At 41.7% G+C, this 60,948-nt stretch overlaps 2 protein-coding genes and 1 long non-coding RNA gene across 3 annotated transcripts; all 3 read right to left on the reverse strand.

Annotated features, from left to right (window-relative positions):
- Nucleotides 1-1,458: 1,458 nt before the first annotated feature.
- HYAL4 (hyaluronidase 4) lies at nucleotides 1,459-6,003 on the reverse strand. The gene is given in 8 exon segments (XM_013302307.3): nucleotides 1,459-1,884; nucleotides 3,008-3,027; nucleotides 3,030-3,093; nucleotides 5,112-5,258; nucleotides 5,260-5,774; nucleotides 5,777-5,815; nucleotides 5,818-5,865; nucleotides 5,868-6,003. Coding segments are annotated over 8 exon segments (1,395 nt in total).
- Nucleotides 6,004-16,141: 10,138 nt separating this feature from the next.
- LOC101919451 (hyaluronidase-1-like) lies at nucleotides 16,142-38,133 on the reverse strand. The gene is made up of 4 exons (XM_005228771.3): nucleotides 37,975-38,133; nucleotides 26,737-27,690; nucleotides 20,206-20,295; nucleotides 16,142-19,066 (listed from the first exon to the last, which is right to left on the reverse strand). The coding sequence occupies exons 2-4, from the start codon at nucleotides 27,652-27,654 to the stop codon at nucleotides 18,638-18,640; spliced, it is 1,437 nt and encodes a 478-aa protein (XP_005228828.1). The 5' UTR covers nucleotides 27,655-27,690; nucleotides 37,975-38,133; the 3' UTR covers nucleotides 16,142-18,637.
- A 9,344-nt stretch (nucleotides 38,134-47,477) lies between these two features.
- LOC129784805 (uncharacterized) lies at nucleotides 47,478-59,616 on the reverse strand. Its single transcript, XR_008747907.1, has 3 exons — nucleotides 57,472-59,616; nucleotides 48,651-57,256; nucleotides 47,478-47,611 (listed from the first exon to the last, which is right to left on the reverse strand). It is a non-coding gene; the product is annotated as an uncharacterized LOC129784805 (long non-coding RNA).
- Between the last annotated feature and the right edge of the window lie 1,332 nt (nucleotides 59,617-60,948).

Below are 60,948 nucleotides of genomic sequence, written 5' to 3' on the forward strand. Positions count from 1 at the left end.
GCTCACTGAGGTTAGATATGTGGATAATAGCATATGTTTGAAGAATGAAAAGTTGCTAAGAGGTGCAAAACCATGAAGGTCTAAGCCTGATGGGTTCTTTATGGTCCCAGGACAAAAACAGGATAATGGAGGCCAGTGGGGACTGGATGGTATGTTTCAAACGTTTGCCTGGGTCAAATAGAAAAAGAGCAGGGAACTCAGCACAGGTCTCATAGACTCCTTATTTGTCTTATGGCTATTTGTCTATTGTTTTTCCAGCTACAGAGATTCTAATATAAAGACACAATTATTTCACATATATATTACATGTGTGCATATACATCTTCTCACGCATATTATTATATAACACATTGGTGTATATATGCCATATATATCGGTGTTGTACAATACATTTGGTATATATACATTATACCAAATGATTTGTAATGGCTTCATTCAAGTAAATTCTCTTTCAGGAATACTTAGTCCCTGGGAAGCTGGGAAGCTGAGAAACTAGAGGTTCACCGAGTGCCCTGGAGAGTTGCCAGGTATTCCTTCTGCTCATGGTCATCTCTAGAAAAACATTCTTCTCCCTGCTGACTGGAAGGATAGCCCTGGGAGCCTTTCGACCCCCCTTCAAAGGACAGATCTTACAATGGCAGTTGGGACATAAATAAGTTTCTTGCTGAAGATGATAAACTTGTTGATTACACCTCTAAAATAGCCTGGGGGTGCTTTCATTATCTTTAAATTTAAAAGTCATTGTATTATTGTCATAGATTCAGGATGGAAGCAGACCTGGATGGAGTTCCTGCTCCCAGCACTACTTGTTAATTTTATTTTAAATAGCTAAAATGTAAAAAAACACAGGGAGACCCTTGGTTGTTGGATTAGAAGATACAGATTCCTTTCTCAGTAAGTACACTAATCAATACTTTTGCTTCCTGATCTCCTGACTCTTTCATTCCTTTCTACCTTGTGGAGGGCTCAAAGCATGAATACCTCCATCATGCAGGACATGAAAGAGGAAATCATGGGCTTGAACTCACTCAAATGGAAAAGAAACTAGAAACCTCCCCTCATCTTTCATTTTCTGGGAGGATGCTCTATCCAGTATGCCATCCAGTAAGAGGCAGATATGGGTAGACACTTCCTCTCTTTACAAAGGGAAAAAGTGAACCTCACGCTACATTTTTCAGTAGTAGCAGGCTTCTGCTGTCTGGGTTGTGGCTGTCAGCTGGGCAGAAACCTGGCTTCTAGCCTCCTAAACAGCCTAACCTCAGCAGACGGGATCAAGGGCCAGACATATTTCTGTGACCTGTGTGTTTTGGACTCAGGGGGCCACATTGTCCATGCCTTATCGACATTAAACCTCAGGGCACAGCTGCAGGGTTTGGGTTGTGTCTGGAACCATGACATTTCCAGTCCCCAGCTGTAGATCATGTGAGGCTTTTTGTTGGATCTGCTTTACCATCCCCCTTAACTGACTGAAACCAGCCCTTTGACTAAGACAGTCATTAGTGAGGATGCATCAGAGGCAAAGGAAGCAGGCAGATCACTGCAAATCTTCTGGGTGAGACAGTCTGCAGAGCTCCCTGGATGGTCATTAGCACCTTTAACTTGCCCACAGTCAGTTCCTTCATAACCCTGGTAACAGTGGCAGACAAATGTCTCTGCCATGATTTGCAGATCTTCATTTGATGCTTCTCTTCTCACAATAAATCCTTGATCCTCCAAGGCATCTGTCCAGAAGCCGAGGCCCTCCAGGTTCTTGCATTGTCCCAACACACATCATGCATTGTCCCAACAAAGGTGCCTGCTGAACAGCTCAGCTGCTGCTGTGACAGTGGTAATGTAGGGCCCTAATTCAGAATCAATTAATTTTTGAACTTCTGTCCAATTGCTCTGTACATGGTAGAAAAAAAAAATTTAGCTGTTGTGAAACTAATCACTCTACATTTACCTTTCACATTATGAAAAATAAGCAATATGTAAGCAGCCTGCATTAACGAATTCATCCAGGATAACTTAAATCTGACTAATTTAAAGGATTATTAGGAAGTTTTATACAGAAAATGTAACCCAACTGAGGTGTAAAGTACTTTAGCAACTTGCTCTCCCCAGAAAACACCACAGTCTGTAGATCTACAAACAAGCCGTGATGCATGCTAGAAACACAGGTGATGATAGCATGGCTGTGTGACAAGACTGGGGGTCCTGAGTTGATGGAGATGTTCCAGACCTTGCCTTTGTCACTTGACTGAGTTGGAAGGAAGTTCACCCTCCTGTTTGACTCCGATAGAAACCACAGCTGAATATTTAAAAAAATTAGCTGAAGTAATTGAATTTGCTGAGGACAAATGAACACTTACTTTCAGCCATTCATTCTCATGCTGGCTGGGTTTTCTATACTATCTTGCAGGAGAAAAGCAGCACACAACACCCATTTCACACAGATTTATGGGCAAAGTCTTTTCTCATGACAAAGTTAGATGTGTGGCTGTCTGAAAGCTCCAGGACATGATGGAGCCCCAGAAATGAATCTCTGATTTCAGTGTCTAGGTCTGATACCATGTAATACAAAAACTCTCCATTTGATCTCAACAGCTTGCTTCATTTTACTTGCTCGCACACAGGAATAAATAACCTGACAAATTGCTGGGCACCAGTGGTACACCTAAGCTGGTCTGACTGATGTGCTAATCAGACTCTACTTGATTTCCTAGTGCTTTATTCAGCTGGAAAGGATTCTGACCAGGATGATAACTATTGAGGAGCTATCGTGAGGAAATGTCTGGTATTAGCCATTGGCTTCCGTCCCTACCGCTGGTTGCCTGTGAGCCTCACAAGGCCTTGTTGAGCCAGGAAGAACTGACCATGTTCCATGGTCATCCTGACTGGGGGACAGCAAGTTAAACAGTCAGCTCTGTTGGTACCAACTGCTCAGAACTGGTGTGATCAGACAGTGTCTATTCATAGGATAAAATGAGGATCTTACACATTGCATTTAAATCAGGCACAGGTGTACCTCTGAAGAAGTTCAGTTCAGTCTTCCCAAACAAGAATGCCTGCAGCTCCCAGGGCACTCTCTCCAATAGTGTTAATAAGATATTACTACAGAGAAAAGAGTAAAGCCAGCACTGTCAGGCTAATTCAGCATTTCACAGCCTTTCTAAAATAATCCAGTGGTTTGTTCTGTGACTTCCCTTGGACTACATTTTTTTTTCATTCTGGTCCCTAAGAGCAATATTTTATTGTGGCTACAGGTTTGCTGTCTAGAGTACAGAGATTATTAAACAAAAGTTGCAAACTTAGGTGCTTCCTGAGGTGTTGGTAATAAGCAAGTGAACAAACACTGGGAAGGAATTGCATTTTAATTTCTTTTGATGCAAAATATAATTATTTTATATCTCATCCATTACTAGAAGCAACTAAAAACTTTGCATTAAAGTGGGATTTTTAACATGAGAACTCCCCAGAGCCTTTCCTCAGTTCTGTTTTTGCTGATAAGGGGAAGGAGAGAGCCATTTTGCTGTGTCAATCAGCTGTTTTCCAGTCCCTTTCCAATTTGAAAGCTTTGATTCCACAGGCATGCATTGTTCTTGCTGCTTTCCCTAGGAGCTCACTCAGATTCTTATAGAAACCTCAGAAAAAAATGACTGAAAATAGGCACACACTATAGGAGGGAGAGTGTTGGCATTGTACAACCTTAAATGAAAGGGAAAATGCAACACTTGGCAAACCTTAAGAATTTCAGTTTCAATTTCCGTGCTCTTTCTAGGTTTGTTTCAGAGAGATATCTTTCACTGTACCTTTTCCTCATATTGTGGGCTGTAAGGAGAGAGTATTTGATGCTTGGATGTTTATCCTTAATGTGAACAGTGATTATGGATCAGCAACAAGTCAATTACTGTGCCACAAGCACTGGATGTGAAAGACCACTGATACGCAAGTGACTCCCTAGACATCATCATTGATTTAAGGGAGATCGAGGGCCACAGAACATCAAGAACCAAAGTAGAAAAACATCACAGGAGTTAGTTGCCTGAAGGGGAAAAGAGGCAGCAACTGGGCATAAAATGGCAAAGGGGTTGCACAGCAGCCTGCGGCAGTTATTGGTGTCCATCTGTCCTCTTCTAAAGGGCAAGCTGCATCAAACCACCAAAGCAGGTGTCTGCACCTCCTTTAATGCCTAAGAATAGGCATTTGCCTTCAAGACAGAGAAACATAACCCCTTACTGGGAAGTGTAGTGGGTGATGGCAGCGCTTAGGAGGGTAGTGGGACCTAAGAGGACAGGGAGCTAATGCTCCTTCCCAGACAGAGTCCTGGCTTCAGACTCTGCACCTGGGCTGAAAGACTGAACATTGGCTTTAAAAAGTGAATACAGCATACTTGCTAAACTCTGAACCACAGAAATTGAGACCTGTTGGTAGTGTAGTCACTGTCCACCGGGGAGAATGAAGCCAGGGCTCTGACAGATAGTTTAGGCTGCTTTTTCACAGGAAACATACTGTCTTCATCCAGTTTCTGGGAGGATATCCAGAATCACATAAAGGACTAGGGTAAGGCACTGATCTTGAAAATATTTGTGTGTGTTCAGCTGATGTGAACAGCACTCCTTGGTTCTGGTGTACCATTTGACTGGTCCGAGGTAGGTATGGGACTAAATTCAGTTTTTGAGATAGGGGCATGCAGAAAGACTGCTGGTTTCAATTTCCCATTCTGATGTAACACTAAGCAAGTTGCTAACATCCCCGCCTCAGTTTCCCTTATATAAAAGGGGCAGCTATGAGGGGATTAGTTAGTGATTGCATACCTGAGCAGAAGAAAGTACATCAGGGAGGATTAACATAATAACTGCCTCCTACATACTACATAAAATTGCTGAAATCCTTTTAATCCATTCAAATGCATGTTTAAGTATGGCACAGTGATGAATTAAAGCAAAAAAAAAAAAAAAATGTGTTTGAGGCTGCTTTTTTTCTTTGGTACACTGAGCTTTTTAAAGCATGTGGACAATTAACATGAACCCGCAGAGCTGGCCCAAGTAGGAGGTTTTCCATCCTCATGTACCATCTGCAAGCATGGTTAAAGCATAAATGCAGCCCACGCTGTTCCAGCAAAAGCTTACCATAAAGACAAATAATAAAGGTTCATCGCTATAACCTAGTCAAGTATACACAAATATCGGCAAAGCATAATCTTGGGATGTCACGGAGGAAATCCTTATGGATTCATCCAACCAAAACTGAGAAAAGTGAGAAAAGTGCAAAATATTTTTGACTGTTTCCAAGGGGTTTCTTAGTGCCAATGGAAGGATACAGGGCTGCACTGCTGTTCTAGAGCCAGGAAAGTTCATTGTTCTTCAGAACTTCACTCTCTGGGCTGGAACCAGCGTAGTTCTGATCACAGAAATGGTAATTATGACAGTCAGGGTATAAATAGTATCCCCACAGGCCCTTTGGTCTGCTTTTCATTCCTAATTCAATTGTTTCCTTCATAAAAGCTTTTGCACTTTCTTCAGAGGAAACTCTGATGAAATATTCAACGTCATTTGCTGAAATACTCCCTTCCATTTTGCTTATGAGTTTCCTGGATTTTCTTCTGTAGACATTTTTTGCATCCCAGTTGCGGGCCAACCAAACTCCCCAGTGCTCTCAGACTACAACAGCTAAGGCACTGAAGCCTTTAGCTGGGATGTAACAGTTCATGTCACAGCCGTCTTTTTCCAGATGAGTTTGCAAACTGAAGTTCTAGGGTAGGCCACCGCTAACAGGCACTTCCTGAGATGTGTCTGCCCTCTTGCTTTAGCTAATGGACTTCCAATCATATGGATATTTTCAAGTTCAGTATGACATCATACGTCAGGAACCGCAGGTCTGTCAGTGGTTCCAGGCAGCTATGGACGGCTTGCTCTCCCAGACTGGTGGTCAGGCTGGTTTCACAGCAAGGGAAGTCTGGATGGGTGCTATGCACAGCCATGCCAGGGGCTGAAAAGTGAACAGTCCATAACAGTGTCCCATCTTCAGGTACCCATGCTTTCATGACTTAAGAGACACTATTAGGCAGACCTTCCAGTTTGTCTGTAGAACATAACAGAAGAGGCATTAGTAACTTCTTCCATATCTAGCTATATGAATTGGTATCAGCCACTTCTAAGGTATCCCCCATGCAGACACTGAAGAAGCAGAGTGAGCACAATCTAACTCAAAGAAAGGGGTAAGATTCCCAGCTAAGTAAGTCTGTGACAGTCAGTGTAACCACTGTTGCTTGTCTCATCAGTCCAGGTCTTACTGAAATCATCAAGAATGTTGCCATCACTTCAGTGGGCCCCAGAGTGTCTTAGTGTCTGTGGCTGTTGCAATTGGAAAGGTTGATGAAGGAAGGGTTTCCTTATTCTTCAAGCTCTTGCAATAATAACTAGCCATATATAGGTAACTATACAATCAAACCTTGGCTTTTATCACCATTTTCACAGCTTCATGAACATCCTGACCTGTCTAGTACAGTGCCAGCCAGAGATACTCCAAATAGCTCTAAACAAGGACACATATTTCATTGTCATTGTGCAGTACCATAAAGGGATACAAGTTCAACTCTTGACAGCAAGAAAGCAGATCCATGCTTGCTCGGAGCTATTTATTAGCCTGGCTGCACTACCACATGGAGCTAGCACCTTCCAGACCAGCTCCAATAGCTCTACACAGCACTGCAGTGTGCAGTGTGGACTTTGATGTTAAGGCCTGTGGCCACTGCTATGAGCAGAATCATTAGTCAGAAGTTCCCAGCCAGTTATGTGTGTATTGAGCAGAAAAGAAACCATATATACAGCAAAACCTACGTGCTTATATGTAAGTGAGAGATATTCTTACCCATTTTCTAATTCCAGGCACCTCCCTGCATTCAAAACCTTGGGGAAATCCCACAGTGCTTTTCAACCAACCAGCAGGGATGATAATGGATTTGTATTTGAGTCCTCCTTGTTTTTCTTCAGCAGGATTTGCTGAGTATCTCTCAGAAAGTGTATACCATACCTAGAAACTAAACTCAGCAAAGCTGTTCAGGGCTTTTCAGCATTAGAAGCCAAACTGAATTTTCTCACTAGAAGGCTGTACAGCTGAAGCTGGAAGGTGGGGACTTGCTCTCGTGAGGAGACAACCAATGAAAGGACCAGCTTTAGAGAGTCAGGCTTGCTGCCCCATCACCCCAGAGGGATGGAGAGGAGAGGCAGGGTGCTCCTGCCAGCCCAGTAGCTCTGCCCCTTACACCAGCCCCTGCCTGGGACCAGCATGTGCTTCTGGCTTCCCAGGAGAGCTGCAGGGAGGGAGGCTGCAGCAGCGGTGCCCAGCAGTCTGCTCCGCTTTGCCAACAACCAACTGGGAAACGCAGAGACCTTGCTGTGCTGGAGCATTGTTGCCGAGCACTGCTCTCGCAGTTCACAGATTATCAATCAGAGCTGTAAGAAAATCCTGCCAGAGGGCGGCAAATCCCTACAATTATTCTTTTTTTTATATTGCAGCATGTGATTCTAAACTGCAGCTTGTTGAGTTCCCCCCATGAGAGCTGTACCACCATCCTGCCCCTCTGCTCCCACGCCTGTCACAGTCTGGTTCACGAAGGTGTCACTAGCTGGGCTGGGCACATCCCCCAGGTGATTTACCCCAGGTTTCAGGGTGTACTTCCCATGAAGGACCTATGTCACTTGGCACTAGTGTGCTAGTGACACGCACCAGCAGCCACCAGTGTTCTGGGGCACCTCATGGCATCTCACCCTAGGGCAGGCAGGGCCAGCAGTGCCCAGCTGCTCTCAATGGGGACTGCCTGCTGGTGGGAAGGGGGGAGGCCCAGCACTGCCCTGCGCCGTGGGTCTGCATGTCCCTCCTTGGGCAGGGCTCAGGTTTAATTAGCCCTACGCTTTACTGTGTGCTTGACATACCGATTTGCTGCCCCAAGACCCTCTGAGCTGACACATGGGAAAGGCAGTACCGGCAAGCTGAAAACAAAAATAGTAATAATAGTAATAATAATAATAACAACAACAATAACAATAATAACAATAATAATATCACTATAGGTTATGAAAGACTTCAGGGAAGTGGCAGACCACCCTGCCGCCCTGAGAGAAACTTGTCATGGGGGACTTAACACAGAAAGATATTTGTAGTTGTTCTGTTGTTAAGAAGGAGACGGTTACTGGTTTATACTCTGTGTGAAGGTAAACCACCGAGGTTTACTGACGTCTGATTTTATTCCATTTGATAGCCACCACACAAGCACACACATGCTCTAGCTGGCAACAGGCTCTGAAGTCGCTTGTTTGCAGCATGCAGAAAGGATGTTCTGTGTCCAAGCTCTGCTCAACATTTTTTTTCCCCTTTCCCTAGATATCTCAAATTTGTTTCCAGTTGTGCAGGACTGCACTATACTAAAAAATTCTCCTCTTTTTGCTGGGTATTTCTTTCATTTGTATGTCTTAGGTGACAAAACCCAGAATGAATACATCCCATTATACCCCTTCTGCTAATTATATTCTTCTCTATAAACCAAGGCAACACGGAGGCAGCCCATTGTGGTGTCCAGCTGACAGAGGAAATGCACAGTGGGCAGCAATTCCCAACAGAGGGAAAGTAGAAAACATATGTCTTTATTAGACAGAAAACAACTCTAGCTAAAACTAAGCAAAATCAGCTTAAAACAGACATTTCTGAATTGAATAGACATGGAGGGAAGTACTTGAACCAGATCACAGGCTACTGCTGAAAAAGAATAACTGGCTATAATGATATGTAAACAACTAAGCATTCATCAGAGGATATAAACCCTGTGTTCCTCTCCCCCCACTTAATATAGAGCTGAGGAACACACTTTCAAGCTTTGGCATTTATCTTGCAACAAAAATCCTACTCACGTAACGCTACACTATTCATATTTAGGGATTAGAAAAATTACAAATTGTGAATAAAGACAATGATCTTTTCTACTTTCTGGTTAACATTTTAACAACAATATGACACTGATGCAGCACAACCTTGATAGGCTTAAACCAGGCTGTCTCAACAGACAAGCCAATTGCCAAATACCCTTATCACAGACGTGCATGGTTTTTGAAACAAGAATTTTCACACCCATGGAGATCTAATAAAACCCCTGGATTTTTACAGAATAATCCTATTGTTGACTTTTTATGAGCAAAGCTAAAGCTGATACACTCAGAAGTCTGATGGACTGGAACAGGTTTCGTCCAGCTGAAGTCATGCTGTGAGAAGCGAACCTTGCTTTCTGTGCTGGATCTGGATTTGGAGGCAATGTGCTCAGAGGCTGGTGACCCAGGAGATGACCCCAAGAGCCACAGAGCCTGCAGCAGCCTCCAGGAGGATACTAAGGGAGGATGAATTGCCACCGTCCTCTACCTTCCCTCATATGGATGAGGGATTCTTAGACAGGGGCATTCTTTAGTGATTTGCTTCAATGACATTCTGCAGGGCATCTCTGTTATGTTTGTAAATGCAGGGGACTGAATGTGCAGCATAATGAATACTAAAAAAGGAGCAAGACCTCAGCTCACGATCATCTGACTGACCCAGTGACACTGACAGCTTATTCTACCCGAGATTCAAAACTTTATACAATGCTCAGAGTCCAGCTGGAGGCATACAGTGAGTGGTGTTCCCCAGGGGTCAGTGCTGGGTCCAGTCCTGCCCAACCTTTCCCTCGGTGCCCTGGATGAGGGGACAGAGGCACCCTCAGCAGTTTGCTGGTGATACAGAACCGGGAGGAGCGGCTGATCCCCCAGGAGGCCGCGCTGCCATTCAGCCAGGCCTGGACAGGCCGGAGAGCTGGGTGGAGAGGGACCTGATGGAGTTCAACAAAGGCCCGTGTGGGGTCCTGCACCTGTAACCCCAGCACCAGCACGGGCCAGGGGTGACCTGCTGGGGGGCAGCTCTGCGGGGAAGGGACTGGGAGTGCTGGTGGGCGGCCAGTTGCCCATGGGCCAGCGGTGTGCCCTGGTGGCCAAGAAGGCCAGTGGGATCCTGGGGGCATTAGGAGGATCGTGGCCAGCAGGTCGAGGGAGGTGATCCTGCCCCTCTGCTCTGCCCTGGTGGGGCCACATCTGGAGCGCTGTGTCCAGTGCTGGGCTCCCCAGTTCAAGGGAGACAGGGAACTACTGGAGAGGGCCCAGCGGAGGGCTACAGTGATGGTGGGGGGACTGGAGCATCTCCCCTGTGAGGGAAGGCTGAGGGAGCTGGGCCTGTGTAGCCTGGGGAAGAGACGGCTGAGGGGGGATCTTGTCAATGCCTACAAATATCTTAGCGTTGAGTGTCAGGAGGATGGGGCCAGGCTCTTTTCAGTGGTGCCCAGCGACAGGACAAGGGGCAACGGGCACAAACTGCCACACAGGCAGGTCCACCTGTATATGAGGAAGAACTTCTTTACCTTGTGGGTGACAGAGCACTGGGACAGGCTGCCCAGAGAGGCTGTGGGGTCTCCTTCTCTGGAGACATTCAAAGCCCACCTGGACGTATCTCTGTGACACCTGCTCTGGGTGAAGCTGCTCTAGCAGAGGGTTGGACTAGATGATCTCCAGAGGTCCCTTCCAACACTGATCATTCTGTTATACTATGATTCTGTCCTTATTTTATTTAATTATCCTCCACTTCATGCTGCATAGATGTCTCTCATCCATAGACAATTACACCTAAGAGTGGTCCAGCCTGGGAGATTAGGCTCATGCTTAGTCCTGGCAAAAAGGCAGATTGTTTGATGGACTGATTTAATGGCCCACTGAAACATCCATAAAATCAACCTTTATGCTTAGTTTATACTTCCCTGATGCTCTTGATGCCAGTGACTGGGTCATTTTCTGGCATACACTGAAATAATTGCAAAGCTTCTTTGGCCATTTTCCAGCCTTGGCAAGGTTCTCCATGCTCCATACCACTATTTCCCCCCTGTTTTAAGCCCAGAGGTTTTGCAGTACCTTTCTTTTCCAAAAAGGGTAGCCTTTGCACTAGGAGCTGTATTTCAGATGCTTATACTATAACATCAACATAATGGCATCCGTCCTGGAATAGCCTGGGTGGTCTACATTGTTACCACATTGTCTTTATGCGATAGCATATTAGAAAATTATATGGGTTATACCACGTGCAAAGCAATAAGATTCACATTCTTTGAGGGTACATAAGCCTCAAGACTTGAAGACTGTGCTCAGGAGTGGGCTTAAGCAGACTCCCAGGATGCCCAGGTTTCCTGCCACACTGCTCTTTTACTAATAGTTCCAAACACCCACACTGCAGAGCCACATTTGGGAGATGTGCTTAGAGAACCACAATACAGCATAGCCGTTTTAGGACACCAGAGCTGCTTGGGGTCTCCCTCTTCTGGGAGCTCCTGAGCATATGCTTCATCCATGCTGCATGGATGGAGGGCATTTTTGGACCAGAAATGGCATGTCATTACCACCCTTTTTCTTCCTGAATCTCTGAGGGTGAGAGAAAAGAGCAAACACCAACAGATTAGTGCTGACTTACTCTTATTCCTCATAGCATTTTAAATTGCATTGAACTGATTGCCTTAAGAAGTAGCTTTCCTCTCTGTCCATTTTCCTGATTCAGGTGTATGGTAAATCCTAACTGAAGACTGAATAAGTGATGTTTGATGTTCTAAGTGTATTCTTCTCACAGAAATGAAACAAAAGGTTAACCCTGCACAATAGGAAGGAGCTGACTCTCCTCCCACTAACCACCTGCGAGTCCAGCAGAAGTACTTTGTATTTACACCAAGGTAAGATCTTGCCCCCAAACTGTGCAGAGCAAACACCCACATGCACACTGGAGTGATTACAGCTTGTACCCAGCCCCAGCAGATTTGGGTGACGTTCCTTTCTTCCTACTCCTACAGAATAGCTGTAACACAACAACAACAAAACATTTGATTTCCCCCCACCCCCCACCCCACTAGCTGAGTATTACATTAGAAGTAAATGTTATTGTTGGAGGAAATACAACAATTCAGTGTTGTCAGTCTAAGGGATTATTGTAATTATTTTAAGCCGGGAGTCATGTAAACCTCTGTAAGCCTCATGTATAGATGGAAGCTTTGAACAAACCTAATGAGCCTTGCTCAGTGGCCATGCCCCAGCACAGTCTCTCCATCTAGCTCTCATCAGGCATCACAGGACCTCCTGCTTTGCTGGGAGCACAGAGGGGATATTTTGAGGAACTGCTGCTGACCGTCCTAGCAACAGCTGTTGGGTGCTGGGAACTAATGGAGTAACGCCAGCCTAAAAGGAAAATTCCAAGGTTGAACAAAGCAAATATGAATATTTCACGCCTGCTTTCCAGCTACTGAAAATTGATAAAGATATACCATCTTACTTCAGATGAGGTTGTGCCACTTTAAGAGTGCAGAAATCACAACAAAATTGCAACAGGAGATTTCACTCTGGAAAATCAAAAATCAAGCACTTTCTGTCAGAAGTGAGGTAACTCTACCACTCAAATTAGCATCTCCACTGCAGTCAGGTCTGTTTATTATTGGGTTTTAATCCAAGTATACTCAGAGCTGAGTATTGCTGCTGAGATATGACTGCAACAACAGTGTTTACACATCACTACTCCTTCTAAATCAAGGTGCATCAGTACCTGAATTCCTACGGAGGCCCAGGGAGAGCATGTCTTGGTGCTCACTACTTCTAGGTTTAGAAAAAATGTTATTTGTCCCAATTCCATGCAATAAGGTTTGATGCTGAGACTTAAGAAAAGAGTTCTTCTCCGTGGAGCAGTCCAAAGTTTCTGAATGGCTTCAGTTCATACTTGTGTTAATTAACCCCATGCAATCAACATCACTTACCATTGTGGGTACTCAAGGACTTTGCAGGACCTTTGTGCATGTCTCAGTTTCACCAGGCTTGAAGAAGAACCTTTGATAGAGCAGCAGAATGCCATGCACTGGCCCTGCCTCCACCCTGTCCCCCCAAGGTTAGCTTGCATATCACCTGGCGGCAGTGCTCCCCTGTCCCCGGATCCCACTGTAGCCCACTGAGGGTGAGGAGGGGCAGGAGGAAGATCAACATTGACACCAGGGCTTTTTCTCTCCCACATAAGGGAAACCTGGCAGCCCAGCATGGGGGAGGCGATACCTGGTGTGAGTTTTAACATTCCCATTGGGAATCCTGTGTAGAAATAGAGAGCTGGATTCCTTGGGCATTAAAATGCTTGTATTGAAGCTCAGTTCCACTTTCTATGAGGAGAGGCATGAGCAGCTGTACATAGGGGCAAGGGTAGCAACACAAGGTGAATGCAAGCGTCAGCTTGAGAAAATGCAGCTGCCTCTGTGTACACAACCCACTGCCTGCATCACGGCCAAGGAGCGAGGTGGCAGCTCCGTAGGGTTTCCATAGCACATAGGGTGCATGGACGCAAAGCTGAGGAGAGGAGCAATTTCAGTAAAGGGAAAAAAAAATGCTTTTGGTTCTGCCCTGGAAACCAAGCATCTGAAGGAGCAATATAAAAAATGTTCTTAATCTGCTGTCTAATTGACTGAGAAGGTTATTACTAGCATGGAAACAAACATCGTTTTTCCAAAAGCTGCCCACAAATGTCAGACTGTTTGAGGAGAAAAAGCAGGACTGATACTCTGGGCTGCTTTGCTTCTCGTAGATATTGGAGAACACCTTAAATAAAAGCCAGGAGACTTCTTGCTGTAATGGAAAAGTGAGAAAGGAGCTCTGACTCTCTCTGAGAAAACAGGCTGCTAGCATGTTAAAATACCATCCTAGTCAAAAAATAAATAAATTGCCTGAAGGGACCACATTTATTGTTGAAGTAGGAGCAGCTGCATGAGCAAAGTTTAAAATATTGTCCTTTGAAGTCATAGAAGTCTGCTTATTTTTAGCTTGTTAGATGCTGTTAGCTTCCTGTATAAACGCAGTTACATAATAGACATAATCTGCACAGCAGCAGAGGCCATACATGCCAAGCTATAAGGTTACGCAACTGCCTCCGAGCTTGCTCCCACCAGGCAGCAAACAAAGCCTCATGCCCCTCGTAACTGGTCTGCTGCTTCTGGGCCAAACTTACAGGCACATGTATTACAACATACGCATGCATACGCGCATTCATATACACCTGCACATGTAGATATGTATGTATATTAACACACAGATATATGCCCTTGTTTTCTTACTACAGCTTAAACAAGGTATTAATTGAATCAGAAAAGTATTACTGTTGGATTATTCTGGTGACATTAAACAAGGGACAAACTGGTATGTTGTAACTATTTAAAGCAGCAAAGTTAAATCCTGAGCGCACACTTACTTTGGGAAGATGCCGAAACAATTCTCCCTCTTTTCTAATGTGACTTGTAACTGATCCTTAGCGCTGGGTGCACCATATTGTATGTGGAAAGCACACGGTGCCAATGCTGAATAAGAACAACTTAGGGGCTTTAGCACCCCCAAAAGAAGGGAAGCAAGCAGAGGAGCCTTTGGCTTCCTGTGCTTTTGCGGCAGCTGGGCAGCTGGCCTTGCACGGTGGTGCATGCTTTATGGTCCCACAGAGCACCAGGCTCCAGCCCACCTTGCATGATCCCGTCCTGCACCCACTCTGGTACAGGGCACTGATGCAGTGCCACATTGTGACCTTAGCCTGACAGGTGACATAGGGCATAGTCACCTGTGGAGCTAAGGGGATCAAATGCATCTTGACTTTCGTACTGGCTGGTGTAGTTAGTGGTCCCACATGGAAGCACACAAGACATGGGAACCCTTACATGCATCTGTGCAACTTGTGCCTGCCCTCAGTCAGCGGCATGGCTGTCTCCAACCCCACCACTGGCACCTGTAGTTGTAAAGAACTTCCAGGGACATTGTCTAATGGTAAACCTGATGTTATAAAATAAAGGGCTCTAACTAGCTGAAATAGCAAAAAAATTGTAAAACTACATATGCTTAGATACTTGGTTCCTTCAATAATTATTAAGAAGCCCAGACCAAATTCTGATTTTGGTTTTCTACCTCAGACAACCTGGTTGTCTGAGGATACAGAATTGGGTTTGCAGTTCTTCCCAGAAATATATGAGCAAAATTCAAAGACCTTTGTTTGCAGGCGGAGGTAGTACCACAGGCACTCATACACTCTTCCATGTGAAGTAACCTAGACTAACGAAGAGTCATGGGCAAACTTGCACATAAACTGACAGACCCCTAGGAATTTTAACAAGGCCCTGAGAGTGTACCCTAACAGAAAATATACATCACAAACCGAATCAGAAATATTGCCATTTCACCCACAGCATTTGTATACTTTGCATAAACTTCCCATAATGTACCAGAATTTTAGCTGATGAAGACCTTATCTCAGTTTAATTGAGGTCCTGCACCTGGGGAGGGACAACCCCAGCACCAGCACAGGCCAGGGGTGACCTGCTGGGGGGCAGCTCTGCGGGGAAGGGACTGGGAGTGCTGGTGGGCGGCCAGTTGCCCATGGGCCAGCGGTGTGCCCTGGTGGCCAGGAAGGCCAGTGGGATCCTGGGGGCATTAGGAGGATCGTGGCCAGCAGGTCGAGGGAGGTGATCCTGCCCCTCTGCTCTGCCCTGGTGAGGCCACATCTGGAGCGCTGTGTCCAGTGCTGGGCTCCCCAGTTCAAGGGAGACAGGGAACTACTGGAGAGGGCCCAGCGGAGGGCTACAGGGATGGTGAGGGGACTGGAGCATCTCCCCTGTGAGGGAAGGCTGAGGGAGCTGGGCCTGTGTAGCCTGGGGAAGAGACGGCTGAGGGGGGATCTTGTCAATGAATGTAAATATCTTAGGGTTGAGTGTCAGGAGGATGGGGCCAGGCTCTTTTCAGTGGTGCCCAGCGACAGGGCAAGGGGCAACGGGCACAAACTGCCACACAGGCAGGTCCACCTGTATATGAGGAAGAACTTCTTTGCCTTGAGGGTGACAGAGCACTGGAACAGGCTGCCCAGAGAGGCTGTGGAGTCTCCTTCTCTGGAGACATTCAAAGCCCACCTGGACGTGTCTCTGTGCCACCTGCTCTGGGTGAAGCTGCTCTAGCAGAGGGTTGGACTAGGTGATCCCCAGGGGCCCCTTCCAACCGTGACCATTCTGTGATTCTGTAGATTTATGATATCCAAATAAATTGTGTGCATGACACAATACAGTTTATTCTTAAAAGGCTACAGAAATAATGGAAACACTTTACAAAAAGTGTTACGCAACATTTTAAGAACATCTTTCACTGACACAGTGCATAAGGATTACAGTGTTTTCACATCACATCTGGTTTTAGAACACAGGACAGTATTACATAAAGCAGGACCATCCAGTTTAAATACAGATTTGTGGCAGCTATTCAGCAAAACTGAGCTAATAGTTTCTATGCTTTCAATACATTAAATTATGTGTAAGTTGAAGTTCCCCTTGAAGTTTACCATACTCTGAACTGAATAAAGAGCTAAAGCAGAATATATATAATCAGTAAAAAATATGTGAAATGGTAAACACTCTAGCTTCAGTCTAAAGGCATAGTTCTTAACAACTGTCAGTTTTTCTAAACTTTAGTTTTAATCCTTTCTCTCCCACACCAGAATAACGCTTTTTACCTTCACTTTTGCGATCACCCATTGCTGTTACACACTAGAAAGCAAAAGGTCAAGCAAAGCTCTCCTGTAGTTTCTCAGCACATGTTGTCACAGTGACTCACTATAGCTAGCCCTAAGTCTCTTTAACTGAAGTCAGTCCCATTCCAGTGTCTAGGTATCATTGCAGCCTTAAGATACCCACTGCAGGTCTGTTATGAGTTGGATCTTTGGCTCAAGTGAATCTGAGCATCATGGCTCACACCAGCTGTGAATCTGGTCCTGGCAAACCAAAGTAAGTTCTTTTGTGGGGTTATCATGAAGAAATGTTCAGAGATAACAGCAGATTACAAAGAACATAGGACACCCAAGCAGATCATAATGCATTGAGACATGTTAATACTAATTTAGGGCAGTATCAGGAAGGGGGCCTGGCTAAGGGTCAGATTCAGATTTCTTACTCAGTTGAGCATCCTCTCCACATAGCCTTGCTGATTTTAAGTAAACTGCTACAGGAACAGGGTATTGTTTAATGTAAGCAGTGAAGTATGGCCACAAATGATCAATACAGACACTAGTCAGGGTAAAGAAAATGTCTTAGACCCACATGTGGGTTTCTTACTAATTTCTGTGTCCGTGCTCTGGAACAGTATTCAGTTCAATGCATCATAAAAAGCCTCAAAAGAAAATTATTTTAGTATCTTCCCTAAGTCGGAGACATGTAGGGGATTTTTTTGCCTTCAATTCAATGAAGGCATTCATTGTTTGCTACGTTGAAAGGCTGTATGGAAGACAGATAGGTCTTTGATGAAATACGTTTGTTCACAAATGAACATAGATCGATGAATAATTGCAAATGGACATGCCACAGCCTGACAGGATGGCGTGTTATGGATGCCAGATTCATCAGTAATCAGTAGTTCATTAAGTTATACCACCTCCAAAGAGGTCCCCACCTGAAGCCAAAGGCTGCAAGCCAAAATGTTGCTGGCGAGTAAGGTCCTTCATCTTCTCCTCCCCTGCTCAAGGCACACCAGCAGTGGGATGTCAGCCTGTTCCCATTTCCCAGTCGCTGACAAGCCAGTTTGGTTGGGTGACTGCACAACAGCAGCAGGAGAGCAGAGTTACCAGACCCATGTAACTAGCGAGCAGAAAGCAAAGACCTGCAGCAGCCCCAAAGACAGCAGTGATACCCAGCAGCAAGGCTGCCTGCTTCCCAGGGGGTCAGAGCAAGAGGAGAAGAGCTCTCCCATTGCCTGCCTGGGCAGAAGCACTGCAGGATGCCAGCTACCAGCATTGGTCTCAGAGGTCAGGAGCCCCTCACCTAAACGCATATACATTCTGCTGGTTGGCTGGTGCGATGGGAAAATGAACATTTGACACAATAACTGGCAATTGCAGAGATTTTCAGTTGAATGGTACCTTTGAAAAGGATGGCACAAAGCTACCGCTGGAAATACTGATATGTCTAGAAATAATATTAATCAAATTAGGCCCTGAAATGCTTGACATACATTTTTTTTAAAGTGTGCACTGATGTATAACTTAATGCTCTTCACATTGTCCATGCAGAAGCAGTAGGATCGGTACAGTGTGGTGGATGTGGCTCTGGGCACAGTGCTGCTGTTTACATAAAATGCCATTTGACTTCAAGCAAGAGCTGCAGTGAACAGTTTGTGATCCCTGGTGCAAATGAAGACGCTCCTCATCACCATATGTTAAATCATCCAGCCCTGAAAGAAAGAGTCTCTGTGTCCTTTTTTAAGCTTCTACATGGATGAATCCTTGTACAAGTTTATTCAACTTTTTTTACTCAGGTAAACTTCCACTGCTGCAGCAGAAGCTTTATCTGTTGAACATATGAGTAAAACATGAATTAAGAGTAGAGAGGTGGTAAAAAAGAGGAGGTTGCTTTCAAAATGTTTGATATCTGAAGCAATTCCAGGAGTGGGAGATGAAGAAACCAGAATAAAACCATCTAGTCAACAAAGCCTTTTCCCTGTGCAGTAAAAACTTGCTAAGGAACAGGACTTTTAGTGACACCATTTCTTACTTCCTTGCACCTCAGAAGATTTTAGTGTGTGGTGCAAAGCAGAAGAAGCTGCATGGCTCCTAAGAGAAAGACATAAAGCTTTTGTTTTCTTGATCTACTGAACACAAGGTGAACCCAGCGCTCCATTAGCCTTTGGTCAGGCAATTCACAAAATATTCCTGTCCAGCCCTGGTAACACTGACACATGAATCTCTGCCTCATGGCTTCAATATTCTCCAGGCTGGGTTCACCAGTGACCTGGAACCTGGGGCCCCTCTCTGAGTGACGGACTCGGATCTTAAAATTAGTGGGTGACAAATGGAGGTAAGCAGAAGAGTCGCTGTTTTGGCGGATACATCTTCCATTCTTCTTGCACAGGACTTTGCTACAGAGTTTGGCTGCTGAAGTCACATTAATGACATAATGTCCTAAGGGTCCGTCAATGTACCGTTTAACCGTTGAGCAGCTGTCCTGCAGAGAATAAAGGACCATGACATATTTCTCAGTAGGTAGCATTGTGTCCGAATTTATTATATCTAAGAAGATGCCAGTACAAAACTGTTCTTAACTAAAGTAACCTGTTGAGAAAAATCTTGTTGGATTTACAGGCTGGAGTAATCTATTGGGTTTAATCCATGGGTAAGATTAGCAAAATATTGACCCTTATTACAGTGTTTATTTGGTGCTTGGTAGAACACACAATATTAGTTTAGGGAGGAGTCTTAGTAAACAGAAAGAGAGTTTATGTGCTAATCTGAGACTAACTAATTCCTTAAGCAGAGATTTCTGGTAACTGCCAACCAGGAGCAGTGCATGGGACTTAGAGGCTTTCAAGCACATATTGAGTCACCTCTTTGGTCCTGATCTCTCCAGCTGCTTCAGTTTACAAGGAACCACATCATTTTTAGAAACAAGCACAGAAGTTGCTGCAATTGCGGCTAGAAAGTTCCAATTCGAATTTCCCTCTTTCTCTGCCAAAGTCAGTGGTGCTTTGCCAGAGACTTCAGGAGGAGGAGAGCAGACTGCATGAAAAGCAGTGTGTACCAAAGCCCAGCCCAGGCTGAGGACCAGCAGCTAGCCTACCGTGCCTCCTTTGAAACCCCAGTGCTGCCTCCCACCTCCTCCATCATTTCAAAAAGGTTTATTTGTGAAGGCCTGAAGGACCTGGGAGGAGGAACTAGGCCTTTTCTTGTGGTAACATTAGTTTCCATGTGTCAGTTCAACACTGATGACCAGAGAAAATGCTCTCCCTCCAGACTCCATTCCTGCTCTGTGGATCTGTACAAACAGCCATAGCTACACTGTTAAAAAAAAAAAAAAAAAGCTGCGCTTATATGTCTATGTTATTGTTTCAAAACATGTCTTCTAACCTGGACTCATTATTCCACAATGCTACAAATGACCTGCCCAAAGCAATGTGCTCTGAAGCAACAGGACTTCGCAGCCTAATGAAAGTATGGAACTAACAAGACCTGAAAGTAGTACTGAGCCATCGTCCTCAGCCACTGGCTGACAACATTGATAAAGATAGGTAGGTGCTACAGAGGGTGTGGTGGCAAAGAAGAGGTATTGAGGTGACTCCTAAATACTAACAAACCAAGACAACCTACCTTTGAGCTGGCGTATTGCATACTGCCCCACAGAACAACTCCGGCTGCTCCCAAAGCCGCACTTTCACCAATGGTATTGACCAGATCTGTCTGAAAAAGAAGGCCAAAACCAGACATAAGAAAACCAAAGATATAAAAATAAAAGTAAAAAATCACTAGGATTTGGGCATCACTCCCCACCTCCCTGAGGAGATGTCAGTCCAGTGGTATATTCTTCATAATAAAATTGCTATTTAGTTTAGAAAGCTCTCCTGTGTATCTCCAAAGGTTTGCATAGGTTGCATTCATGAGCGTGACTATTAAATAATGAAATCTTTAGAGTTTATTCACAAGGGGTCCTCCAACCAAACTGGTGGAGTAAGAATTGAATGATCTATTTTATGTACCAGTCTTTGATTGATTACCATATCTACATAGGCATCTTTTTTGGCAAGTGACGATAAGTATGGTCACACATCGTTGGATTACCCTTACAGTGTCTAATTGCAGTTGGTAGGCTTTAGGCAGGGCTCTGACTTGTGCTGCTTTAGCCATGCCAAGACATTTACAGAGCTGCTGTTCCTACCAGTGTGAATGCCATTATTCCAGGAAATATATCTTTGAAAAACAGCCTCTCCCAGTGCTACATAGTACCAAACGGGGTTAAAAAAAACACCACACATTTGCATACTGGTTTAACCATACCCACTTTTAGAGCTGTACTGATAAAACAGTAGAGTTGTAGCAATAGCAGTAGCACAGCCCTGCCGGAACACAGACAGGAGTGTGTAGAACAGGAGTCCCAGGTGCCTGGCCAACGAGCAACATACCTTGCAAGTGTCTTAAAGCCATTCCCTGAGACTGTGAATATTGTGTCTACAGAAATGCAATTAAATCTTAGACAATATGGAGGAAGGATCTTCTTCCATCCCCAAATTTCAAGGCATGATCAATTACATCTCCAACCATTTCCATCTGCAATAACTGACTAGAAAGTAATTCCTGATCAGTGTTTGTAATGACAGATATCAAAATATTTCTCAATTTGATGAAGAAACAGCAAAATCCTTTTAAAAGTTAGTGATGGTCTTTGATACAGTCTTTTCAGACCTTTTTAGAAGAAAACAATTCAAAACATCAGCCAAATGATCACAGTATGGTGGTGGCACCTTAGAAATGCAAAATGATAGAGTGGAAACCCCATGTTATTATTGTTAATTACTACTAAGTAATTTATTTCACTGTGCAAGTGGGCCTGTTGATTTATCAATGCATAGTTAAGGAGTTCCTATTCCTGAAACATTTATGGCCCAAGAGATATAAAAGAAATCACAAATAAATGCCTTGGGAAAGGGAGAGTCTGCTGAAGAGTTGAAGACGATTACAGAGAAGTCAGAAGCAGTGACTTTGACCCTTAACTAAAGGCTGGACAAAAGAGTGCAGGAAAACCTGCAAAGTCTGAAAGAGCAGAGCTTGCCTACTGGCTTTTATGTAATGTACAGAGAGATTTAAAGAATAGTTGCTCTCGCCTGAAGTTTGTGTTGATGCTGATCATCCAAGCAGTCTTTTAGAGAATGTCATTGCTCTTCAAAGTATGTAGTACAGTGCCAGTTTTATAAAAGGATGGTGGTGTGGGCTGCAGGTGGGGGGTTTTTTTCCCATGGGAATTAATTTATCAGTTAAAAAAAAGTATGTGCATTAAAGATCAAAACATCAAATGTTACGAGAATGGGAAATACAGCCTGACCCCTTGGTAATGAGGATGCCCAGGCTTCCCTCATCTGCAAAGATTACCCAAATAGAAAGGCTGGACTGTGATTCTACATTAGCCACATAATGGTTGAGTGATTTCGTACTAACAGAGTTCAGATCTTGTTAACAAATTACTGAAACCTTTTCAGATATGCAAAATAAATAATCTGCATCATTTATGAATGAACTATGACCTGAGAAAATCCTGAAATAAAGATTTAATAAGCAATGTGCTTAAGGAGTTAGGGTGCTTGACCAGGAGCGAGTCAATCCAGTTTTCATTCCCACATTCATAGTCCACATCTTTCTCTTGTTACTTTCAGAAATCATTTAGATTCACATCCACAAAGGGATTTCAGCACTTCATGTCTAATTCATATGGATAGAAAATAATCAAAACCAAGAGTATGACCTTTAAAGTTCACCCAGTCCTCTGGGTGTGTGAAGTCCAATGGCACTGATAATTTCACAGCTGAAGTTCCCGAGGCACCTACATTTCTGCTTTCGTGCACACCTAGAAACACCACCTTGCCAGCGCTGAGAAACTCAGAACTTTTCTCAGGCTAAAGCCAAAATTTGGCATTTGATTGGAAGACATGGGCTGAATTTTTCTCTCTTCCTCCATACTAAAAAGACGCATCATCTCCAGCTAACCCTCCAGCAGGGGTTACCTTCACTGTGAGGTTGCAGACAATGTTTAGAGGGGTGCCACTTCTCTTTCTGATGCCATTTTATTTTGTGCCAATTCAATGAAGGTACAAAGCAGAGCAAGAGAAACAAGTAGGAACCTGACTACAGCTTATGATCAATTCAGCTTAATAATTTGGTGACTTCCCCACAAAGAAAGAAGTAAGGCTTCTGGCTGTCATTTCTACGCATAGTTACATCTTTCACTGACTGACTACTTCAAAGGCCGTCAGCACAGAAGGGCTCTCCCCTGAATGACCTACGAACAGGAGGTTGCACCCTCTCTTTTATTTTTGCTCCCGTGTACACTTGTTCTTTTTAGTCAGGTGATTCCCTAACTCATTCCTGGTGTCCAACACAGGGTGCTGCATTCATCCTGAGCAGACTGGGAAGAGAACTGAGCCAAGAGTTCCCACACCAGAGGTGGGTGCTCTGACCAGCAGACTGTCACACAAATTGGGGAGGCACCACCACCACCCTCCCCTGCCACAAAAAGGGTTATAAAATAAAACTTTCACCCCCTATTTGGCTATTTTGAGAAAAGGAAAGATAAGTGTCTCTCATAATGACTGAGTGGCAAATCAGGATGAGAGAGAGGGAAGTGCCCCCATGAAGCCCTGAGTGAGGCACATGAGCTCCACCAGCAGCCTCAGACACAGCAGCCCTGGGTCTGGGACTGAACCCAGCACTGTTCCTCAGCACAGCTTGTCATTAGTGGGCACTCACTGGCATGTGAGTGTTAAGTACCTCACACGGAAGAAAACATGCAAGTTAAAAAAAATATAGATATAATTTTAAATATGAGAATGTTGAGGTGGGGAATCCTATTTTACTCTTTGTATCAGAACTTCATCCATCCATGTTAGAGGACTGTCCTGAAGAGGCAGCTTTATAGGTCAGCTACCACTTAGGCATCTGGTATTACTCCACGCAATAACCAAGTCAACAAAGCTGCTTTCCTGCTGATGCTCCTTCTCGTTCAAACTTTTGGGGGCAGTGTGCAACAACCAAAGATCCTCAAGATTATGCTCAGCTATCTCCAGGCGGACAGCTGATTTGGCACGGAGGAGGATGGTCTAGTTTCCGTCAGTGCTTCTCCATATTTTGATCAGCCAAGTTGCTGCACTGAATGCTAAAACATAGGAGGTAAGCTAAGCCATTTCAGTTTTGGAGCTTGAGAGGAAACAGCACAGTCAATTCTAGTTAAATTCCAAGGAAAGAAAAATAAGTACATTTCTAATCTTTCCTCTACATTTTGAACAGACTTAGTCACAGACAAGGTTTTTCTGTATTCAGGAATGGTAGCGCAAGCCTGGCATGGTTGCAGGGAATGATCCCTGTACACATGCACACCTGGTCATCAGAGAAGACTATCTATAGGTGAACAAGAGAATTGTTACCCATTACTCATCGTTTGTTAGTTGTCATCCTGCTTTATTAATGAATTCAGCTATCTAGTCAGGAAGCACATATGCTACTGTGTAACTTCCCTCTCCCACACATTTAGTATTAAATTGTCAAAGAAGAGAGTTTCTAAATACCCTACAGATGGCAAACTGCTTATATGCATTTCTAGCAAATACAGAAACCTTTCATAATGATTGGGATCCCAGTTCAGAATTTATAAATTGTTTCCAAGAAAAAAAGCAAAATTAATTTCTCAGATACCTTATGCACAACTCACCTGATTTCCAGGGTGAAAGGTACAGCACACGTAGCTACAGCATCCGTTTGGGACCTGAATCTTTCACCTTTCTGAAGGTCTGCTAGACCTGTGTCTCTCCCTCAGTGTCTCTGACTCACAACCATTCTTTCTATTTTCTTCCACTGTGGTATTTACTGTATTTTTCATGCTGTACAGAAGGGCTTATACACAAGGCTTGAGCGTGTCAGCAATTATTTCTGTTGGACCAGAATGTCACAGCTTTTGCAGAACTTGATGGAGCAGGACAGTGGTCCTCCTGGCCCAGTCCCTGTCAGAGGTCAGGTATCTATTAGCCTGCTATCCCGTTTTTTCTATGGCCATTTAGCCTGGATGTCGTTACACTACACTGGCTCCTTTTGTCACATTCATGCACACTGTTGCTGGACCTCAAAGGTTTCATGTCTTGTTTGTAGGTTTATGAGCATCACTTAGGGGCATCTCATGGGTCAAATGAGAAGCTCCAGTCTAGTCTAAAATCTGAACACACAAACCCGTGTTTAAAGTATCTTGGTGACTTCAGGGCTATGAAGGAAAACAAGAACATTATTTTTGTGATCACTCCTATTTAGAGTTTTCTGAAGTGCAACCCTGCAAGTTCCTGGCAGTCCCCAAGCTGTTCACACAGATGATGAGTATAGCCTGGAGAAACATCAAGCCCTGCCCCCATGGCTGCCTGCAGAGCTGGGGACTGTCATCAGAAAACGTGGTGGAGCATAATCCAAATATGTTTCTCTGGCTATGCAGGGATCTTCCCTGGCTGCAGAGGTACAAAGTGAACTTTAAAGTATCTAGAAGTAAATGGCTATATGCAACTGAAAAACAGTTAAAGTGTGTAACTTAGGAGGAACTCCTAATTACCACTGTACTGCTCTGAAAATCGCTTAAGGTAAAACAGTGACTTTATACAGATTTTGAACCTGTGCCTAACTGGCAACAGCATGTTAGTTTTCATAGCTTTAAGTAAAACTCGTGGTATTTTTATATTGATCAAGGGACTAATTTATATTATTAAAAATGTTCATTACTGCATTTGAAGAATGCTCATTTATTTCACAGCCTGAGTTCTTCAGTGAAGGTGTTCTGGGTGAAATCCTGCCTGTGCTGACCCCAGTGGCTCCTTCCCTTCAGTGGGACACAGCCTTGCCTATTTGCCCAGGACTTCTGAACCAGCAAGGACCTGCAGCTTCCATATCACACAGAAAACACCTCCAAAGAGTCCCTGGATGCTAAAAATGAAGGCAGACCAAATTAAGGATTGCTTCTATGTACCACTTGCTTCCTGGGGGCAGCCTGAAACTCTTCTCAGGCTGTTAGGGCTCCACCACACCACCCCAGCTCCAGCTCCAGGCTAAAGCCACATGCAGCCTGTGGTTTGCTGGACTGACCATTGCCTTTCCCTTGCCCCTTCTCTTTCTTTTGCTGTTCCAGTTGGAGTCAAGAACGTGTCTTTGGCAGCAGCAGAAGCGAGCTCTCATGCAGCTCTCTGTAAACCAAAGGGAGGGAGCACCCCCAGATACGCTTAGCCATCAAGTGGTTGTTTCCATGAGGTCCCTGCCCCAGATTTCCTCCCTTCTCATGGAATCCATAGTGATCAAACCAAACTTTTGGCACTTGGAGCACATACTAGAGAAATAGATATGCATTTGTGCCTCTCTATTATGTGCATAAACAAAGTCAGAGCCACAATCATCATTACATATCCAGAAAGTCTGGGATTTATACACATATACTTTTACCATCAATGCTGTGGCCACTATGTATTTATTGCACTTGTTCTTTGGTGAAGGAATATTGCATGACTCAAAAACTTGGTTTCTTTATTAAAAAGTACTCCACAGTATTAGCACTAAATGTTGGATCATGAAGATGTTTGAACATGTTGTACCTCTGAAAATCGAGATGGCCAATGCTTGTCATGCAGGAGTGAGGAACTCCAGGCCAGACTAGTTTACTTGAGTGGTTTATTTCTATACTGAAGGAATTTACATTTGGATAAAGAAACAAAAAAGCCCTGAGGCTCCTTTCTCATGAAAGTTTCTTTCCACTACACTAATTAGTTTTGAACTTCACAAAAAATTGTCAAGTTCATTTCACAAGCTGTCCTGAAAGAATTAAAATATCAGAATGAATTACTTCCTTAAGGAAATGATTTCTTTGTACTTTCTTTCTAAATTACCCTCATTAAAAATACACAATGTTATCCTACAGAAGTAGACCAAAGCACTGCAATATTAAGTCTTGAAAGGTGTAGAGTTTTGTACTGTGACTACAGTACTTCCTTTTGCAGGGGCTGCCTTAAATATGAAAAACAAATGCATAAGTCCTTTTATACAAGGAAAACTTTCAGAAAGTATTTCTTCTAAGAGACTGTTTCAAATCTAAATTTCTAAAGAAGTCTGTCTGCTTACCTCTGTTAGAACATGAAAAGTATAGGCATAAAATGGTCTGGAGTAAACAAACACAGGCAAAACGTAGTCTTTTCTAGCAATTGAGGCAACACGTATCGCCTCCTTAACCCGATAGTGAACAAATTTTAGTGCATTTGGACTTGACTTCAGTATATAATCCAGGTATATAGAAGGGTAGAGAGCAGTGCTTTCCTTCCACAACCAAAGCAGGAGGTCATTGCGGGAAGACTCAATGGCTGGGCATCTCCCTGTGTATGTTTGGGGGTGTTCTTTGTAATCATAGTTGTAGCAGTCTGGGTAGAGATAGTAACCCCACAAACCATTTGGTCTCATATGCTCAGCCAGAAGGATGGTGTTGTTCATAAAACTCTTGCCAGCATTTTCAAATTCCTCTTTAGCCACTTTCCTAATTCTGTGCTCTGACCACTGAGGATGCCGTCTCCTAACCATCTCCAGAGATTTATTCCTATAAATGCTTTTATTGCCCCAGTTCCTATCCCACTGGGGCCTCCAGTTTTCCCAGTCAATGACTGCAAGTCCCTGAAATTTCTTCATGGGTATGCAATAGTCAATGTCAGACTTTGCTTTATTAAGGTGTTTGATAAGACTTTCATTCTGGGGCACCCCTCCATTGACAGGGTCTCCATCATCTGAGTAGTAGGGATAGTATCCCAAATGAGTGTGATAAAAGATTGTCACATTGGATCCGCTCAAAGTCTCATTGGTGTTGGATGCAATGTCAAAAACACTGAGATCCAGGTCTACCTTGTACCGCAGCCTGCACTGCTCAGTTGGCGCGTTCCAGACAACCATGAAAGGCTTGTGCAGAACCAAAGGGACCCGTGCTGGCTTCGGCAGCTGAGCGTCAACCACGGTAAGCAGTGCCACCACTGCTAACCGTTTGACCCAAACATCCATGGTATATTTTTTTCTGGGAAATTGTTTTGATGTGTCCTTGAAAACAAAAAAAAAAAACCAAAACTGTTAGAAAGGCAGTAGCCACGCTGGAGGCAGATAGGATGGCAAAGGGATGCCTTTTGGTTTTATTTGCTTTTGTTAACGTTATACCCAGCACAAACAGAGTAAGGTGAAAACTATGATCTTGTAAAAATTAAGTCTAATTTCAAAGGCTTTGAAAGACTTTTTGATAGACTTTGTTGTCTTGAAGTGTGTTCTGATGGTCAGCTTTTTTTTGCTTTCTTTCTCACCCAGACGTCTGCCACAGTTGCTTCAGACCTTTCCTTAACACTTTTTTGGTTCCTGATGTTTACAAAAAATGAGTTAATAGAAGAATAACTTAAAACAATAGTTTAAAACAAATGTGCTGCTCATTTGAAATTTCAGCTTCCAAGCATGTTCTGCTATGGTCAGTCTGACTTGCCTGGAACATCATCGCAGTGGGGCTAAGCCCTTTTTTGCTATCTGTATATGGTAATGGTCACTAAAGGAAAGGTAATTCAAACAAAAGGCAAATACTTCTACTTCACACAGATTAATCAAGAGAACTCAGAAACGCTGTAATTTCAGCATATCTGGGAAAAAAGTGTATTGTTATCTACCCTTGAATTTAATTTTCATTTTCTAAATGAAGAGATGCAAGAGAGATAATCAGTCTGCAGGCTAAAAGGGTGATACTATTAATGACTTAATGGTTTAAGCTACTTACTATACTGAAAACAAATTAAATATCAATATGTTAAAGAAAATAAAATGTGGATCTGAACAAGCTGGAAAAGCATGCTGTATCTTTGACAAAGGAGCTATAGAACTTTGTCTATAGAAGTGGGGGCTTATTAGCATGAATTTTTCCTTTCAGGGTCTGCTGTTTTCCCTGACTGTCCCACTGGCTTGGGGACTACTAGTAGTCCAGGAGCTGCCGGAGCTGCAGGGCTGCTGGCATCCTGGGCACACACACCATGACTTTGCACCCTGTGGAGCAGGTTTAACCATTGCCTGCCGTCAGCTGCTCCAGGATCTGTCCCTGCTCCTATCTCTTCCCCAAGAAGCGCAGCTCAACTCTGTCCTGGGTTTGTCTTTCAGGTCTTTTTGCTGGGTAATACAGTACCTGTTACTGGTGCTGATGAGCAACTACATGGTGGGCTCCAGCTGATATAACAGCTTGAATCTAGAGTCATAAAAATTGTTTGCTCTAATGAACATTGCTGCACCTACAGTATGATGTGTTTATCCTTTCAGTTATTATTGTCTGTCATTCACCCGTCAAGTTTCTCCATTTTAGTCACATTAAATCACTGCAATCACTGTCTGCATTGCAGGTTCAACTCAGGCACTAGCCATGTGAATTTAAAATGTCATAACACTGGATAAAAACATCCATTTTTAATTATTTCTTTTCTTGCCCATAAAGTCAGACCAAAGTTATCCTAGTGTAATTAGCCTAGCTTCACTTGTCCCTGATATTTTCTCACGCAGTTAACACCAGCTGATCACTTAACTCCTTTCCTAGACAAAGAGAGCTCTTCACACATACCCATCCATTAGCTTACAGCCAGGATGCCTAGGTTTCTTGCTTTCCAAACCAGTACAGCCAACATACCCGTCTACTAGAATCTGTAATACTCCCTGGTTATTACCTCTAATCTGTAATGGGATGCCAAATCTACAGGAAGGCTGCAGATACACCTACCCAAATCTGCCAGCAAACTTATTAAAGAAAAAAACCTTTTCACTGTTCGAAAATGTATTGGCTCTCGTAAGTGATACAATCCAGGATTTCTCCCCCTGTCATTTGTCCTTCCTTGCTATTCTTCCATCTTCTGGGTTTGATGTTTCTTTTCCTTTGCCACTGCTCTCCTGATGTTCTGCCTTTCCTTTAAGTCTCTACTTTGTCTTTTTATCTCCTGCTGAACAGCCTTTCTCTTCTCCAGCCCCAGTCTTGTGGTTTTCCATCCTCAGTCCCAGATAAGCATTAAGTCCCCCTGACCAGTGGTCTGGTACAAGAGCACCTTCCCAAGAGGTGGCGGAGGCAACTGGCATTAAGCAATGGCTATGGGCAGTGAGCGAGGAGCAGGACTGCAAGAAGCCACAACGCAGAACTCCCCACGAGCAAGCCCTCATTAGCAAGCCAGAGATTTATGCTCCTGTTGTTTCCCCACCCACTTTCTGGCTGCTTTTTTTGCATGCCTAAATACAGATTTAGCACCCAAGTTTTAAAACTTTGCTCACAATCCTTTAGATCCTATTAGGGAAAATGTCCTTGAGTGAAATGGGCCATTGCTACAGGCCATCAAGCTGGTACTACGTACAAGCGTGCCTGTTGGAAAAGGATGCCAGGTTATTTTCACTCCATTGATCTGATGGAAGTCTTATGCTTGCAACCGGTATCTTTTTCTCTCTTTTCCTGCAGAGCCTTGCATAATCATCTAAGTAATGTCATAGGCTGGGAAAAAAAAACCAAACAAAAAGCCACAAAAAATGCCTTTCCCTTTCTGTTTTATACAAAATAATGAATGCATCGCAGTCCTTTGCACTCCTTTGATGCAGCAAACTGACTTAGTGCATTTGTAAGTGCTTTTTCATGATTTGCACTGGATTGCTTTGCAGTACATGAGAACAAGTCCATAATATAAACAAAGATCTTTTCAAAAAGTTATAGCTCAGATGAAATGGGAAGAGCATCAGGAGAAAAAGAAATGGTTTAGTGAATTTCTGTGTAAGAAAAGATCTGGGAAAAGATCCCAGCTGCCTATTCCCACAATGCAAACACTGATATTGTTCAGCCTTGTGTTATTATGTACATATAATTAGATCATTTTGTCAGATATTAATGACTAACATAGTACATTTCTTGTCTCGATCTGACAGCCCTAGGCATTACAACATTGCAGATAATAAATCATAACAAAGATAATCCAGGAAATAATAGTGCAGGATAATTGTAAGTTATATTTTTAGTTTCTGGCCAATTGTTGTCACTGTCACTGACAAGGCATTATATCACAGAATGGTTGAGGTTGGAAGGGACCTCCAGAGGTCATTTGGTCCAACCCCATTCTCAAGAAGGACCACTGTGAGCCAGTCACTCGGGACCATGTGCAAAACACCACAAGTGACAAAATGAAAATATTTATCTCAGGACATGTTGAATAACTCTCAAGGGTCTTTTGACTGGATTGACCAAATCTTCCTTGAAGTTGTGAAGAAGCCTGGACACCTTGCTCAACTGTAGACACAGATGTCTGCATCTGCAAGCTGAATCCCACAAAAAAGGGCAGGAATCTGTCTAATCCTGTTCAAGCAAGTTAGGAGTCTTGTCAAGGAAAGCCATTCAAGGTTATCTAGTGAATACTGTACACCTTCCAAAGCTACTATATATTCCCTATTTAAAGCTGTATGGAATTAGTCAACCAGCTATCCCTGTTAACCTAGAAAAGGTGGTGATAAATGCCTAGATAATATGACTACCTTTTAGATGGCTAAAGTGTATCATTGCAAAGCATGTCACTTTTCCTGCTACTTCCTATTATACACAGGAGACCTTCCCATATGCGTGATTCCTTAAAGGGTTGACATTTTAAATTAAAAAAAAGTCCTTTGAAAAAGTTCCAATCCAGTTGCATTATTCTGCAATTTATTCTGGTTTTATTTGCACATGGGAATTTAATTACAGATGCTTACTTTTTCTTTAAAAAGCCATCTAAAACCAAGTGAAGCGAGTTTTCAAAGAAAGAGGTAAACCTATAGTTCTGAAAGAGGGGGAAATAAATTATCCATTGTTTCACACATACACAAAAGAACCTCTAAAGAAGAACAAAACATCTTTTATTACAATTTCCACTGTTGTATCTTTGGACTATGGCCTTTTTAATCTCATGCATGGGCATTAATTGGACTGCTTTAATCCCCGTTTTTTAATGAGCGCAGACACTAACAATGCCTCCTTGAAGCTCATTATCAGCCTTGATTCAAGTACTCCTGTTTTTCTGATTCAGTGACATATTATCATGGTTAATTTAACTTCCCAAAGATGCACACAGCTTTCTGAAGCACTACAGTGTTTTCAGAGTAGAATCTGTTCTCAGTGTTTCTGCTCTATATTCTAAAAACAAAAATGAATTCTTCATAAGTGAAAGAAGTGGGGCCTGATCACAAATACATTAAGGCTGATGAAGTATTTTTTACTGTATTCAGGAAACTTTGAATCATATTCTTACTGCACGAAATAACATGTAGTTTTCTATTTACATCAGTTTCTGCTGTGCAGCTTAGGATGAAGCAGGTTATGACTGGATTTCAATATATCCTTTAATAAGTGTGGTGAAATTCACCATTTCTTGAATAGAAAATGCAAGTTAATTTCTGCACATTCACATTTCTGCAAAAAGAAACAAGAAAATGTTGGCTTTTCCCGAGCAAATGTTGTTAACTTAGTCCAACTTTCATTTCAACTGTGTTTATTAGTCAGAATTCCACTATATTTCCATTTCCAAATAGTTGTTAACAGCTGAACTATCTGTCTTAATTGCACACTTTGATTCCAAAACAACAGCTTAAAATTAGTAAAAATATAGACTCACCCTAAAGAAACCTATTTGCACACCATGTATTCCAATACAGCCCAATGGTGTTCTCCAGCCAGCCAGTTCTGCTTCTTTCCTGGTTTTTATTGATTATCCTGGCATTCTTTGCAGTGTGACACATGATGTTACAGATGGTACTTTTGCTTATGATTCATATATTGACCATATAGCCAGCCAACACAACATCATAATAGCCAGCAAATGCATCCATCCTCTGATTTTATACTCATCTGTATACTGGCTTTTCAAGGAAGTATAATCCATACATTTAGCTATAATACCATTCTGTGTTTTCATTTTCTGCTGAGTTTAATTGTTCTTGATGCCCAGGGTTTATAATCTCTTCAGGATGAACAGCTCATTTGTAAGGACATATTCACTATTCAGATTTATCTTCCAGGAGTGGGACATGTTAGATAATTTGACTACCTATGCAGTTTAATGTCAATGACCAACAAGATAAGAATCATTCTTCAATCAAACAAGCATTTCACAAAACTTAAAAATCTGTCACTGGATACTTTATTTAACAGTTGATGTTCTGGAGACGTCATTTCACTATCATTCTTTAGCTGTCAGATGAGAAATTTACAGGATAGCTACGTCATTTTTGTACTCATTTTGAGGAAATCCATGTCATTTCTCCAGATCTGTAATGGCAAAGTATGACATGAGAGGAGAGTGATTTTAAGCAGAAGTTGCAGTGAAGCAGAGAGTATGTAGATTTAGACCTAATTTAAAGTAAGATTAAAAAAGATGGTTTACCTGACATTTCAATCTCTCTGAAAGATCATAAAGATGACCTTAAAAGCTAAATCACATTACAATTGTAACACCTGGAAGCCCGTATTCCATGACTAAGTTTGGTTTATCTTACTCCTCCAGTTCAGACAGGGGAAGACTACACTTTCAGTTTCAAGACTGTTGAAATGTATGCAAAGATGTCGTGTACAGTAGGAAAGCAAGAACTCACAGACATGTGATTTTACCTGTGGAGAAAGAGTCATCTTTCACTGAACTTCATAATTATGTCAGAATTCAGAAACACACTTTGAAAAAAATAATAATCTGGAGTTCCTACAGTAACAGCTACTTCAGATTCCCTCATTAACCTGTACCTGACTAACATAACATAAAATCCAGAATAGGAAAGAGGTACAGTTAAATCATAGAGGAAAGGTGATTTTTCCAACAGAATAGAATCATGTCTTGTGGCTTAAACTAGATATACAGCACTCTACCAAGCTTGCTTTCAGACTCTCATATGCACTATTGACTCTTGTCTTGCAACTGCTGAGTGTAGTGCTATACTTTCTTTCATTGTAGACACATGTTCATTTTAACTAGTAGCATTTTGCTTGGAAAAGAAATTAAACATGGTGGGACTTGATAAGGAAATTAATGTATCTGTATTGTTTGCATTCCACTGAGGAATGTGCAAAATTGGCAGCTAAAAGAAATGTCCTTTTTTGAACATTGACTGATCACATTTGGGGTAGACATTATTATTGTGGCTAAGAAATATGGACATTTCAACTGTATTTGAACATTTTTCCACCACACAATTACATTTAAAAGTACCTTGAAAAATCTTGTGCATCAATATATTATTCTCTATGATGTCTGATTTATATGCACACAATATGCATTTACAAGATACTGTGTGTTTATCTACGCATGTATGTATAGTCCTCTGTCTTTTTAGGAAATAAGGGAAAGACCAAATCTACCTATCCTGTCTCTGTCTTCCTCCCTCTCTGCTGTTATTCTTCTGTTTCAAATTATGTAAAGTCTTGCTTTTCCTGGTTTTGTTGAAAAATAGCTTGCTTAGATAACTTGGTAAAAAGGACACAGACTGCCTATCTATCCTGAATCCTTCAGAGGTCCAAAAGCATAAAACTACACTAAAGAGAGACTAAGTATTCACTGCATCATCGTAACTACCACTTTGCAGTCTCCTGACTCACGTCTTCCTAATTCTCTAGCTATATATCTCAGACTAGATTCCAAGTTAAAAAGTGAGCAGAAGAGTAATACCGTGAGAAGGACTCTGGGGTGTTGGCAGATGAGAAGCCCAACATGACGTGACAGTGTGCATCTGCAGCTCAGAAAGCCAACCAAATCCTGGGCTGCATCAAGAGAAGTGTGGGCAGCAGGTCAAGCAAGCTGCTTCTCCCTCCCTATTTCACTCTCATGAGACCCCACCTGGAGTACTGTGTTCAGCACTGGGGCCCCCAACAGAAGAAGGACAGGGACCTGTTGGAGCAAGGCCAGAGGAGGGCCACAAAGATGACCAGAGGGTTGGAGCACCTCTCCTGTGAAGACAGGCTGAGAGTGTTCGGGTTGTTCAGCCTGGAGAAGAGAAGGTTCCAGGCAGACCTTATAGAGGCCTACAAGAAAGCTGGAGAGGGACTTTTTACGAGGGCATGTGGTGATAAGACAAGGGGAAATGGCCTTAAACTGAAAGAGGGTAAATTTAGATTAGTTATTAGGAAGAAATTCTTCGCTATGAGGGTGGTGAGGTAGTAGAACAGGGTGCCCAGAGCAGCTGTGGCTGCCCCATCTCTAGAAGTGTTCAAGGCCAGGCTGGATGGGGCTTGGAGCAACCTGGTCTAGTGGAAGGTGTCCCTGCTCATGGCTGGGGGGTTGGAACTAGACCATCTTTAAGGTCCCTTCCAACTCAAACCATTCTGTGATTCTATGACTCTACGTTTGCGTCTTCCTTGCAGATCGATACAAGTACAAAAATGAACATAAGATTGACTTTTTCATTTACAATTCATATTACAGTTCACTTCCAATAGATGAACAGAGATACCAGGTCGCAAGGCACAAATATCATCCCTTTATTTTTGTGCAAAGTATGAGAAAAGAAATTCAAAGAGCAAGGACATGGGGATTCAAGCCTATGCTATCACTGCTGACATTTTTGTACAGTGTGGATTATTCATTTTTAAGCAAATGGAAAATGCCAGAGGACATTCTTGGGTGTGTATCACAGTTTTACAGTAAGTCATGTTTGGGCCAGAGAGCTGCTTAGGCATTTCCTGTTTAGTTTTATTGTTTCGGTTATGTGCAGCTCATGTCATGCCTTAAATTGAGAGAAAAGACTGCAAGGAAGCATGGGAATAAAAAAAGAAAAGAATTGGTATTGAAAATATATTCTTTCCATGGAACCCATAAATCTTCTTTTCTATTATATATAACCATTTTAGCACGTTATACATGTGTTTGGGCACCACGAACATCAACTGGTCCAATGCCCCAGTGCTGCAGCAACTCCTGAAATTTTTCCAAATGCTTTCACATCCCTTTTTTGGAGCCTGCATCCTTTCCCCTCCCCCCCGCCCCCCCTTTTATCTGCCTGTTCAAGGCTGGGTACAGCCTGCTCAGTCACAAGCGGATGTGCTGGGCTCAGCTTGTCCTCGCTTCGTGCTCACACACAGGCAGTGGGGACCACCAGGGCTGGGGATCCCCTTCCCTCATGGCTCTTCTCCCTCGCTGCCACATTGCCTTTAACGCAGGGACCTCAAACTGGTTTTCAAATATTAATTCTTAACTTCCTGCTGGAAAGAAAAACATTTCCTATTGGGACACTGAAACTTTTCAGTGATTTACTAGCAAATCGGTGACAGAGGGAAAATTAAGATACAGGTTGTGGTTCCCAGTATTGTTTTATTTAAAAGACTGTCCCATCACTTTAAATCACTGCAGATTATTGATGGCACTTTGAATACCAGGGAAAGATAAAGTATATGGTGTAAATCTGTCTGTGCAGTAGAGGGAGATTAAATATATATGTCCCACAAACAATTTTTCAGTTGTTGCAGGATTGAATGAAAGAAGTATTTTTTGAGTGGATGAAACTATTTAAAATCTAGAGTGTTATGCCATTTTACATATCTAATACATGAATTTAGATTGCATGCAATATATGAAGCTGATCTTTTTTTTATGAAAAAGCTTGATGTATTGTTATTTTCAATTCCATTCCATCTGCTTCTATTGCATTATAAATGGAGACAAACATATTTTTAAAAAAATATTCTCAATATTTTAAGTTGTAAAGTTTATGTGAAAAATACAACCTTTTCTATGCAATTTTAATATTTATTTCTTTCCCATATGCAAAGAATAAAGGGGGGAAAAGAAATCCTTTTTTTTTTTTTTCCCTTCTCGAGGAGCCATATTGATTGTCAGAGCTGTTAAAGCCTTAATTCCCTGAATAATTAAGATGAATGTTCTCAGCAGTGTTCAGTACGCTGTTTGTCTGGCTCTTGATGGGTGAAAAGTGCCTACCAACAGTATCTGGAAAGAAGTTCTTACTGTTTTATAGATTTTCCTTTTAATTTATTACTAAATACTTTTAACTGAAGATCATGGACATAAATGGGCACTAACAGAATATATCCTACCTTTTGGCATGTAATTTTAATAGCTTATAATAATGTACAAATGGGTAATACTGTACAATAAATAATACATGCGTTTACATTGTTGCAAAGCATTTAAAATATGCTTCTTTCACACCATCTGCTTAATTCACACATTCATTTCCTGAAGGGTTTGTTGTTATTAGAGGCACTTATAAAAGAGAAAATTCAGTTCAATTGATAACACAGAAAATTCAAACAATCAGGCCTTGGCTTATTCCTCAGAAAATGCTATAAGCTAAATTAAATTTAGCGCTCTTAAAGATAAGTTCTGCTTTCAGATGGAGTCATTCAAGAAAATTCAATTGAAATTAATGGAGGGGGTGTAAAACTAGAAATATTCCAATTGAATTCATGGAGTTATTAAGCATTTATAATATTGTCAGAGGAAAAATCTGTCCTTTAGCCAGCTAAAAAACTTAGTATGCTTGCAAATGCTTAAACAGTTGTGTATTTCCACTGTAAATCTCTTCTTGCAGTACATAATTCCTATTCTTTTGATAACACAAAAGGTAATATTACACTTTGCCAAAGAGAGGCTCTAGATAATTTGGAAAATATGTATAAAGTATTTGAGGTGAAATTAACTTCAGACTTTATTTGCATGCCAATACGCAGCTTGTCTGGCACCTGCATTGTCTCAAATAAATGAATTAAACATATCTCTAGCTCTACAAATACCCGGCACAATATATTAACACAAATCATTAATAAACAGAACCCATTGTCAAACAACTAACTGCATCCTCTTTTGGGCTCCTTTTGAGATTAAGATATACAGTAGGTGATGGACTGCCTTTATTGTGAGTCATCTTGAAACAATTACCCTGAATGTTTTGCTTCTAATGAAAGAAGTATTTTTTTATTTTTCATATGAGATTAAATACAGGACCAATGTATGATTAGCTCCTTTCTAGGTGTGTAGTGTTGCACGCATAGCCCAGTGCATTTAAGTATTAAACCAATTACCCAAATTCTGAGACACCTTTAAAGTCAAAACATTACTCTTGTTTTTCAAATGTGCATTTTATTCACAGACAGCATTTCAAGATCAGTTTTCTAATTTAAAATTGCTGTTTCACATTGGAGTGTAAAGCACCAACTAGTTATTTGACAGGAAAAAAAAAAAGAAATAAAATATAGTCCAGAATTGACATGCTACAGAAAAAAAACCCACAGAAAGCCTTCCTAACTGGTAGACCATAAACAGAAGTGAAAACTTTGTCTTTACCAGCTATTAATTGAGTAAATAACATGGCACTTACCTCTAGAAAATCAGTGAACAGCAGAAAACTTTGGCGGAACAATTTACAACAGCTGATGTGTTTGTCCCGGGAATGTGCTCTTCCTAATGAGTGGGCTTTTAACTAATGAGAAACTGAGGGCATCTGAAGATAAGGGCAGAATTTTACCCAAACACTCATCGTGTCATTGCAAAGTAAGTAAATAAATTAATTTAAAAGTTACCTGTATTACTTATAAGCAACCTGGCTTTTGCTATAATGATTTTGTATTGCCTACTTTTATGGCCTGATAAAGGAATGACTGGGCTGGTGTTTGAGAAGAATTGAGTTGTGTTTTAAGAGCTGCACGCTCTGGACTCAGGAGTGACAGGCATTAACAGCAGGACAACTTGGTCACTAAGCCACAGGGAGAAGCAGGGATGCTTTCAAAACCGAGCAAACAAAATAGTTCAGGAAGAGCTGTTTTAAAGAACTGGCTGGATGACTGGACCCAGAGTCATGGTGAGTGGGGTTAAATCCAGTTGGCGGCCAGTCACAAGTGGTGTTCCCCAGGGCTTAGTGTTGGGGCCAGTCCTGTTTGAACTTTTTATCAATGATCTGGACAAGGGGATCAAGTGCACCCTCAGTAAAGTTGAAGATGACACCAAGCTGGGGAGGAATGTTTATCTGCTTTAGGGCAGGAAGGTTCTGCAGATGGATCTGGACAGGCTGGACTGATGGGCCAAGACCAAGTGCATGAGGTTCAACAAGGCTCAGTGCCAGGTCCTGCACATGGGTCACAACAACTCCACACAGCGCTACAGGCTTGGGGCAGAGTGGCTGGAAAGCTGCCTGGAGGAAAAGGACCTGGGGGTGCTGGTTGACAACTGTTTGAATATTGAGCCAGCAGTGTGCCCAGGTGGCCAAGAAGGCCAACAGCATCCAGGCTTGTATCAGAAATAGTGTGGCCAGCAGGACCAGGGAAGAGATTGTCCCCTGTACTCAGCACCAATGAGGCCGCACCTCAAACACTGTGTTCAGTTCTGGACCCCTCACTACAAGACATTGAGGTGCTGGAGCATGTCCAGAGACGGGCAACGAAGCTGGTGAAGGGTCTGGAGCACAAGTCTTATCGGGAACAGCTGAGGGAACTAGGGTTGTTTAGCCTGGAGTGGAGGAGGCTCAGGGGAGACCTTATGATTCTCTACAACTACCTGAAAGAAGGTTGTATTGAGGTGGGTGTCAGTCTCTTCTCCCATGGAACAACTAATAGGACAAGAGGAAATGGCCTCAAGTTCTGCCAAGGGAGGTTTAAACTTCATCAAAAGTGTTGTCTGGCATTGGAACAGGCTGCCCAGGTCAGTGGTTGAGTCACCATCTCTGGAGGTATTTAAATGACATACAGATGTGGTACTTAGGACACAGTTTAGTGATGGGCTTGGCAATGTTAGATTGACAGTTGGACTTGATGATCTTAAGGGTCTTTTCCAAAATAAGTGATTCTATGATTTGGTCATAAGCCTTCCTAAACTTAATACAAACTGCTCCATCTTTACTATTCCCTGAACATGACACCTGCAAGCCAACGCCAGGGACTGCCAGTTCCTGATCCCAGCAGCTGAGAGAGGTGTGACCAAAACAGGGCAGGAGGGACCAGCAATATCACAGCACCCTTCCATGCTCCTCAAAGAGGCTTTTAAAATGATTCAGCATGACAACAGCTTAAAAAGCTATATCTTACCTCAGCAACCAGTCAGAACCCAATCAGATGTAGAGGTACGGATAGGAATCCCTACATACAGAAGTATGATGGTCAAGGGCATTTGGTTATCATAACAGTGCAGACAAGGAGGTCGGAAATGTCCACATCCCCATGTGGGAGTTCTGAAGTGTAAAAGAAGGAAACCCTGGGTTTCCTCATCTTGTCAAGCATGACTGTTGCCATTTGAGCATTAGATTTGAAATAAATACAGGAAACAAGTACAGAGGATTATTGGAACAACTACAGACATTTTGTTGTTGTTGTTGCCACATTTGTCTCTGAACCTGCACAGGTATTTGAATTTAATAGGAAACAAGGAGCTCCCTGAGCCCTGGAAATAATAAAGGCAAGTTTCCTATGGTCATGTGTCTTATCCTTGACTGAGCTCCGACTAAGATTTCCCAAGGCTGAGGCATGCACAGAAGATCTCTCCTTTGCTGGTTCTCTGCCTTGCAGCATGACTCCCTTTTTTTCTTGCTTTTGACTCAGCAGATTGTTTCCATCAATGGGTAGAGACGAGATGGTCTCCCAAGCCCTGAGCTCCTCTTGAATGTCTGGCTGATGCTTGCTGTCAGGAAAGGACATGTAATTACACAGACAGACAGACTTGTTCCCACATCTATATGCTCTGTGAGGCTTTAGCATGCCTTCTACTATGGGAAAGGCTGAAGTAACTTCTCATTACCAACTGCTGCCCAGTAGGTATGGTAGGTGGTGCACTGAATGGCTTTCCCAGCCATGCCATGGGTCAGGCAGTGCACCCCTGCCACGCTGCCGTGGTGCCCCTCGCCGCCCGCCCGCAGCCTGCCCGCCCCGTGCTGCCCCGTGCTCGAGGTTCCCATTCCGGAGCACAGCAAATGGGCTCACCCGGCCAGCACGGCTTTTGCTAAGCACCTGCCAGGACTTCACACCAGCTTATTCAAAACAAAACACAATTTAGTCACCTGAAATAGAACACAGGACAAAGGGTAGAATTAAACAGACAGCTTTTCATACTTGGCCTTGTATCCATCTTCCTTTTTAAGCATTGCAAATGTCTCTTCAGCCCAATTATCTCAGCCTGGAGGCTCAGCAGTGGAAACCGACCTGATGCATACGTGAAATGTCTCTTTCTCAATGTGTTTCTAGCTGCATCTATCCCTTGGATGGTGGCTACAAACCCAGGTGCTGCCCACCTCCCCCGTACTACACCTGTACCCTACTTGTAAAGGTTAGCATGCCCTGGGAGCCTCGGCTCTGCACGGCTCAGCCTTGCCAGCTCTGCAGTGGTACCCCACCTTTACTTGTAATGCTCCAACCCACCAAAGGTTTTGGGTTTTCACCTTTCTTTCCACCTGCACTTTCATTGGCACTAAGATCTAAGGGTGCTTCATCGCTGTTATTTTTAATTGACATTGAAGTTACATTTGGTATTTGAGAAATGGAAATCATGAGGGAGGTGCAACAATTGCCATGAGGCAGCAGCTAGCGATTCCTGCCATCTGACAAAGGGATGCCTGTGCATGGATATATATAATTCTGACAGAGAGGAGGAGAATGACACCAGGAGCTGCAGCCTAGCTCCTGACAACCTCTCCCTTTGCCATACAAAGCTTCTGATAAATCCAAAAGCCCACAGCAGTCGTGATGTGCCTCCCTGAACTCAGGTGGTGGACATCTACATCGGGAGCCTTTCCAAGTTTTGCTCCTTCTCGGCAGCCAAATCTCATCCCCAGCCACACAGAAAATGTTCTGTGAGACAAAAGGAATGTCAGGCTGCAGTAGAAGAGAGGGAACTGTAGGGTCTGTTGGGGGAATAATTAAAAAACAGACTTACACTTTGGTTTTATTTGAATTAAAAATGAAACCAAGATCTGTAATGGAAGGAATTTGCAGAAGAAAGCTGTACTTTATGTAGAGTGGCATTTCTTTAGAGCTGTAGAGAAGGCTCAGCTGTTCCCAGCCTCTTATTGCCCATCTAAAAATAATAATAATTTTATTTCGAAGTTTCATTGCTGGTAAATATAATCCAGCTTCCTATGCATCAAGAGAAATGCCCCAGGAAATCAGTCACAATAAGAGTGTAGGTTGCCACTTGATTAAAATGTAGTCTGTTCTCAAATGCAGAACTGGTTTGGGTTTGGTTTTTTTTTCAGATAACTGACAAAATAATTAGAATGCATGTTTCCTAATTTACTACCTAGTAGTAATTAACATTAGTGTCTAAAGACTAAGAAAAATATGAATTCCTGATACATATTGAAATGCAGGTTCTATGCCATGTCACAAATGCATTCTGAACAATAAACGTTTCTAAAAATCTCACATCTTATTAAACTGGATTAATATAGCAATTTGATGAAGAATATAGATTTAATAACAAAATTATTTTAAAATTTTTAGAAAAAAAATTAAAACCAATGCTGCCTGCAGAATAACTCCTTATGCTCCATAGCTAGGAAAAAAGGCTGAGAAGGAGTGTGGGAATAATCCCGTATTAGACTGAGTTTTAATACTGATTTTTAAAATAAATGTTAAGTTGATTAGACCCATGGGCTATAAGCTTCATTTCAAGCCCATACATGTACCTGGAACTGAATTCCACTCCTAAGGGTCTATTGTATTTAAATTTAATGTGAAGTAAGAAGGTTCATGCCCTTGTGGTCAGATTTACAAGTCACATGATTGCCTAAAAATGCAAACAGGCACTTACTGACATTAAATGCAGTTGAACTGATTGAGCCTCCTAGGACTAAGGGATCATATCTCTAAAATTATTCAAATATTTAATTCCTCTTTATTGGTGATTCCAGGGCAGTCAGTCATCTAGCTATCTTTGGGTGTGAGACTGGTAGCACTGAACCAAGTTTGATGCTTTAGAAAATATTATTAGATGGTTATCTGTGCTTTAAGCCTTTATGTAATTTTTTTAATCTGTCCCTTCAAGGGTTAGGGGGTTAAAGGATTAAGTCCCTCTCTTGCATTTCTGAACACATTTAATCATAAATACTAGTCATTTGATTTTTATGGCTAGGTAAACTAAAACACCTAAAATACCCAGCTAACTGTGAGACAGAGTAAGCTGCCTCTCCCAGCTTTCTGCTTTGACAGGGACATGTTTGGGATGCTGGTACTGACTGTTAGCTATCTTTCCCTCAGTGCTTATTAGTGACACCTTTTTGGGGAACAGCACCCCGTTGTGGCAACCTTTCAGTGAAGTCTGGCTAACATTAAGGATGCTCAGGGCACCTCTGCCACAGAAGAGCTTGGCCCCCATGGCCAGCACTCAGCCTCCAACCCAGTGTCACATCCACCTCACTCAAGCTGCAGGACCAAATCCAACCTGCCCCTCTTATTTTGCTGGGAGGCATCAGCCTGCCTGCTGCTGAATTGCCAACGCAACCTGCAGATGCCAAACCATATATATATATGTGTGTGTGTGTGTGTGTGTGTGTATATATATGTATATGTATATATATATAAAATAACTCTTTCCAGTAGGAGTGTGTCTGAATAACACATGTACAACTTGCGTGTGAGTGTCATTTTGGCCACACAGGAAAGGACAGTGGGTGTGCACAGCTTTAGGGTGAAATAAAGGCCAGACCTGTGAATACCAAGGCAATTACAAATCAGCCAACACCAATGTGACCTCTGGGCTAGCAATTTGGTCTTATCAGGATGAAGATCAAGGATTTAACGGTGGTGCAAGGTAACTTTGCAATAAGGTTAGAGGTTCTGGCCAAGGAACATCTAAAGTTCCCTCTTAGCCTAACACAAAATGTAAGAAATTAAAGATAAACCCCTTTCACTTTCCGTATGTTTTCTGAAGAACCTACAAATCCATTTCAGACAGATCCTCTTACAGCAATGCCTCTGCACTTCTGCAAATAGCTAATTCTGTGGGTAAACACAAAAAGTGTGCACTTTAGTGCACGTACTCTGGATGTATCCAGTGGTTTGGTCGATCTCAGTTTTTAGGTATTCTTGCAAATTGCTCCTGAGAACACACTCAGCATAGCAGGCCTTCACACTTCATTGAGATCTTACTCTGGCAATGTTTATAATGCAAAATGCCATACAAAGATAGAAAATGTGTTTACAGCTCAAACCCTACCAATATTTATAAGCTTATCACATTCAAGACATAATTTTGAAGAGATAAATGCTTTATTAAAAACTCTCATAAAATCAGATCTCTGGCTCCCCACCCTTGGTACATCTATCAAACAGAGAGAAGTTGGGCTGACTTGCTGGACATATTTCCCTGAAGATAAGAGTCACCAGGTCTGAGACGCTGCTGTCTGAAGATCTGAAGAGATACTTTACTCAAAGACTTTTTCTTTTTTTTTTTTTTTTTTTGTGATATTGCTATTATGTTGGCACTTCTTTAGAAAAAACAATGTGTATTTGCTTTTTTCCGAACATACATGAATTTTCATTGTCACATCAAAGGGAGTTGGTAACCTCATCACACAGGAAGAGAATAAGTAACAGACTTTGTTCCTGGTTGAACAGAGGAATGAAGTTATATTTAAAGTGCAAGGAGGAAGAAATGGAATTTATTGTTCAGCTTCATGCAGAGAGGTGGTTGACTCATAAGCCTGTACAACTGACGGTACTTTCAAGCAACGGCAGGAGATAAATGAATAAGGAGAAAAAAATGTCAGTTTATGTTGCCTAAAGAGGAACCTAAAGAACAGCCATGACTTCCCACATACTTCTGCAAGGCAACTTTCTTCTGTTTCTATTGTATAGCCAGAAAGCAGAGGCTGGGGCCTATGGCTAAATCACATCTCCACTATTTTCTTAGATTCTCTAAAATGGTACGAAAACAAGCAGGGTCATCGAAAACTCATGAGATCAGGTTATTCCTTCATATTGAAGAAGACTTTTCACTTCCACAGTAAGTACTTTTGCATGCTAATAAAAATAATGGGACAGCACTTCAGAAATTTTTTTTTCTCGAAAATAAGTCTTCGCTTATCTATATGTGTGTGTATATATATATGTATAACATAGAGGAATCATAATCAGATATTCACTGCTCACAAAATGTACTTCACGCTTGAGACTCTTTTTCAAAAGTCTGTGCTGTAAACTAGAACTTTAATAAGTGGGGAGGGTAACAGTAAGCTAGCAATAAAAAAAAAGTTTTTTCTGAAATTATTTAGCCCTTTTCTTTGTTGTACTCTCAGGCTCATGATACGTTGTCAAAAAGTTGTTTGTCAGCTAGAAGAAACATGACAAATATAGATATTTGCAGAAGTGTTCGCTTTGGTCATGTCCTTTGGCCTTTTAAAAACTCTTTGTGTGGGAGAAGTGAAAGAGGAAAGACCCTAAAAAGTGCTGAAGATGAAGCAGGGATGGGGGAACCATGAACTAACACCCCAGCTCCACCGGCATCGTACACCTTCATTATCCCGTGCTAAAACAGAGAGCAAGCAGGCAATGTTTATAGCACCCCGGGGCAGCTGCATCTGCAGGGGTGGTGGTGCTCAGCAGCCCTGGCACCAAAAAGCCAGCAGCAATCAGCTGTGGGGACAAAGCCATTTCATGCCTCTGACACAAACCCTTTTTAACAGCCATCCTTCTCAGTATGAACTTCCTTTCCAGCTTCTTTTCCTTCTTTGATTACTTTTTCTCCATCCTTTCTGCTTTCTGTCTGAATGAGAACCCATCTTAGCTAGGCAGTTTGCCTCAACCCTGCTACATTTAGCTTAGCACAGCAAGCTAAAAACCAGTCCCAAACAATCAGATCGAGTTTTAAAATAAATAAAAATAAAAATATGTTTTCCATGAATTGTAGAGAGGAAAATAAGAGCAAAAAGGCAAATGTTTTTCCTGGCCTGAAGAATACAGTTTGGATCATGTGCTCCAAAAGCTACCCAGATACAGAAGCTATATTTTCCTGCCTTTGCTATTCCTTCCTCCTTCTCCTTTCTACCAGAGGCTTTGTTTTGCTTTACAAGGAAGTACGATTCAATTTTAACTGAAACACAAAGCCACTCTCTGAAATCAACATTTTTTTTTCACGGAAGGGGCATTAATTATGACTTTAACGACTACCAAATGAGAGGGTTTTTTCATCTAAAAATATGATATAGTATAAAAAAGATGATGTTATAAACTGGAACTATTTAGAAATATGATGTACTGAGGTTTCCGATAAGATTTAACCCAAATGATATCCACTTCTTTGACAATCTTCACCTTAATTTTGAAGCTTTTTCTGTTTTCTTTCTCCTTTCTCTCTAGTCATCTTCCTTTTTTTTGGCATTCTAATAAAAATGAAATGTAACTTTGCTTCTTATATAACTAGTAAAAACTAAGAGTCCTGCAACATCACCTCAAATCCAGATTTTTTTGTGCAAATCAAGGAAGTAGTACATTTTCCAGAAGAGTTTGTGTCGCATCTTTAAACTGATTTTTGTTTTTCAAGCACAGGCTGCATATCCATATGGGGAACTCCCATGAGGAACCAGATGACTGAGGCATGGGTGGAACACCCTGCGTGACTTCGGCTGGGCCACATCCTTAGACTTGCAGCTTGCCTAAACAAATCGGGTACGGAGCCATCGCACCACCCTGAGTCATGCAAAGTCCCATGCTTGCGCAATTTGAAGTAAAGGATGTCCGCTGACACCCACTGGGATGGTAACGTGCCTCAGGTGGTGAATAACCTGTTCCCTCCAGAATTTGGGGTTACCATCCAGATGACACTCTGTCACCTGGGCCAGGCAGAGAGCGGGGAATTACCTTGAGGCAATGACTTGCTTCATGGATGAGAAGAGGATTCATGCTTTGTCACCCAGCTGCTTGTATTAAGGTTTCGACATTTCAGAAGAGTTCATTGGGTAATAAAAACACTTCAAACCATTTCAGTCATTAACACTGCTGTTCCTAACGACCTGAATGGAAGCAGTTTTGGATTATACTCTCAAATAAAATTCACAAGACTGCCTCAGAGATGTAGGAGCCTATGGGTTTTGACTTTCAGTAGGAATCAGGCACACAGTTAATTTGAATAAAAGGTTGATTTTTCCACCTTAGATACGGATTAGGATTTCCATAATAACACACAAAATCACGCCTCTGCTTTTAGTAAATTAAAACATTCTCATCACAGGTTGGATCGGTGAGATGCACATGGTCAAGTTTGCCCAATGTTTTTGCATCATTAGACACTATTTTCGGGATACTTGAACCCCAGATAAAAGCAGGGAGACCCTCCAGGCTGTTTTACTCCCCTACACTTTTTTGGGTGCCCCACAGAGGAATCAGCTACTAAATGAGCGTGAGGGGAAGCAGAGAGGGGAAGCAACCAGGGAAGCAGGTAGGAGATGTGGCTATATGGATGGGAGAAGGTTGGGGCAAGGGCCAGGGCATCCAGAGGGACAGGAAGGGGATGAGCAAAGGGGAGCCAAGGACAGGCACAGACAGCTGCCAAGGGGCTGCCTCTTTCACCGTCTCCTACTGTTTCAGCGTCTGACTTCAGGATGATTTTACAAGTGAAGTGTTCTACAAAACCACAGATTTGTTTCTTACTTTTCAGGTTGTCACCCGTATTGTGGTGAAAATACTAATAAACAGCAGTTACCATCCCAAAAGGTCTTCTTCTGAAGTGACTATAAAAACAATACTGTGAATATTCTGCTTTTTTACTCTTTCCATGCATTTAGTTTAATAGCTAGAAGCGTTTCGTCTCCTTTTTCTAACTGCCAACTTTGCACGCCCAGCAGCAAGCTGAAGGAAAGCCGGTGGCTGGCAGCTTTCCACCTTGATGAATCATTCCCGGCAATGAAGGCTCTCAGGTGTGTTCTCAGCCACACATCGGCAACCCCACTCCTTTTAAATCGCAGTTATATCTGTACCGATCACCCACGTTCAGTACACTTCCTTAGGCATAACGCTTTGAAATTCGTTAAATATTTGTTGCTACAGAGCACAGAAAGAAACAGAAAACCAGTCAGAGTGAGCACTGTGACTGAAGGCCCAGCAGTGACAATGGGCACTAAAAGGCCATTTCTGTCACTCAGATTAGTAAATACGTCCCTGAATTCCTGCAGGATGTATCTTATTCTGGTGCAGAGGGTCAGCACAAGGAAAACATGTCATTTAAATCTCATTTAAAGACTGCTTTAAAGGCACTAGTAGGACTTCTGTGCTTCATCACCCTTTTCACAGGGATTCATTTGGCAATTGTCATTTTTACACCGTTTTCAAAGGGAAATTGTACTTTAGGTTGAGGAAGTGGCACCATCTTGTGGGTGAAAATGAAAGTGTTTTTTTTCTTTAGTAAATTTATTTTGTTTTAATTTTCCCTCATTTCCTTCCCCCCTTTTTGGTTATCATAATTTGCAGCCTTTTGAGTCTAAAAAATAATCATTGTTTCAGAAGACTTTAGAGCAGTGCTCTGTTATGCAACAAGTGCATAATATTTTGATAACTTACCATGCTACACAGATTTCTGAGACATTAGCTAATGTCTATGAAACGATCTTTGCAAAACCCTTTCGAGGTCAGCCCCAGAAATTTTATAATTTGTTTTATTTTTTTCAAAAAAGCAAGCTAAAATACGTTTATTAAGAAAATAAGGGCTACATTTGCAGTGGCAAATGGGGGAGGGTTTCAGTTTGCTTAAAAACTGAGACCTGTGCCTTCAATTTTGAGAATTACCAAGGTGCAGACTCATTTTTCTTAGTCTTTTTTTTTTTTTTAATATTTCAATTTCTTCTAATTTTAAAGGACTAGTCAGACTTGTCAGCAACCTACTGTGGAAACAGAAAAGAGAAGACCAGGAATATTGTTGATGGTAGAGTATTACTGTCTTGTTTAATACGCAAACAGCTGTAGGGCTCAGAGCAAAACATGTAACGCTTGAGCTCATTTATTTAAAGGCATGCCCATAATTACAACCAGTCATCTCAGTGGGATTCACCTCTCTTTAGAGATCACCCATACAAATGTCTATTACCTGAACTGATCACCAAAGCTCCTTTTGAAGTCACGAGGGAGCGATAGTTGCTTTTAAGGTGCAGTTCTTCTCATCTTATACCAGATATCTGAAACAGGTCAGCTGAATGATATCCTTAAAGTGCTTATTTCTCTTCTTTGGCTGTAAAGGGAAAACGATGTGATTAGCATAGACATAGCTCCTTGGAGCAATCTGCATGCAGCCAAATGAATCCCACCCCTTGTGCCTCATATAAGTGACATTATCAAGATTTTTTGAGCCCCGTGGATCGTATTTAATTCAGCACTCCAAATGACTTCATACAGACTACCTTAAATATGGATTTCAAGAACAAGCTCTAAAGATCAAAACTGAATTAAGAGCCATTAGAATAGCTTAATATAGGGCTGCACACACCGTGTCAAGAGGTTGGCGTGATCCTTTATGGTGAAATTATGAGAGGAACTATATATTATAGCACCGGTTGCTTTACATTTGGTTATTTTCAGTTCTTTTTACCTTTGCTAAGTGTATGTACAAAGCGGCATTAACAAAAGTTAATGTGCAAAATAAAAATAACTGCTCTTTCTAATCACTGCAATACAAGTGAAACCTAAGATATTTCTGGTTAATTACAACTATTGTCCAAAATCAGTGCCAGAGTATGAGCTGGGCTGCAAAGCAAAACCTAGCATGAGAGTATCTTCCTTCCAAAATCCGATACTTGTGCAAAGAATATGGTCCTGTGTTGGCATTACCCGTTGTAAGCAAAGCTCAGAGACTGTTTCCCTGTTGCTGAACAGAAGGTTGAACTTCACAGCACCTGGGTACACCTCCTTCCTTTGACCCCATCGCAGAACTAGCCACTTCCAGAAGCATAGGGAAAGAACAGGAAGGATGGTCAGTTTTGCTGCCCAACAGTTCCCCTATACTTGCAAGATGCGGAGGTCACCTCTGGTGAGAGGAAGAGGTGGGACGGTCTTGTTCATCCTTCTGGTGTGACCAGAAGGTTCAGAGCCTTCTGCTGCCCAAAGCTCATGCAGGAAAACAGACAACCTCCAAGTGCTTCAGCCTTCACCCCCTCAGGACCAGGACTGCTTTCTGCCTTCCGCCTTTGTCACCACCAGCTCTACTTCTCTGTCAGGACCAAGGCACAAACCTGGATGAACACACTTGGCACCTACGTGTTTCTGGACACAGCTCAGAGTTTCCAGCTCTTGAAGGTTAAGCTGCTAGGGGATTATTTTCTGGGCTTTATGCCACACCTTACCCTCAGGGAGGTGAAGGTCTCCATTTTGGATCTGCTGACTCAGGAAATACCTACAGGGATTCCAAATGGGATACGTCCTCTCTGAGATCTCCTTGCCATGATCTGGTTTTCTCTTGAGAAGGGATATTCCAAAGCACTACATGGATACACATTGTAAAATAACAGCAGCATTTAATCATGAAGAAGCATGAGAATATAAAGAGATATATACACACACACACATATATATATAAACATTGTAAAGGCAGATCATAAGAAAATGCTTCCCTGAAATCTTACTTAGCAAGACCATAATCAGCTACCTCTGAATTTCTAGAGGTTAAGCAAGACAGATTAAAATTGCATATAGCAAGCCAGCCCAGTTATTCACTTGATGAGGAAAGACATCAGAACCCTGTGCAATAAAATGAGAATATATGTTAGAAAAATGACAAATTACAGAAACACAGTATAGACATAATTTAGGTGAGATACAATGTCTAGAAGTTAAATGTCCAATGTTTTACAGAAAGAAGACAATTCCTAGCCCAACACAAAGCCCTTGGCAAATTTAGGAGTTTGCTTAGGATCCCTGGCTCCACTTTTGTAGGAAGCATTTGCACAGACCAAAATTATTATGAAAATACTGCTTTAGGCAAGGCAAGAATCTGGTTGACCTTTTGGCCAGTTCTTGAACTGAATGTCTTTTGATGTTAGAAGCAGTATGGCTCATTTAAATGCCAGACACTCCACGCAACTTTTAATCTCCTGATGTGTTCCTTGGGTTGAAAATCTCACTGAGACTAGAAGCTGTTCCTGCAGCACCCCAGGCCCAGCAGTGAGTGTGATACAGATGGAACCTTTCCCCAAATCTTTCCTTCTGCCACTTGCAGCTCATCATCACAGAATAAAGGCAAGCACATCATTTCAGTGGAAAATTGTCTAAACTTTGCTTCATCAGTTTGAACAAAACTTCAAGAGAGATTGAGAGAACCCAGAGATTTATTTTTTATTATTGCAGGAAGCTTGGTCACCATCATTTGTTATACTGATAGCCGTGTTAATTGTTGTGTTTGCTGCACTTTCTTGATCTGGCTGTACTAGAATGGGCAACACTTTAATACAGTTTCTCTTTTTCAGCATTTGTGACAAGGCAAAATGAGGGAGCATTAAAAACACTGCAAATAAATTTACTGTTATAAAATGGAAGACTTCCAAGATTTATTCAGACTTATCATCATCAAGATTTAATAATCAAAAAAGATTTATTTAACATTCATATAATAACACAAGACAAAACCAAAGCAGGAGAATTTGGAATTTCTTCAGTCAATATTCATATATTTTAAAAGTCTTAATATCTATTATCAGGTCTCTATAACTTCACTGTCTGCCATTAAGCTCAAGAGGGGCAGAAGTCTTTTCAGTAATATATCAAAAAAGGCTTTGATAGAATCGTTTAGGATCTCAAGCCTTAAAACAGATGGTGGCTGCAAAGAGAATACACAAGGGTTGAGCACTGAGCTATGGCTGTTTGGGGTCCGGGACTGTTCCCACACCTTTCATTAATAAAAATCTCACCTACCTCACTGCAGATAAGACTGGATAACCAGTCAGGTTCACAGTGCATTTAAATTATCCTACACTTACTGAATTCAGCTTGCACCCACTACATTTGATTCATTGGAAATTTTTACCATAGGAGGAGGTTTACATTTACATGTCAGCTGCTTAGAAAACCCGCAAACACATAGGCATTTTGAGAGCAGGAGGTTTTTCACATGATTTTGGATGCCAATTATCTTGCATGACCAGCAGTGACTTCAAAACTCCATGTGAGGAAGCAGAGCTATTCAAAGCTTTCTTAGAAAAGCTCTACCTTGGAATTCCTGCCAATCCTCAGGTTCTGGGCTATAAAACCTCATACAGACAGTATAGCCACATTAAAAGTTCAGTTATAGCCTTAGCTGGTGCAAAAGTTCCAGCACAATATGCTTTTGACTGGCCAAAGACAAATGATGCTCTTCAAGATTGTTGAAGGCAAATGGTTCTTCTCTTTTCCTTTACACCAGTGGCCAGGACGCATCCCTGTTGGAACAGCACTGCAGGACAAGAAAGGTTGGTGATGGTGTTTGTACTAATACATAGATATATATAATATATATACATACATATGTATACATGCACAAATGCTGCCATCTCTGTAATATGTGGCAATTTTAAGTGCTTGCTTTGCTGGGGGGAGAGGGGTTACCCCCAGTGCAAAAGTACTCCTAATCTTTAGAGAATATATAACGGCTGATTAACTTTATGGACTGCATTGGTTAATGGATGATTTTGCTGCCAAATATTTTAAATCTCAGATCGCTGGCTCAGAAGCCTGTGTTGAAACACAGCTCACTTGTGTCGATTGTTTACTGGGTTTTGTTTGTTTGCTTGTTATAACTTTTGGCATAACTTTTAGCTATTCAGTTTCATCAAGAGAAAAAAAAAGTACAGCAAAGCACAAACTTTGCACTTTAATTGTAACTGTGTTTTTCAGAGACAAGGAAAAGTTAGGCCAGCCAACCACTAACAGCAAACACTTGCTTTAAATTAATAAAGAATAAATAACATGTAGAAGTGGAGATGGTGAATAGAATCATTGCTACAAGAAAGTGTCAGTAACAGTACTCTCCAAGAGCCAGGGCATCGCTGTGCCTTTGGCACACCCCTCTTCTGATAAGCACAGTGCTGAGAACCTGCAGTCACCTTGAGATGCCCTTCTCCAGGAAGTTAATACTAGTTAATGCCATATCTTAAGTGATCTAGAAGCTTTGATAGCGGAAGGGTGAACACAAGAAATTACTTGCACAGCATCATGAGTATGACCAGCCATGAGCAAAAGGGATTATATTGGGAGTGGTGTTTTTTATGCTCACGTACCTGTGTAGGCTTTGAGAACTGCACTGAGAGTTGCTCACCACCAATGACTGTCAGTGTCCAAAGACTTCACCAGGAGCCCAGCCCAGAGACTAGGGGCAGCTTCACGGGGGCAAAATTGTGCGCTGGCACTTATGAGTACTGGGATTCAATCAGAACAGGAATCTCACACACTCTCAACCTGCTGGTGCTGTCTTCTCTGCTGTTCCAGAAAGCTGTCCAACATCTTCACATCTCCTTTTTTCACCATTTCCTTTTGCATCACTACACCATCACTTCTGATTCTCTCTAGTTTTCTCCTTGGTGCGTACGCTCAGCAGCCTGAGTGGGTTGGCTGGCCTTTACATTTCTCAAACAATCATTTTTAATAAGGGAAAAAATTATCTCCCCTATGCATATCTTATTTTTCCATTACAAGGGTGGTGTTTGCATTTTGTAATCATTTTTAGCACGTTTTTATCATTTAGCACATATAGGTTAGCCAGAAGTTATGAGGGTAAAACCTGTGGCCAAATTCTGCAGTTGCATGAGAGTAAACTCAGAATGAAGCCAAACTGATAGGTACAGAAGACAGAGCAAACGCTGATGAACCTGCAAAGTAAGTTCAGAGGAAATTATTTTTCTGAATTTTGTATATTTAAGATACATGCCAGAAAGTATTGTGATAATTATTTGCATCTTATTGACATACATGTTTGAAATGAAGCTTGCAGGAACAATATCCAGCTCTAATGGGATAGTGAAAGAAAACTCAACAATTTTTTATTTATGTGGCTGTTGCTTTATTCCCATAGGCAAACACCATTTAGATAGCTGCTGCTGGCTGATGGGTCCTGTACCATTAGATATCCCATCCTCCTGATGGGATGCTAGAGGCGTTCTAGCCTGGCAGTTCCCAGCCCTACTGCTTTTCATAGCTACAAAAATTCTCTACAAGCTGTTCTCCAAGATACTGCCCACGCACACAGTGAAAGAAAACTATCCTTCAGCATTTATAGAAGCGTATTGTTTGACAGGACTACATTTACATTTCTACAAAGGTTGTCAATCCAGTGCTTATGGCTCAGAATGGAAAATTTCTCCCAGAGAGACTTTATTTAACAACTGACTTCTAGATGCAGAGAGTGAGCAGCACACTGTAGGGAGAGGTTATAAACTTTGTTTTAAACCAACTAGCAATCAGTTCTAGCTTCAGCAGTTTTATTACTTTTTATTAAATGCAGTAGAGATTGTCTGTTATTGGAAAGTGCTAAACAGAATGAAAAAGCTTTTCGACAAGACCTGTTACACATATTTTATCATGTATCTTCTATTCAGAGCAATTTCACCACTGCAGACTAAACAGAGACTTATGTTAAGATTTGACAGATTTGTTTAGGAGTTTCTGTTCTCTAACAGACTCCAAATAATTTATTAGTTTTGCACAACTTAAGACAGAAGATTCTGAATTCCTTCCATAGCAGTGACTTTGTATTATTACTTTTTAGATGGTAAGATACCTAAAAGACAAAAATGAACAGAAAAACCAAAGGTATTTTCTGAATTAGAGTCCTGTCCTTTGGTGTTAAAAGTAACACTTTATAGAATCACTTTAATAAATGTCTTGAGATCCAGCTTAAAAGCAGCTAAATTTTTTGCCCCTACTTAATCCTGCTGGAGACACATTACAGACTATCCTCACAATTAGGAATCTGTAAATTTATGTCTAATTGTATCCATTATTAACTACTTAACATTTTTCTTGAAGCAACGTTGCCCTTCCCTTTAAAAAAAAGGTATTTTTCTCTGACGTGTTCCTCATGAAGTCCCTTATCACTTGATAAATAAGGATGCAGTCATTGTGGATTGTTCAGAAATTACATGTATCCATAGAAATTATAGCCATTCAACAGAAATTCTATCTGTTCAATGATTAAGTACACTACATTTAAACAGTTTTATCTTTTCTCAGGTCTTCTGTCATTTTGTTTTGCCATGATACCTCGTCTCCTCTTTCCTACTTTCCCAGACATGCTATTTTTCCTCTGAACCTGTTCCAATCTAAATTCATCTTCTAGAAAGTGGGCAGAGAGGATCATACACATTATTTCTGGTAAGGTGCATTACAGCCTTGTACAACCGCACAAATAGCTCCCTGGCGTGAGCAGGAGTCTCTCCCTCGACCCTCCCGGGACATGCATTCACCTTTCCCAGGCCACATGGCCAGGGCAGCTCCCAGCCAGTCTCAGGCCTCCCCCTCGGTCATTCCCAACCAGCACACTTCAGTACAGTGCCTTTTGCTACTGAATTTCATCTCATTCCTATGGCTCATCCTCAAAGCTACTGCACTCTTCCTAATATTCTGATCCTCCTCGTATTCAAAGACAGTAAACAATGGATAAAGACAGCTCATATTGTAAAATCAAGCAGGCTGCAGGTTATGGATTGCATCATATTTGAAATAAACCACACATGGTTATAAAGACTTTGGCAAACATTCTGTATATTCAAGAACAGTATTAAAAATTGAGTGGGTTATTTCATCAAAAACTTTTTTTCAGTGTAAATATGAATTGATTTTTGTCTTCTCCTTTGAAAGTTTAGAGTTCATGCATTTATTCCAGTCCATCGGCTTTATACGATTCCTTAGGCAACCAGCTAACACCAGATTATTTCAGTGTCTCCACATGACACAGGCCTTTCAGCCTTGACCTTGCACATAGAGATGGCCAGAGAAAGAAGAGGTATAGGTACAGTGCAGTAGTTCAACAACCTGTTTTGGAGACTGGGACTATGATTCAGTTAGACTTGGTTAGAGATTTTGGCTTACAGAGCCCCATAAAACTTTCAAGACTGCCCGTATTCCCACAGAGTTACACTACAGTTATAAACATGAGCAACCTAGAAAAGAAAGTGAATTTATTTCTTATGATACACTCTGGCAATCTAGATGACATTCACAAGCAGGAGAGCACAATAACTAAAGGCTGTCTCTTCTGCCACTAAGAACATTTCTCATGTTTTCTGGTTCTGAATTGTTCACTGCAGCTAGTAGAAATCAAAACACCTATCCAAAATAATTGTCATAACGTATCATTATGGGAATAATCCTATATTGCCTATATATACTGAAATATCATACCTCAAGCCTACTGCAATGTGTAGGTAGCATAAAAATAGTATAAAAATAATACCAAGCCTCATTCCATCTCATTTGAACAAATTACTTTCTATCACAGTTAAAAATGGCTTAGCTTTTTATGAAGTTTAGTGAAAAATTAACACACATAGACCCCCACCCCCTCAAGCAAACACTCTGCAGGCTATGCTTATGGAAAATCATTCTCACGGTAATCAGCTGTACATGCTGACAAACTTGTTCTTTTCTGGTTGCCTAGCTGTCTACCAACCTCCTCTGGCTCCCTGCCATGACCTCTGTGAAAGGGCTGCTATAACAGTAGCAAGTATTTTCCCAGAAAGCCTTATTAACTGTTCTGTAGGTTTCTAGATTTTAAACAGCAACTCGTTGTACTGTAATTATTGTAAGAATGTTTTAAACGAAGATGTTTGGTTTCATCTCTTAAGCAGAGATGACAAAATTCAAGGCCAAGAAACCTAACTGGACAAAGCAGGTCAGCATTGCATGTTATGCCATTGTAGCAAACCCTGTAAAACCAAGTCAAGAGTTCAAATAAATCGGTTCTGGCCTTCTTAAAATCCACAGAAATATCCTATCAGCTGAAAAGTGGTAGATCTGAAGATTATATATATATATATATATATATATATATATATATATATATATAAAAAAACATGTGATGGTAGGCTTCCATGACATCTACAAAAAAAAGTTATACATCTTCTAAAATTTATCTGTGATAGAGAAGTATAGAAAGAAAATTGATTAAAGGAACTTAATTTCTCTACTTCAAGTTACAGCACACAGAATCAGTATTTATTCAAAGATGGTTTGTTTTATGAGGCAGGCTGCCGTGGATGTTCTCCAAGTTTAATGTCGCCTCCCTCCGGATCAGCTGCTGGGTTCTCGTATGTGTTTACAAGGTATCTGGGCACCAAATCGGTATGGGGCTTTAAGCACTGCTGTGCTACGCATACAACAATACTTTTGTTAGAAAAAGAAACAAGAAAAAAATTAGATTAGTTCTCATAGGACAACTTCTTCTCTTTCAAGTTTAGTTGATGAACATGAGCAAAGCAGATAGCCACAGAAAGCACTGATGTCATTTGTATGTGCTATCTTACATACCATGGGAACAGTCCTTAATTGCAAGTAATAATAGGGTAGCCAGGAAAGTGCCAATTAAAATAACTTGGCTGTTTGTGCTAAATTCTAGATATTCCTGAGGTCTTAAGAAAATTTGGTTATCTTTACTTACCAGAATGCAATCAAAACCAAAGATTTACTTTTAGACTTACTTACCTCTGAGATAAAACAACTGGTCAGAGTGCAGATTTTCTTGTTGATGCATAAGCAACAGTCAATGGAATGCACACAGAGTTTTGAAAAACAAAAAGGGAGATGGTTTTCAACACCTTTTCAAGCCAGTCTGCAGCATGTTCAATTTAATTTTGTTTATGGTTGTTAAAGCTCCTACAGCATACATTTTTTAAGCTTCTAGATTTGATAAGCATATTCTCTTTTTCCTGTGAAAACAATATAGTTCACCATACCAGTGGCTATAGTTGATGTGGAGCTGATACAAGTAAACTCCCTGAACACAAAAATCAGGCTGATCAAGACATGCACGTTCTCAGTCTTGCTTTATGAGGTGGAGCCATATGCCTTCAAGAACACTGATGCATAAAGACTGCTCTTTCCCCACCCACCCACCTACCCCTAGGTATTTGCATCAGCTAGCAAAACCACGCAGAAGCAAGACAAAGAAGTACTAAGGCACCAGAGACGGTCTGATGCAACTGAGAAGCCCCAGGTCTGGACCCATCTGCCAGATGAAGGATGACCTTTGATGGGATCTCACTCTGGCCTCCTGGAAGGCAGCAGCAGTAGAACAGGACTGGTGGGACACGGCCAGCCCTGACACACCACAGGGCTGCAGCAGTAAGGATCTGGTAGTGTGAGCGCCAGCACAACCCCAACAAGAACCAAGGTGTGGTTTATGCCTGTTCCCTAGGATTGTAAAATGCCAGATACAGAAGTAAAAGGAAAAAAAACAAACCAACAATGCCCAAAAAACCCCAAACCCAACCCAAACAAACAAAAAACCCCTGTACATGAATGTTACCAAGTTTTCCATCAGGATCCAAACTGCAATTGTTGCCGAGTTGCACTATGTATTTGCAAGCTGTTCATTGAGTTATTGGGAGTAAACTATTGACCTCAAGCCAGGTCTTAGCGGGCAAGTATGCACATCATACTTAGTGCTTACAGTAAAAAGGGTGGATTTTGAAAGCATCTGCTTGTGCTCCCCTCCGCTCAGTAAGGACAAGGCTTCCTGGTCAGAACCATGCTGATCAGGGTGCAAGGTCAGTCACGCTCCAAACAAGAACTGACGTTTCAAAGCCAGAGCAAGAATTCTGTTGTTAAGGAAATGTGCTCTAACAACGGATTTGTGGATTGCAGTAAGGAAAGAACATGTTTTTCTTTTTTTTTAACTGGTGAAGGTCTTGAGCTTTACGGTGGCTGATTAACTGCTGAAGGGAGATTTCATTACGTTGAATTTAAAAACTGTCAGGAAACAAAGTAAGGAATAAATATTCCTTTTAATACCCATGGAAAAATCAAAAAAACCTTATTTACTCCACTCATAGTTATTGCTGGGTGTAAAACTCAGAAGTCGCACCTCTGCTGAGGTATAAACCAAGACAATAAAAAGAGTGTTTCATCAAATGCTGCGCTATACAATTTTGAAGACAAGCTTTGATGCATGGCTAGATGCTAGCTGGGCTGGGGAAAGAAAAATGTTTTCCTCTTATTTGCAGAGCAGCTACAGTACGGTTCCACAGTTACTGCAGGTAATGATGAACAAGTAAGTATTAAGAGGAGAGAGAGGATGCGCCAAGTTCCAGTATGTTGTTTGGTCCATCTACTCCACAGTCCTGAAAAGGAGAGTGATACAGGCCAATGCTTCAGGCCACAAAGGAATTGTAGAGGAGCTCTTGACAAGAGCAAGATCTCTCCATAACTGATTTTAAAGTTAAAATAAAATTGCTTGTATCTTACCCTCACATATTGAAAGTATGATTCATCCAAAGAAAAATCAGTGTTACCCTTTGCTGAGCAAAATGGAAGGGCACAAATTACTTTCCTTCAAGTAAACAGTCTGAGGTCAAAAATGAGGCCTAGAAAAGACACGGCAAAACAGCAAGACATGCTTAACAGCCACTACAAGGAGAGAAGAAGTTCTAGCTGGCACCCAAGGAGCATTTGTGCAAGAAATGAAAAAACTTATTGTCCCCACGGCATTGGTTCTCAGGCTCTAGCCTGCCCACCCTCGTGGCAAGGATGCTCTGCCGCATGGCCAGCCACAAAAGGAGAGGATTCTTCCTACTGACACTCCACTTCCACATCCATACAGAATCAGCAGAGGCTTTCCTGACTAATTAAAATAAAACATAATCGTCAATGTTTGCAACTTCTGTTGCTAATTCATGTCCTTCTGTAATTGAAAGAATATAAATTCAATATAGAAAAAAAAACAACCCACCACAGCCTTCAGATCCTCTTTTTTTCCAGACTGTTACCTGCCTGAAACAGATAATGCAAAATCTCTGTGAGAAAGGAAATGCAGTGACTGAACCTGAAATGAGCTGCAACTTAACAGATGATTCAGTTACCTCCAGACCGGGCTGGGATTCCTAAATGTTTAAAGGTTCAGTACACAGAGAGTAAAAGTGAGTGAACCTTGGATTCCTAAATGTTTAAAGGTTCAGTACACAGAGAGTAAAAGTGAGTGAACCTTTTACCAGTAAAATAACAAATACATTATTTGCATCAATTCAGTAACGATGCAAACCCAGTCCTCTTCAATGAGGTCTCTGTTCAGAAAAACAACGAGGTTTACTTAAAAAAAAAAAGAACTTGTGCCTTCACAGCTCAAACCCCATGCCCAACCACAAAGACAGTTCCTCTTTCTGGTTACCACAAGTGGTTTTGCAGTAAGTGGACTGGTGTTTTCTACAGGCCCAACCAAAAACGGTGGGCAACGAGCCTTTCCCCCTTTTTGTTCATTCTTGGCCTTCCCCGTTGACATACCCCTCCCATGCGGCGACAGTAATCATGCACTTTCACTCCTTATCTCCCCCAGCCATGCTTATGTGGTCGCTGCAGCAAGGTTTGCACTTGTCCCAGGCTGCTCCACTTGTCACTAAGAATAACATGAGATGGAAGAGAGAGAGTACGGAATTTTTTTCTATGGAGAGCTGTGTTCCCCTTAAAGCCTGCCTGTTCTTTGGTGGAATCAACTGTCTCTTCACCTTACGGAAAATAAGAAAACCAAACTGTGACCTAAATTCAGCATTGGGACAAAAATCAAGATTTAAGAAATGTTGTGACAGTAGAAAAAAAAAATAAAATCCTTGCAGAACTAACTTCTTGCATTTAGATATTTCAGACTTTGATAAAACCTTTAAAATATAATTTGTAGCACTAGAAAAAATCACTTTTAAGTTTAAAGTTTTCTTCATCTTTTTACTCCATTTTTAATTACTGAATGCTATTTCTGAAATTGTAAGATTATTTAAATTCTGAAACTCAAAAGTATGAAAGTACAAAAAACTACGTCACAGGTCCACATTTAAAGACAAAATTCAGGCATACATTTTTCCTGTCAAAGATAAGTCTGACAAGGATAATAAAACCTGTTTATTAAATAAGTATTTATAATATAAACCTTTAAAATCATTACACTTGCTTATATTGATACACATTATGTCACTTCCAATGTATTTCATTACTTTGGCGCTATGAGCTGATATCCTGAAATGGAAAAATACCAACGAAGAGGAGCTTCCCCTAAAGCTTACAGACACCAGCAGTGGGCTAAGACAGCTTGAACGCCAAGGACTACAGTCAGAAATCCAGAGGAAAGCCTCAGATAAACAATGACAGCAATTTCGCGAAAAGGTCAGAAAGAACACTTCAATTTCTTCAAAGTGTAGACAGGTAATTCTAGCTGGTAGCTTTCCTTA

Source organism: Falco peregrinus, chromosome 6 (genome assembly GCF_023634155.1).
Source record: "Falco peregrinus isolate bFalPer1 chromosome 6, bFalPer1.pri, whole genome shotgun sequence".
In the NCBI taxonomy this organism is placed as follows: Eukaryota; Metazoa; Chordata; class Aves; order Falconiformes; family Falconidae; genus Falco; species Falco peregrinus.

Coding starts and splice junctions, on each gene's coding strand:
- LOC101919451 (XM_005228771.3), bottom strand. CDS start 27,654: ATGGATGTTTGGGTCAAACGGTTAGCAGTGGTGGCACTGCTTACCGTG. Junction 20,296..26,736: donor CTTTTCATGTTCTAACAGAG/GTAAGCAGACAG, acceptor CTTCTTTTTCAG/ACAGATCTGGTCAATACCAT. Junction 19,067..20,205: donor TGCAATACGCCAGCTCAAAG/GTAGGTTGTCTT, acceptor TATTCTCTGCAG/GACAGCTGCTCAACGGTTAA.